Source organism: Juglans regia, chromosome 12 (assembly GCF_001411555.2).
Source record: "Juglans regia cultivar Chandler chromosome 12, Walnut 2.0, whole genome shotgun sequence".
Lineage (NCBI taxonomy): Eukaryota > Viridiplantae > Streptophyta > Magnoliopsida > Fagales > Juglandaceae > Juglans > Juglans regia.
The window spans coordinates 10654963-10721805 of record NC_049912.1 but is presented as its reverse complement, the minus strand read 5'-3'; the positions used below and the strand labels follow the sequence as shown (position 1 = coordinate 10721805).

Below are 66843 nucleotides of genomic sequence, written 5' to 3'. Positions count from 1 at the left end.
CTCATCTAACATGTCATCAATGGTCGAAATTGTAAATCTATCCTTGATAGTAGCCTCATTCTAGGCTCGGTAGTCGGTGCAAAATCTCCATGTGCCATCCTTTTCTTCACCAAGAGAACCGGACTTGAGAATGGACTAGTGCTTGGCTAGATGAGCCCTTTAGCCAACATCTCATGACTTGCTTTTCAATCTCAGTCTTTTGGTAATAAGCATACCGGTAGGGGGCCACATTAACCGGCTTGGCTTCCTCCTTCAAAGGAATGCGATGATCAAATTCCCTTGAGGGTGGAAGTGTCTTCATATCCTCCATCACTCTAGAAAACCTCCCCAACAACTCCCTCAAGTCACTAGGCATCTCGGCCCCTAACTCTCTCTCCAAGCCCCCATCTTCCCTATCATGCCCCTCACTCAAGCCCCTCGGTTGGGAGGCCAATGTGATAGCAAAACATTGCCCCCCTTGCCTCAAAATCTTCTCCATCTCATTAGGCCCCACGGCCTTGCATCCCCTCTTCTACTCATCCTCATGGTCACCCATTTGCCCCCCATCATAAACTCCATAGTCATTTTTTTTATAATCCGACACTATCTTCCCTAGCTCCTCTAACCATTGCACACTCAACACAGCATCCAACCCAACAATAGGCAAAGAATACAAATCCACCACAATCTCAAGGCCTTGTGTTTTCAAACATACATTTTTATATACTTCTCTACACATCAACTTCTCCCCACTAGCTACCTTGACCTCAACTAGACTGATAGAAGTCATAGGCAACCCCAAGCTCTTGGCCACTTTAGAATTGATGAAGTTTAGAGATGAACTATTATCAACAAGAACCGTTACCTCCATCTTGCCAATGTGTGCTTGTGTTCTCATTGTTCTAGGCCCGACAACACCCACCAAAGCATGAATAGAAATATGAGGGACTCCCTCCTGGGCCTCCCCCCTGGGCCTCTTGTTGATCTTACTCCTCTTGCTCTCGCCTTTCCTCCCCTACATTTTCCTTTTCCTCCGACTCTATCTCTATGAGAAAGATTTGCTTGGCTTTGCATTTGTGGCCCATAGTGAACATCTCATTGCAATTGAAGCAAAGGCCCTTCTTTCTTCGTCGTTGCATCTTTTCCCAAGATAGCCTTTTCACACCCACGGGAAAGGGTTTGATTCTAGCCTTTTCACACCCACGGGAAAGGGTTTGATTCTACTTGATGCACCTCCACTAGGACCTCCTGATGAGAAGTCATTGCCAAAAGTCTTGTTTGCACCAAACTTGGAAACCATTAGGGGTGGTTTCCTCACCTCAAACAAGCTACTCTTCTTCAAATCTTGAAGTTGATTTTCTTTGATCCGTGCAACCTCCAAAGCTTGCATCAAGGTCTTTGGTTTCTTAAGCTTCACTTCTGTCGCCAACTCACTCTTCAAGCCGCCCACAAAGGTCTAAATGAGGGCCTTCACCACCCATGTGCTCTAGTGGACAAGTATTCGAACTCATTTTGATAAAATCTTAAAGATCCGGTTTGAGAGAGTCTCATGGTAGTCCATATACTCGGTTGGCCTGAACTCCTCAAAAGCTCATTGACAAACTTCCTCCATTTTAAATCCCTCCTTTGAGACCCATAGGTCTTCCTCATCCATTGCCACCATTGGCTGGCCTCCCCCTCAAGGAAGTATGCGGCATAGGACACTTTAGCATAGCCCTCCATGTGATTGTGCTCAAAGTATTACTTGGCTCTACTAACCCAAGTGCTCAGGTCATCACCATTGAACTTGAAAAAGTCCATTTTTGGTTTAAGAACTTCCCCTATGTGAACCTCTCCTCTCACCTTGGTTCCCTTCTTCCCTTTTACTTTCCTCAGTTGATTCCTCATTAGTGTTTGATGAATCTGAGCCCCCACCCTATCTCGGTGTTGGCCTCTGCTAGACCCCACGAAACCCTCAAGACTATGATGTCTCTCGGCTCTTCTCCTATGGCACCTCCCATCTCCATTCCTCCTTTGATCCACCAATTGGTGGAGCACCTCCTCTATCCTTCCAAGTCTTTCATTGGTGGCGGTTTGTTGTTCCTCCAAAGTGGCTTCAAGGTTCTAAATCCACTCCTATGAGTTGGTTGTCGATCGGCCATGGCTTCCTCTCCTTGGGTTAGACACTCTCAATGAAAGCACCAATGATAGAAGCCTCATTCTCACTCAAGTGTTTGTGGCGTGTTCGGTGAATGAATCTAGGGTTACCTCAAGGCAACACCAAGATCCGATTGATATGATTGTGAAAATTAAGACTAACTCGGGTTAGCACTCAATTCTCGAAAGATTAGAAGAGAAAATTCTCATTCAATCAAAATAGCATAATAATGAATTATAAGCCAAAAAATGAAATTAATAGTAGGGTTTCGCTAGGCTTTCGGCCATCCTTGCCCCAATTACTCCCTCTAACAACCTTAATCTCAAACATAAATCAAACTCCTAAGTTTAAGGAAACAATCTTATCAAATGCCTAAAATAAAAAAAACAAACTCAAACAAATTAACAAATAGATAATCTCCCTAATTTGAAAGAGATATTCAGCCAATCCTCTAGCAACTGCCCAATCCCCTAAAATCAAGGGGTTTGCCTCCTCGCCTAAATTCAAGGGATTTGCCAACCAACCCCTAAAATCAAGGAATTGGCTAACAACTTGATCCTCCTCTAGTTGACCTTGTCTTGGGCGCCTAACGACCCATCACCCTTGCCATGCATTCACCCCAATGCCACCCTCCTAGCTGTGGCACGCCTAGCCCTCCTAGTGGCATTACAAATGACCCTTCTTGCATCTCCATCACCAAGCCATAGTCTACGACTGTACAACCACAACTTGGCTCTAGGTCTCTACGATCCAAAACCATGGTCGCCATCGTGGATCCATGGCTGCAACCGTGGGTCTAAGATATTTATGACCTATGGCCACGACCATGGGTCTACGAGTTTTATGACCTACAACTATGGCCGTGGGTCTGTGGGGTATATGAGCCGTGATCATGGTTGTGGATGTAACGCCCCAAAAGAAGGCCTAAGCAATATGACCTATACTCCAAAAGGACTAGGCAATGATATAATTGAAGCCTCATTGGAACATTATAAAGAGCAAAAACATATCCTTTCCAAGTAATGTGAGATTCTATACACACACCTACCCTTATAACTTATCAGGATGAGGTGTCACAATCCCCCTTTATATTCTTGACTTCCTCATCGGGCTAGTCCGTCGTAGGTGGCACGACTCAAATCTCTTATTTCTGGTTAAGATAGGCTCTAATAACATTTGTAACACCCCAATAGAAGGCCCAAGCTACATGTCATATCCTCCAAAAGGACTAGTCAATAATACAATTAAAGCCCATTGGAACAAAGAGCAATAACTTCTCATTCCTAAGCAATGTGGAATTCTATATACTATCTACTCTTATCACTTATCAGAATAGGGCATTACAATCTCCCTTTATATTCCCGACTTCCTCATTGGGCTAGTCCATTGTAGGTGGCATGACTCAAGTCTCACATTTCTAGTTGTGATAGACTCTGATACCATTTGTAATGCTCCAATGGAAGGCCCAAGCTACATGATTTGTACTCCGAAAGGACTAGTCAATGATACAATTAGAGCCTCATTGGAACACTATAAAGAGCAAAAACTTCTACTTCCCAAGCAATGTGGGATCCCATACACTATCTATCCTTATCACTTATTAGAATGAGGTATCATAGTGCGTCATGGTCACAACTACGGATCTATGTTTCTGTGCATAGATCTCTATGCAACTGGATGTTGGTTTTGTACAATTTTTTCGATGTATATGTGATTTTGTGTGATTATTTTGTGAGAAATGTGTTGTCAGACAAAGTGTGGGAAAGGGATCCCCTTTCTCCCCTCCTCTTTGTGCTTAGTGAGGAGCCCTCAACCATGGTTTAATGAGTTGGAAATGAGTTGGAAAGATGACGAATTTTGAGAAATAAATTGCTGGCTAAGACTCATGCCAGAATGGTATTCATTAATAAACTTAAAATAGAGTTTATAAGAAGATAGGTATGAATGCTACATCTGTTACAAGGGATAACTATACGTTTAAATTCATCAATCTTGTCATGAGTTGTTCTTATATCCAAGTATATATTAGAGTAATAATCCTTAACAATAATTGAAACTTCAAGGGGGTGATAATCCTTATCAGATGCTACATTATCTCTAGATTCTATAAGATTCGTATTTGCTGCTGAGGTATCCGGTTGTGTTGAATCCTTGTGTCTAACATAATGAATTTTATTTCTAATAATTCAATTACATTGTATGTTGTTACTAAGGGCTACTCTACCATATCTCATATCTTATTTGCAAATAATTTATTAATCCTAACAAATAGATCAAAATGTAACTAGGAAACATTGGTGCCTTTTATCTCAGCCTATAAATATATTTCTGGTAAGAAGATGTTACAACTTTGCACTTGACCAATGTAGATAAAAAGGAAGGCTTTGGTAAAGTTAGGCAATGCAGAGGAGACTTAATCAACTAGTTATAAGGTAGGTTGTGGGAGTGACATGTGTTTATTAGGTGGCCAATATAAGACCATTGGATTTATCAAGAGAGTTCAACTCTCTTCTCTCACGTGATCGGCACATGCCTGTTTGTTGGCTTGATTCCATTAGATCGTGACTAGGGAGCATGACTGATAAATCATCTATATTTTTTTGCATTATGTTATTTAGGATCTTCTAGTATTGGCTTAGGAGAGTGATAATCCTTATTAGATACTGGAACTTCAATAGAGTGATAATCATTATCATTTAGTATTGGCTAGTTTTTTCCCTACATTTATGCATTTTCAGTTGTATGGAATCTACAGGTAGATGTTTTAGATATATGATGTATTAGCTATTGTAGAGAGTTTTCATTAGAAAATCAATACAAACATTTCCTTTTCTTCTTCTGTTATTCTCTAGAGGTACTCACCCTCAAAGTGAGAAAGTATTTTCTATACATTTATGGTCATCTTCTCATTTCTATAGAATATGAGTGTTATAAAGTGGTATCCAGAGCATGGAAAATGGTAAAAGGGACACGTTTTTTTTACCCAGTTACAAGATGGTCTAAATACTCTAAAGAAATCAATTGATTCATGGATGGAAACCCTAGAGCTAGAAATGTTGGCACTCAAGAGGTAATTTGATTCGGTTGTTCAGCAACTATTTGCACTAATCTAGGAGATTCAAAAGAATACTAAAAACCAGTCAACATGAGCTTATTCTTTAGGAGTCAATACTAACCACAAGGAGAATACATCAATATGGGGGAGGTGCAGACCCATTCATCATGACTTGACTTTCCACCCTTGCACTGGCAGAATCCAGTGGGATGGTTATACAAGGTAAACCAGTCTTTTGTGTTTCATCAAGCTTTACCTCGAAATAAGTTAAGATTAGCATCTTTTCATAAGAGTTAGGCCCTACTGCGATCAAGAACACTTGATTCTCAGTATACTCAAAGGTTGAGTACAAATGGAAAATGGGGAGCATGTTTGGAATGAGGGGAAATGTTTTGGCTTCAAATTATTCACTTAGGGCATCACTTTTGTCATTGATGTGTTTCTTCTAGTGTTTGCAGGCTGTGTGTGAGAACCATGCCCTTCAAAGGTAGTAACTCCCCACGAATGGACAAACATGACTGAGTAAAAGATTCGTAGTCTTGAGCACAAGAGAAAGTTCAGTCAAGCGGTCATGGTGGCCAAAAGCCTCACGTAAATGAGACTTAGACAAATGTGGCCCTCGGCAGGCAAAGGATGAGGTAAAAGAAAATGTGAGCAAATGAAATAAACGTAAATTTTGGGCGAGCAAAGGCAAAGGTAACCAAAAGCCATGGGAAACTAACACTAGGTGAGCAAAGGGTAGACATATGATGTACAAGGCAAGCAAGTTCGGAAGCAAGCAAAGGCAATTGGTAAGTGAGCTGAAATTTGAAAAACATGTACCATGAGCAAGACAAAACAAAACTTGAGATACAAGGATATGTTTCTTGCCCCAAAATCTAGGCTAAGTTGCGAAGTTCAGAAGTGTGCAGGGCATGACTAAAAGGAACTCAAGAGTACTCAAGAAATAAGCGGGGTTCTCTCGAAATAATGACGTTTCTAGAAGAAGCACGTGTAGGACAGAAGATCACTGACTCGAATGTGCCCAACCATTCGCAGAAGCTTTCCACAACATGGGTGACATTCATAAGCAGAAAACTGGGCTTCCCATATCCTTGGCCGAACTTCGAAGACAAGCAGAGAATGATCTTTCCATACCTTCCATTCGACAAACACCTAGACATTAGACGTTCACTGATTCATCAGCCAACCAACGTCGAGAACTGTTAGGTTCATGAGAAGTAGTTTCCTCCATATAAAAGCATCGTATTGTTTAGATTCACCCTCATGCTCTGAATTCTCCAAAGACCTAGAAATACCCTCTATTTCTCTCTCTCTCTCTCTGTTGTCTATTCTAATCTATAAAGAAGAGATGAAACCCTAACTCTACATGCTGAGCTCGTACTCTCACGCATTCAAACACTGAAGTCATCTTCAAACCAAGGGGAAGCCAAACCATCAACGATTGACTCAGTGAGAACCCACAACTAAGGTAAGTTCTTCTCCACGAAAACACTAACTATGAGCATCGCGTGTTATGCTTTATTATGTTATTGTCCCGATCTTGACACTTTTCTACACGAATAATACCACTATGATTTACTGGTAGTTTAGCTAAATAGGTTGACAACATTCTTTAAAAATACTTACTTTTTGGTTATAAGTGGAGTGTGTGGGTGTGTGAGTGAATCATGACCTAGAAGAGATGAGACATTATCTTGGTAGAGCTTCTCTGGTTACTTGAAAGTGTCTAAGAATTGATTGACATCATCTGGACTAATGTTGTGATGCCCCTAGATTCCACTTGGGATTTTGGCGGACTCTAAAGCGTCGAGAGATGCAACACAAGGTTACATGCTCACGTTCATGACAGATAAAGATGCAATGAACCTAGCATGCATCTAGCAATATGCAATATTTGCAGCGAATAATTTTTTTCTTGAGCAATAATATGCACCAGATATAACATATCCCAAATTAACAACAACATACTTCATAAACATATAATAATTTATGTCCAAAAGTTACAGTACTTATCCAAAATGTCTGTAATATCACTAGTACTAGAGACGGAGCTCCTCGTGTACATAATAAAACCAACGTAATAACTGCTAGGCTGGCCTAATGAAGCTCGGCCAGGATAGCCATAATCCTATCCAAAAATTGGAGCATTGACATGATGAGCTCCTCGTTATCGCATCTCGGTCTAATCGACCTCGTCTAGATGATCTTCCATGAGTTTTTCTGATTCTGACACATGGTCTACCATTATGGATTAATAGTAGTTGGGACTACCAAATGAGATTTAATTAAAAATCTCAACAAGTTAACAACCAATTTAAAATAATAGTTTACATATACATGCATGAGTGTAAAAAGGCATGAATGTTGATGTGAACATGAGTCAACGTGACACGACTTGGCAAATAACATGACATGTGTTGACATAACCTATAAATTGACATGAACTGAACTTGAAACTGAACATGAACTAAACGTGAAACTAAACATGAACTCAACTGACTTGAAATAAATATGATATGAACTGAAACTAAATTGAATTTGAAATTGAACGTGAACTGAACATGAACTAAAAATACTTGACATGAACGTGAAATGTCCTGACAATCAAAATGATTTTGCCAGCTGTTTTGTTAAAAATAGGTGAACAATCAGAATGATTCTGCCCAACGTATTTTGTCAGAGATACTCAGACAATCAAAATGTTACACCAAGATTATTTTAATGGAGATACCTTAACAATCAAAATGTAAACCAAGAGTACCTAGTAATAGCTTAAATGAAAATACTCTTGCAATCAGAATGATTACGCAATGATCATTTCAGTAGAGATACCCTAATAATCAAAATGATTACACCAGGAGTACCTAGTAATAACTTGAATAAAAATACTCTGACAATCAGAATGATTACGCCCTGAGCATTTTAGTAAAGATACATTAACAATCAGAATGATTACACCAGGAGTACCTAGTAATAACTTAAATGAAAATATTCTCACAATCAGAATAAATACGCCTTGAGCATTTTAGTAAAGGTACTCTAACAATCAGAATGATTACACTAGACGTACCTCACATGAATTATCAATAGAGATACTAGGACAATCATAATAATTACGCCACGAGTATCAATGGAGATACTCTAACAATCATGCTGGGAAAATTGATATGGTGAAACGTGGCATGTAATAGATAAACATGTATTGGAAAATAAATCATGGCATGGCATAACATGGTGTGTAACTAGGGGTGTACAAAAATCGATCAAATCGGCCGGGAATGACGCGGACCGGCCACCAGAGTATGGCCAGTGGTAGAAATAAGTTGAAACCAACGTTGGCCGGTTCAATTCCGGTTTGAACTTGGTTCAAACCGCCGAACTGGCCTATTATACACACACACACACACACACACACACACACATCTTAGGTAAAACAATGTCGTTTCACTTACACGTATCGTTTAGTAAAAAAAAATTAGAATGAAACGACGTCGTTTGGTTTAGGGTTTAATACCCCCTTCCCTTCTTCTTCTTCTCCTGATTCTCACTCTCTCTCCTCTCTCACGTAGCGGCGCATCTCTCTCTCTCTCATTGCAACGCCAAACCATCTTTGAGTTTTGAACTATTCGCGACATCGAAACAATCAACTTTCTATCTCAACACGATGTCGATGACTGACCAGGATCACGTGGAAACCGACATCGCCGATTTTCTCCCCCTTTACTAGACGATTTCGACCAATTTTATCCATGTTTTAAGTTTTTGGTTCAACTAAAACCAAACTGAAACAGTCAGTTTTCACCTCTACGTGTAACAGATAAACATGTACTTCAAATAAATCATGGCATGTAACAAATAAGTATGTACTTAAAATGAAAACATGACATGACATAACATAACATAACATGTATATAAGCATAACAAACATTAATGATTGTTTCTTACCACCATACATACACACGTATCTTGAAAGTAAGTTAGATGTCAATTTACAATGATTGAAGCGTAATGTAAACTAGCGCGAATTAACCTGAACTGAAAGAAGATATTTCTAAGCGTTAGAACCTCCTCATTAACAAACTTAGAAACATAAAATTACTAACTCAAAGTAAAACTACTATTTTACCTTTCTACTTGTGGAAAAATGATCATTTTAACCTTAACTTAAGGATTTTGCATCTTAACTCTAAAACTCACCAAAATTTACATTTTTCATGTAAAGTTTGCGCTAAATCCAAATGTCTAATAAGAAAAATTTAAAACACACCACAACTATAAGAACTAGGTTTAGGCCAAAATATGCTAGGGCTAAAGCCTTCATTAGGGCTGAGTATAATCCGACTCCGACAAAATGGAGTTGGATTTTTTCTAATTTCTCAGTCAGAGTTAGAGGTGTCGCTGGACCAACTCCGACTCCAACTTTGCCCTCTAAATCCAACTATGAATCTAACTCCAATATTGTACATATGTTATAAAAATATGTATTTATTTGTATATTTATCATATATACTAGTATATTTATATAGTTATATAACTAGAATTTATATAGGTAAATTCAATAATATACTAGTTTGAGTTAATTATTATAAAATAATATAGTTATACTATAATGTAAATAAACTAATAATAGTTTAGTATATGTAAACATTATAGTATTACTACCATACATAATCAAGTATAGAAACAAGTTAGACATTAATATTGAAATAAGCCTAGTATAATAGGTTAATAGCACAAAATACTAATTTAAAGTATAATAACATGTAATTAGACACTAGAAATTCTAGTATATGATTAAGTTAGAAATAAATTAGACATTAGTATAATAACATGTAATACTAATCTATGGTAACATATAATTAGACATTATGTATAAGTCTTGTATAGAAATAAATTAGACACTAGTATATAAATAACTTATAAGTCTAGTATAATAAGTTAATAACACATAATACTAATTTACTAAAGTATAATAACATGTGATTAGATACTAGAAATAATTCTTGTGTAGAAATAAGTTATAAATAAGTTAGACACTAGTATAATATAATAACATATAATACTTTAATATAATAACATGTAATTAGACACTATAATATAAGTTTAGAATAGAAATAAGTCTAATATAATAAGTTAGTAACACATAATACTATAGTATAATAACATGTAATTAGACACTAAAATAGTATGTAAAATACTTTAGTATGATAAAATGTAATTAGACACTAAAGTATAAGTTTAGTATAACAATAAGTTAGATAATTAGTATAGAAGTAAATTAGTAGTGAATGATTTAATTTTAGTTTTTACTTTTTAGAAAAACAAAAATTTGAAAGCCAAAAAAAAAAAATCTTTTTTAAAATTGACTAAATATAAAACTAAAAAAAAAGGCTAAAAAAAAGTTCAAATCCAACTCCACTCCAATCGGATCGGAGCCTACACAAGTCGGAGTTGGAGTGGAGTTCATATTTAAACTTCGACATATAGAGAAAAGACCTAAGATCAATATATGTGAATATCAAGATCACAGGATCATGCTTCCTTAACAAAAGATCAACATATACTCAAAACATAAAATATTTTTACACCTCCAGTTTCCAATTTTCTCATATCATGCAAATCTCTTAGTAAAAACTCTTAATATGCAACAAATTTAAATCCAACTTGCATGCTAATATGTTAAATCTAAACCATAAAAAAATCGGACTAAGATCTTTCCAAAAATTTCATAAAAAAAATCAAAGATTCACACAATATCTAGACTGTCACCTAGTATGACCTTTACATCCTTAAACAATTTTCACTAACCAAATATCCATTAAGAATTAAAAAAAATGCACCAATGAAAATTAGACTCAAAGAGGAACAACATACATGAGGTCGTTTTGTGAGAATATACTTACAGAGACTTTGAAAAAATCGAGCAAGAACAACCATGAAAGCTGCTTGAAGACTCTCTCTTGGGTTCTCTCTAGAAAAAGGATTGTGAATGCAAATTCTAAAGTGTGAGAGGCAAGGAATGACCTATAAAAGATGTAGAGCTGACATGGGTGGCTGAATGACTTCTAGATGGGAGGTTGGAAGCCAAATATGGGGGGGACAAAAGGCTGCACAACTACTATTGGCAATTTTTGGCTGAGTGGATGGCTATGATCTTGTAGCATTTATGTCTTCCGTCAAAGGACTGTTGAGGGTTGAAATGAGTGATAGTGTCAGCCTTGTCTAAGCATTGGGAGGGGAAAGAAACTTCCTCAAGAAACCTCCCTTGGTGGTGGCTTTCAATGGACCTTATCGATGTGCTCAATTTTGAGGTTTCATGGGCTTCACTTTGGAGTTTCATTGCAGTTCAAGCCCAAATCCAAAATTTCTTGGCCCAAACTAATTACCAAGTTATAAAATAATAAATAAAGGTAAAATGACATGAATTTTAATGGTTAATAGCATGTGAAAATAATTTAATCAAATGATTAAATACTAAACTAAAATCAGCCAACACTTAGGGTTTGGGGTAGCCATTTGGGGTTTGGGGAAACCTTTTAGGGTTTTGATTTTCACCAAGGTTTTGGGATTTCAATTGGATCCCAAATACTTGGAGTTTCACTAGGGTTGAAACCCTCTTTGGTTTGGCACAAAATAAATAGTTGGATGGAATAATGTTTGGCTTAGGTGACATGATCACAATGCTTGATTTCTCTTTCCTTTCTTTCACATTTATATCGCATGGTTTATCTTGATGCCAAATGTCCTATTTTATTCACCAAGTGCAGTTAAGATCTTGTGAAGTGTCCAAATAAAACTTCTCTCGACTAATTTGGACAATCCACACTGTGATTTGAAAACAACTGACTGAGTGCTAACATTGGTGTTACTATTCACTTCAAAAATGGTGAAAATAAATTTACACCATAAAATCCTAAATAATCCTATGAAACTAGAAGTGCAATTCATTTCACGAATTTCGACTCCTAAGCGCCTAGAATAAATCAAAATGCATTTTTGAACACCTATTATCTATAAAACGAAAATCGTTTTATTGAGCCGTAAAATTCTAAATATTCATAAGAGAATAATGGCACAAACCGTTTCTCAATCCCATACTCCTAATCACCTCAAATAAATAAACTCAAACAAGCATAAGCCGAAACATGCAAAGTGATAAACTCTTGATTTTTGTGCAATTCTTTCAAATCCTATCTTTCATGCTAAAACCGAAATATGAAACATAAAAAATCACATCCTTTACTTAAATAACATATTCAACAAAACTTACATCATAAAAAAACAAACTTCCTCCATATTCAAAACTTTGTATTTTGTCCTCAAAAACAACCCTTGATGTTTATAGTCTATCTCTTTTCAAAATAATTTCAAGAACTCTAAAAGTTCAATAACGTACTCTCAATATTTTCATAAAGGATTCCTAAGAACTATCATGCTTTTAATAATTAAGCTAAACCATAAAAAGTCAGAAAATCACACTCAACACAATCGGTTTGCACCCATTCACCAAAACCGAGTGCTATGAGATTTGGTTGTGATCAAACCTTTAGATCCAAAACTTCCATGAAGGAAATCATCAATAAATAACATTATATACTTAAATTCAAGTACTAAAATAGATCTAAGCATCAAACCTAAGATCATATGGCAAAAATTGCATAAAAACATAGATCCATCTGAGAACCTCAAATACAAGACCTATCCAGACCTTTGCATTCATAAAAATTCATATCTTCATGATCAACACTATAAATATTCAAAATAACATTATAATACGTAAATACAAGTCCTAAGAGCATCATATGTGAATATCAAAGTCATTGAAGCATGCTTTCATAACAAAAGACTTAAGCTTTTCCAAAATAGAATCTGTTTTCATACTCACAGTTTTCAACTTTTTAGATCTATGAAAAGCTCTTATAAAAAACATATAACATGCAACGAATCTTAATCAAACTTTTATACTAGCATTTTAACTATAAAACATAAAAATATCAGACCAAGATCTTTCCAATAACTTAGTCAAAAACATCAAAATATCACACACTATCCAAATTATCGCCCAAAACAACCTCTTCATGCTTAAACAAACGTTTCACCCATCCAAAATCCATGAAAAGCTACAAAAAAGATATATATATATATATATATTCAAAAAAAAATAGACTCAAATAGGAACAATTTATATGAAAAGAACTTAATGAGAATCTACTTAAAACAACTTTGAAAAATTCAAACAAGAAAGACCAGAAAAGTAGTCCAAGAGTTCCTCTAAATTCCTCTCCAAGAAAATGTTTCAAAAGTGACCAAGGGCTAGTGAAATGGACAATGATGAGACATATACTTAGAAAGGGTAAAAGGAGATGTGTAAGTTACATTTTGGGTGATGTGGTGTCAAAAAAACCAGATGTAAAATCATGTGCCATAGCCCATGGTTTTCAGCCTACTATTGCTGAGTGAAAGGGAGGTGGCAAGATGGCTTTTGGCCTTGCCATAAAATACTATTTGGGGCTGAATTGGGCAATGAAAGTACACCCATGGCAGGAGGAAAACTCCTCCACAAGAATTTCCTTGGTGGTGTAATTATGTGGGCCTTAATGAGCCTTAATTGAATGGGCCATCATTTGGGGTTTCAATGGGGTTTGGTTGGGGTTTGTGTTTCTAACAAGCTTAAATCTAATTTCTCTTGGCCCAATAAAATTACCAAGGTATAAAAGAATAAATAAGCATGTAATGACATAAATTTGAGTGGTTAATAGCATGTGAAAGTGATTTAATCAATTGATTAAACACTAAGCTACAACCAGTTACAATTAGGGTTTTGAATGAAACATTTGAGGTTTGATGAAAACATTTGGCGTTTTAGTTTTCACCAAAGTTTTAGGGTTTCAATTGAATTCTAAGTATTTGGAGTTTCACTAGGTTTGAAACCCTCTTTGGTTTGACACAAAATGGATAGTTGGATGGAATAGTGTTTGACTTAGGTGGCATGATAAAAAAAGCTTGATTTCCATCACATTTCCATCTTATGGTTCCTCTTGGTGCCAAGTGTCCAATACAATTCATCAAGTGTAGCTAAGATCTTGTCAAGTGTCCAAATAAAATTTTTCTAACCTAATTTGGACATTCCACACTGTAATCTTGAAAACACTGTACTAAGTGTTATGTGGCGCTTACACTGGAGTCACTATTCACTCCAAAAATAGCGAAAATAACTTTTCACCTTAACATCCTTTCATATGAAACTAGGAGGGTACTTCATTTTGTGAAATTCAACTCCTAAGTGCCTTGAACAATTTCAAAACAGATTTTCAAGTAGTTGTCCGAAAAATAAAAATCGTTTTATTGCGTCATAAAATTCTAAATATTCATTTGAGGCTAATGGTGCAAATTGTTTCTAATTCTCACACTCCTAAGTACCTTAAATAAATAAAATTGCATTTATAACATCTAACTATGCTGACAGATTAAACCTGCCTGATTGCTCGATTCGTGAAACCGTTTGAGATTTTCACTAGATTTCTAAAACCTAATAAATCCATCCGTTGAATTTCTGGCAGACTTTTACATCATACATCTTCTTCAAGTTCATTAATGTCACCAAATAACGACATTATACAAGTTTCGACAATTGAAAACTTGACAAGGTTTGCAAAGTACTTGTAAATTGTATATTGATTATATAGCTGATTATATTTATTTAATAATCAACTATTCTATCTTTGTTGCATTAAATTATATAAAATTATAGCAAACAACCTTTTGGGTTAAATCATTGATTTCGATGTGGAATTTGGAGTTTTAGTATGTAGCTTGTAACAAGTGCTTTAAAGGCATTACAGTTGAGCCCTATCAGTTTATGCAAACTATTACAGAAAGTCTTTTTTTATTATTATTGTAAAACTCTTAATCCATTCCATTAAAGAAAAGTTGCAATACAAGTAGGAGGATCCTCCAAAGTTACAATGAAATCAGATATTGTAAGAGCATCTTTTGCAAGTAAATGGGCTATATGATTGCCATTTCTCCTCACATGAGAAACTTCCCATTTATCAAACAAATTGAGATAACATCTAGCCTCACTCCAGAACATACTTGGGCTACTCAGTACTTCTCTATCTTCAACCAAGGCCTTTGTGACTTGCAATGAGTCACCCTCGAGTATGATCTGTTTCAAACCAATCTCCCATGCCACTTTGACAACTTGTAGAGCCCCATATGATTCAACCAGTAGAGGGTCAGGGTAGAGCTTTTTCCTCTGCCTCATTGTTGCAATTACCTGGCCAAAGCTGTCCCTTATCACTACTCCTATTCCAATCAATCCCTTGCCTTTGTCAACTGTCACATCCCAATTAATCTTGAACCAATGCATTGGAGGAGCTTGCCATAAAACCGTTGGGGGGGAGACTTGGTTGGTGCACTGGTCTAGGTTCTTCTCTGACAACATCTCTAACACTGCTCTTGCCTCTCTTACAATGAGGTTCGGGTGAACAAACCCTTTCTTGAAAATAAAAGAGTTTCTTCTCCACCAAATTTTTCTTGCTATCACCACAAATTCTTGAAGTTCCTCTGGATTCAGTACCTTGGTTAGTGAGCTGAAAAGTTGGATCATCGAGGAGATTGGAAAGGAACATTTCTGTATCCTTTTTGAGCATTGACTCCATACATCCTTAGCTGCTTCACAACTCCACAGAACATGTTGCACACTTTCTTCTTCTCCGTTACAGATAGGGCATATAGGATCACTCACGACTCTCTTCTTATACATGTTGTACTGAGTGGGAAGGGCCTCCTGACAGGCTCTCCACAAAAAGGTTTTGTCTCCTGGTGTAGCTTGTATCTGCCAAATCTTGTTCCAGACTTCCTTGAGACTATTACTGGTTGAAGCTTGACCTTGAGCAGCCACCTCTCTATCCTTTTCTATGTGATAAGCACTCCTCACTGAAAAGGAACCATTCTTTGTCCCATGCCAAATGATTCTGTCCCCAGTAGCCATAGCACTGATAGGAGTTTCCATTATCAGCTGTGCTTCCCTCACCTCAAAAGTATCTTGAATTAGATCTTGTTTCCACCTCTTTGTATCAGGGTCAATTAAGGCATCAACCTTTGCATTCTCATCTAGGTTCTTAACTGGACTTGTGACTTTCCTCGGGTTAGATTGATCCAGCCATTTGTCTCCCCAGATCTTTATTTTTGAACCTGTCCCCACCCTCCAGAAGGATCCAGCCTCGAGAACATGCCTGGCAGCCATCAAACTTCTCCATACAAAGGAGGGTTTAGAGCCAATCTTTGCTGTCTGTAGAGTCAGGGATGGAAAATATTTTGCCTTCAGCACTCTGGCAACTAGGGAATTAGGTTCTTGGATAAGTCTCCAACATTGCTTAGATAACATGGCTACATTGAAACATTCCAGGTCCCTAAAACCCAAGCCCCCTTCTGATTTTGCTTGTCCCATTCTCTTCCATGAAATCCAGTGAATTTTATGTTCCTCATCTTGTTGTCCCCACCAGAAATTTTGTATAACACTGTTGATGGCTTGAAGAAGAGTTTTTGGCAATTTGAAAACACTCATGGTGTAGGTGGGGAGGGATTGGATGATTGCTTTTATGAAGATTTCTTTCCCAGCCTGAGATAAGGTTCGAACTTTGTAGTAACTTAGTCTCATTCTGATGTTATCCAAAATAACTTTAAAAGATTTTATCCTATGTTTCCCCATTACAGAAGGCAAGCCTAAGTACTTTTCATAAGGCATAGCTGACCTCATTCCTGCTATTGAAAGGATATAATCTTGAGTGGACCTTGCTGTGTTTTGACTGAACATGATAGAGGTCTTCTCTAGATTTAGTCTTTGCCCAAATGCCATCTCATAGGATCTAAGTAAGTTAACAAAATTTCCCCATTCAACCGCATTGGCTTTGCAAAACAAAAGACTATCGTCTGCAAAGAAAAGGTGAGATATTCTAATCTGCCCTCTTGCAACTGGAACCCCATGTATCAACTTGTTTCCTTCAGCTTTATGAATTAAATTACTCAATGCTTCAGCACAAAGGATAAAGAGATATGGTGATAATGGATCACCTTGTCTGAGTCCTCTTGTGGGATAGAATTCAGGTTGAGGGACACCATTCACCATGAGAGCATATGAAATAGTTTCAATGCACTTCATCACTAGTTCCACCCATTGGCTGCTAAAACCCAGCTTGTAGAGGACTGCTCTTAGGAAGCTCCATTCCACTCTATCGTATGCCTTGCTCATATCAAGCTTTAGGGCCATGTAGCCTTCTTTCCCTGTCATTTTACATTTCATGGTATGCAAAGCTTCAAAAACTACAATAACATTATCAGTAATTAATCTGTTTGGAACAAAGGCAGATTGTGAAGGAGAAATGATGCCATGTAACACATTTTTTAATCTATTTGCTATAGCTTTGGAAATAAGTTTATAAATGACATTACACAGAGATATTGGTATGATCTCTGTGACTTTCAATGGATTTTTCTTCTTTGGGATGAGTGCTATGAAGGTGTTGTTGATACTGCCCATGCTGCCATTTGAGTTAAGTATGTTCAACACTGCATCACACACTTGCGGTCCAACTACTGGCCAATGCTTTTGATAGAAAAGGGCAGGAAAGCCATCTGGTCCTGGGGAGCTTAAGCCATTCATATTGAATAATGCATCTTCTACCTCCTGAGTAGAGTAAGGTCTGGTCAGAAACTCATTTTGTTCTTCACTCACTTTGGTTCCCAAAGTTGCTATACATGATGTTGCACTGCTGGGACTGGAGGAGGTGAAGAGATCTATGAAATGATCCTGGAAAAGCATGTTGATACCCTCCCTTGTGGTAATTTCTTGATTATTGTTATCCATGAGCTTTTTAATCACATTTGTTTTCCTCCTTTGTGATGCACACTGGTGGAAAAATTTTGTATTTCTGTCACCTTCCTTCAGCCACTTTTGTTTTGCTCTTTGTTTCCATTTGAGATTTTCAGCTTCCAGCAAGGAATCCACCCTTTTTTGAGCTTGTTTGATCTCTTCATTTAAATGACTTGTATTTCTGTCTTGTAGAGTTGATAAAAGTTTCAATTGCTCTTTGACTTCTCTCTTATGGTCAACTCTCTGCTGATTACTCCACTGAGACAATTTCTGCTTGCAGTACTTAAGCCCCTCCACAATTTGTAAGATTTTGCTCGGTGCCACTCTAGGTATGTCCCATGCTTCCTCCACTACTTTAAAACAACTTGCCTTCAAAGTCCACCAAGCTTCAAATCTAAAGGGCCTCTGGGATCTAAGAAAGCTTGGGTGCATCAGGTCCATCACAATCCATAATGGACTGTGGTCAGAATTGAGGGCTAGCAGGGTATAGACTTCGAATTAACAAATAGATTTGCCCAGACATTATTGCAGAAGGCTCTATCCAGTCTTTCTTTGGTGAATGCCTTCCCATATCTCCCATTTGACCAAGTGAATTTCCTTCCAGTAAAACCCATATCATTGAGTCCACACCTACACACTGCCTCTCTAAAAGCCTCCATTTGATTATATGGTCTTAAAGGGCCTCCCCACTTTTCATCATACCTCAAAATTTCATTAAAGTCACCAATACATACCCAGCCAGTTGATCTTGTAGATGTAAGGGCTTGTAAAAATTTTCAACTTTCATGTCTCTTTAAAGGTAATTGGGTTCCCATAAAAGCATGTAAGAATCCAGTAACCACCAGCTCTCGTTTCCTTTACTATCAAAGAGATATGGTGTTGTGTATAGGACACTACTTCAGCTTCAGCTTCTTCTTCTTCTTTCCAAAGGAAGGCCAGTCCTCCCCTTGCACCTATTGAGTCCACCACAAAACTGTTTTCAAACTTCAGCTGTCTTTTGACTGTTTCCAACTTAAATCTGTTACACTTTGTTTCTATTAAGAAAACAAAATTTGGGGACTTCTTTTGCACCATGAGCTGCAAATTATTCACTGTCCGAGGGTTCCCAAGCCCTCGGCAATTCCAACTTAGACAATTCATAGCTCATGGTGGGGCTGGACCACAGCCTCCACCACTTTAGTTTTGTCAGGAATTTCAACATAAGATGTCCCATGTTTTGCCTTCTTCAGAACTTGGACTACCCCTTCTGCCATTGATCTAGTGACTACTCTCTTCGTACCACTTGAGTAGTTTGCTTTCTCCTCCTCAATCCCTGCTACAAGGCTTCCAAGGCTTTTGTCTCTAGCTTTCCTCTTCCAACCTATTCTTTTCTTGAATTTCTCCAATTCTTGGACCTGGCCCGAGACAAAGTGGGCCAAAGATGATGCTTGGGCTCTCAGGTCCAAACTACCTTCAAGGCCCAAGCCTGCCTTAAGGGTGTTTTTTTTTCCTTTAGTTTCTATTGTACTCCTAGTGCACATCTCGATACCTTGCATGGAGTAGGTGTCCTCTACATGAGATATCAGCCCTGGACTTTCCGAATTAGGTACAGCGGGGCTTACCTTAATAAGCTTCTGGAGTGTTTCTGTAGACAGCCTAGGAGAGATCAGCTTTTCAGTAGCCTTTCCATTGCCTGTGTTGTCAGCATCAGTCAAGCATGTTTCCTGGGTTTCAATAGTTGATTTGGCCTTGCTTCCTTAACCACCGTCCCTGACCTCCTTTTCCTTCCTCAATGAGTGACCTTCTTCTTTCTGCTGTGTGTCTTCATTGCCATAAGTTTTGTGGGTGCTCTCTCTTTCCTTTGTTGCTGGTGCTCGTAGCCAGGCCCCATACTGCAACTTACTGTCTCTTGTTGAACTTATCGAGCAGCCAGAATTAGCATGCATGATTACCCCACACTTGAAGCAAAAATTAGGAAGGCGTTCATACTTGAGAGGGACCCAAGATTTCTTGCCAGCAGATGATAAGAACACCCCTCTAGGCAAAGCTTATGAGATATTGACTTCCACCCTTATTCTCAAATATTTCCCCCAACCAATCCCTCTTTCATCCACTTGGACATTAATAACTCTACCTATGCAGCCTCCAATCTGAGTTCCAACCTCGTAAGTCATGCTAGAAAGTGGCATATTATATGCATATATCCAGAACTCCTCTTTGTTGAAAAGGACTTCATTTATAGACCTATTCCCTTCAAATACCTGCAAGCATAATAACCATCTGTCGAATGACCATGGTCTACCCTTGAGGACTCTCTGCAGGTCTTCCTCTTTATTAAACTCAATAAGAAACTTGTTCACCCCAACCTCTGAAAACTTGAGCCAGCTCTCACACCTCCATATCTTAGCCATTGTGGACTTGAAAGCTTCTCGGTTTTCTATTTTCTTTGCAATGATCATAACCAGCAGGCAAAACTTGCCATATTGTTCTGTTGCTTCAGACAAGTTAGAGTTCAGGATTACTTCCTCTTTTTCCTTTTCCGTAAGGCTGAGACCTTCCCACTGCTTAGTTAGGTCCTCCTCCTTTGCCTTCTCTTCAGATCAGCCAGGGCCGTCAGAGACTAAACTCTATCTAGAGAGAAACCTCAGTTGGAGGACCTTTGTGAATACTATTGCAGAGAGTCTAAAGTAATAGCTACACTTCGGTAAGTATATATATACATATGTAATTTTAAAACCCAAAATATATACAAAAACAATATATATATATATATATTATAATTTATTATGCAAAAAATGTATTTATTCTTGATATCAAAAGTAAGTGTATATTAAAACTTAATGTTAATTTTTATGTTTAAGGTTAAAATTTTATGTTATATTAATTTTTTATTATAAGATTAAAATTTTTATGTTATTTCAAATGTTATATTAAAAATTATAAGATTAAAATTTTTATGTTATATTAATTTTATATTATAAGATTAATAGACTAGAATAATTAGATTATAATTTCATGTTATATTAATTAACAATTTAGCATATAATATATATAATATAATATAAAAAATTATAAATATATATACTGGTCCGGTTACCGATTTTCACAATATGAAAACTGGTACCGCACCGATTTAGATTCTTAAGAATCGGTGTTCAACCAGTTTTCCGATTTTTTTTTACACCCCTTATTCTATCCAATGTACTGTTGCAGAACTTATTTCAAAAGATGATGAGGTATGTGTTATGAAATGAGAGGCTTTTTTAGACAATAAGAAATTAATTAATAAGCTTGTATTTTTTGCCATTTAGACCACTTGTAATTTGACATTATAAGACCGCTTGCAAAATTTAAACAAGAGTGCAAGTAAATTTAAAAGCATCAGTCTTCTTTTTTAATTAGTTTCTAAGAACATATATAGGGGGAACGGAGCAGGTGCAAGGCTAGTAGTAAAACAACCAAATCTTCTTAATTTAGGATATTAACAAAGGCGGAAGGCACAAGTATAAACAAAGGAGAAATAAAATGATCGCCATTGGACTCCAGATTGTTTAGAAATGTTGCAAAGCTTAGCAAGGATACTGTCCAATTCTCCACAGCAATGCCAAGAGTCAGAAATGCATGTTTCTATGTTCTTCTGTGTACAGGCTTGAAAAGTTTAGAAGTTGTAGCAGCATATATTCCAGAAAACCGAGCTTGTTTCATCGTGGGAGAGGAACTGAAAGGACAATAAGCAGTAGGATTTCAGAAGCATCTATGCACAGCTTCTTAAGCAAATTACTAAGATAAAGACAACTCGGACTCCTTACCCATCATTTTTCTGGTACTCCTTTTTCTTCATAGCCGCAAGATTCTTCACCTCATGACTATTCAAAAGGAAATTGTCTCCTCAGAAAAACTCTTTTCAAGAAAGAGAAATAAAGCGAGCAAATCACACAGGGCCCTAATGTAATGTAAGCAGCATTATTGTTATTACTGTTTTTTTTTTTAACTTGACGCCTCAAAGAAACTGAAAATTTTGTTTCCACCAGGTAGCGCATACCAATTCCTAATTCTTTTTATGTTCCTACTTCACAAATAAATTGCTTTGATATGTAAGATAATGCCTTTAAACTAACATTCAAATATTTTTGGCTGCTGCCATTTCCCCCACTAAAATGTGCCAGATGTTCAGTTAAGATACCTGAGTGCCTGCTTTTGTGGTCCACAGCAAGGATGCAATAAATCTCTCTTGAGTCACTAAACAATAAGTTAAAAAAATATGGCCCTGTACTATTTTTTCTTAGGTTTTGGACTGAAATCTTTGAAAGTTAACTTGAACACGTTAGGTAATAAGTTAGTTAATTTATCTTCCCCAAACATAACATTTCAAAAGAAACTCTGCCAAGAAGATTACCAGTTTAGAAATTCTAGTTTTGACTTCTTCATCAAGTTGCCCTTATGGTTTGAAGTATTGTGGCCAGGTCCACCACCTACAAAGAATCGTCAAAAGCAAAGTCCTGAAAACAGAACTTTAAGGTGCATCCTCTTCAGTGTTCAAGTCTGAGTATGGGCACCAGCTGACCAAAATTGAAATAAACAGATTGCTAGGACTAACATGGATAGAACAAACAACAACATAATAGAAAACTTACCACCGTAAAAACTTCTTTTATTTTTTGAAGGTGGAACCTTGGTGCAAAGCTGAACTTGCCGGCTTTGTTTTCCTACAAAAGTTGGACACCTTCTAAGTAGTCATGTGAGAAAAAATTTTAGACTGCCTCTAACTCAAAATGATGCCTCAAAATTCATAGTATAAATTGTCCATAGATTAAATATTACACAGAACTTAAATATTTCACTTTATAAAATAACATGGATGGAAAACAGATAAAACCAAGGAATAAACTTCTATTTCAAAATTAGCAGTGTATAATTAGAAAAAACTTATTTCACATTTTCTCAATAAATATTTAACTAACCTTCAAATACCTCTAGCATTTTTCCACTGAAAATTCATCTTGCAAAACTTCTGTGTTCTAGCCATTTATTTGTTGCCCCAAAGGCCCTAGGTCCAAGAGGTGACGTAAGAAAGACATTTGTTTGTGGTTTTTACTAAGGGTTAGTGGGTCTAGCATCTAGACCCCAAAGGGGGCCTTATTAATAAACTTGGTCGTAAGTCCTCTAAGCATGCATACTGGTTCACAAACAGAGAAACATCTACTTAGGGGATGCTTGGGAAATGAGATGAGATAAGAATTTTGTGAATAACAGTAAGATGGTTTGTGATTAATAGTGAGATAGTTTGAGTTCAGTATTTTTTGGGTTTTAGGAAATGAGAGAAAAAAAATTGAATAAAAAATATTATAAAGTTAAAATATTGTTGGAATATAATTTTTTAATGTTATTTTTATTTTGAGATTTGAAAAAGTTGAATTGTTTTTTGTTTGAAAGTTTGGGAAACTTGTAATAATTAGTTTGAAAAAGTTGTAATGATTAGTTTGAAAGTGTTTGTGTTTGAGTGATGTTTGGGAAGGAAATAAGATGAGATGAGATGAGATGAGATGAGATGGGATGGAAAGAGAATTATTTCCAAACATCCCCTTAATTTCCTAAACTTTGGTTATCAAGTTCATAGAGAACCCTGAAATGGAGTTAATTACAATCATTCCATCTGTGAAATAAATTAAATAACCATAAGTTGAAGGTGCATAAAACTGTCACAAATATGAAAACCTGAGAAAAGGATAAGTAAACCTCTCCCCAATTGCAAACTGAAAATCTTCGAAGAACGCTAGTGATTGTCAAAATAATGGAGTGAGAGAACTCAACTTCTATAATGAGAAGGAAATTTGAGGATGCAACATAGGCCATGCAATCCACAAGGACAAAAGAATAATACATTGATTATTTAAATTGCAACTGCAATACAAAATTTAAGTAAGATCACATACACTGAAGCATGCAATATAAAACATAAGACGTGATCTCAGGGAAGAATACATATAAATGTTATAATCCACATTAATCTTCTAAAACTTATTTCATATAAAAAAGAAAGAGGACATACGTGCATTTTCTTTCTTGTATAGGTTCTTAATTCGGGCAGCTGCTTTCTTCTCATGCTCAGCAATGTCTTCTGATTTTGCCTGCAGGTAAATAACCCAAATTTAATTCTAACTTTTGTAACAGGAAAAAAAAAAGTATTCCTTCACAAATTTGCATTTATAATTGCCTTATCAAGTGTGAAAGATAACCCACTTACAAAAGAAAATCGTACCTAACAATGGAAACTATAAAATGACTAAAAAAGAAGGAACTTATTAAATCACCTCATACAAACGGATCCATTTATATGACTTCAAACTTTTGGCCATCCTCTCTATAACTTTCTCCGTGTTTCTTGTGCCAAACTGCTTTTCATAAAATTTCTTCCACAACTTGTCAGTAACTGGACTTAAATCTCTTCCCTACAATAATTAATTAATGAAAACAAAAATCAACATTCCTGCATAAGCAGAGCAAAAGTATTTAATTCCGATAAAAAAAAAGTATTTAATTACAATAAAAAAGTATTTAATTACATAGATAATCCAGGTCCTCTTACTTCTGAACACTTCTCCACATGCATCAATTGGTCCACTGTACAATGTGGTAAAATTTGACCAAGAAGATCTAGATCCGTTTCACCAACATCCCCAAGGTACCTTACATTATCTATTGCTGTCTTAACACAGAGATCAACTAATGAGGGAGTCACTTTCCTTCCAATCACTACCATTTCTTTCTCGGGCATATTTTTTACCTCTTCTAGTCCAGATATGCTCCACTAAAGCTACAACAAAAGAAAATACCACCAATTATCTTATTTATTCATTGTATTAAACGAAAATTAGAATCTACTTTCTGAATTCAACTAAAAGAAAGCTCTCTTCAAATAAAATTCAAACTTGGATTCTTATATATACCTTACCCTTATTTCATTCTTTTTTTTTATAAGTAAAAAAAAAAATACTTATCAAAAAAAAAAGTTGAGGCCTTTTTTGATAAGTAAAAGATAGTTACCCGTACCCTTATTTCATTCTAGTAGATGAAGTAATCAATCTAAATCAGTAAGTGTTACAACAACACAAAGTTGAGGCCTTTTTTCTTTAATCACACTTTTTCCTGGCACCCAATGTGAAGTAAATACAATGGTTTCAATATATGCCTAGTTCCTGAGAAAGCAGAAGAAAAGAAAATCAAAACATAAATTACAAATAAAAAAACTTAATATTTTGACCATGCTTGTGCAGCTGTGAGCTGAATGGTGATTGAATGTTTGCTGCACGTGGCTGTTTCTAAAGGGTAAACGAAAAGAGTAGTGCTTCTGTGCCGCCCAGTTCTTACCGCTGGGTTTGACTGCTAATTCATAATATTTTTTTAAAACATAAATTTGGTAACTTTTTTAAACATTTTTAAAAAATAATAATTAAAATAAAATAAAATTGACTAGCCGTCAAACTCAGGGGCACACTAGCATTTTCCAAAGGAAAATCTTCTTGGGCAAGAGAAATTGAAAGTGCTTGATTTTATTTCTTACAAGCCCAATGCTTATAGAAACGAAGCAACCAAATCCTAATAGAAATAAAACTAACCAACAAACGAGTCCTAATCGAAATAATTTTCATAAACAACCTGCTGCAACCTGATAAACACTTCTATTTCCAAACGACCAACTAATAGGAAATACTGCTAATTATATACAAGTTGTAAGACAGAGTCCTTTTTTCGAAGCTCTGCAGCTTAAACCACAATCTCTGCCACCCAAGTCGAACTGGGTTTCCATCGAAATGGCGGACACAGAAAGAGAATCGGATCGGGGATAACGAAATTAGAAGTTCTCTGAAATGCAATTTGATTAAAATAACGAATAAAAATAAAAATCAATCTACATACTGAATAGATCGATAGAACAAAACAAACTGAGAACTGACCGAGAAATCGGAGTCGTAGAATTGTAGATGGGAATCGCCGGAGAGAGAAGGGCCCTTCAGACTACTATCGGCTTCGGTGTTTTCATTTTACTTACATTAACCGAAACCCATGCACTTGGAACAGAGAGGCAGAGATTCTAACAGGTATCAGCTAACGTGCGCCGGCTCGACGACGATGGTGAGGTTGGATTTAGGTGTTCACAAAGGCAGCTGACGTGGAGCGTTGAGCTGAGACGCACCGAGGGAACGCCTTTCAGCTGGCGGGGTTTCTAACTACAAGTTATCAACTAAAATTGCCCCCCACGATTTAAAAATTAAAAAAATGATATTTTAAAAAGAAAATATTTTTATAAAATGATATTATTTTAATAAATTATTTAATAAAAATTCACTCGTGTAAAATATAATTTTATAAATAATTATGGAAATGATACTCTTCCTATATATTCTTTATAAAATGTCCTAAAATATTTTTAACATGTACCGTAAATGCTTGTATTTATATCAGAACACGAGAAATTCATACACAGGCATATTTTTTTATATTATCAATTGTTATCTATTTTAATATAATATAATTAGGATTTATAAGAATTGTAATGTTATTTTAATAATAAAGAGAAGTGAATGCAAGCCCGAAACCCAAATTTAGTATCTCTCATCTACAGCTGTCAGCAATGCATCATCCTCTCTGTTGCAATATTCCATTAAGTTGTCAAATCAAAGCAGTCCAGGGCATTATGAATATGAATTCTCAAACTTGTGGTTTATCTCAACTCAGCAATTATTTGCATTTAAATTTCATTTTATCAAATTTAATTATTATAATTTTTTTAATTATAAAATAAAAATTATATTAAAAATTTATATTTTAACAATATTTTTTTCAATTTTTAAATCTTAACTCAACTCAACTCAACTCATTATCTAAATCTCTAAAATAATTTATTTAGTTCCAGTTTTGTGTTTTTTATTTTGCTTGTAATAGAGAGCTCCCACCAATTCTGCCACTTGGATTGAACCAGTTCGATCTGATATCGGTTCTTATTTAGCAAAACTGGTTTGATGGGCAAGATGATGATTAGCCAAACTAGTATGGAAGGGAGAATTTGATACAGCAAGGGGTTGTTGATATTTCTAGTGAGTCATATACAGGAGATGTAGCCATGTGTGCCACTTATGGGAGCCATATCCCCTATCAGCTAACCACATGAATCTCCTTCTAGCCAGCTAAAGAATACTTTTTAATTTTTTTCAAATTTTAATAAAATTGTATATTTTTCCTGAAGTAAGACAATCATAATGGTTAGCTGTAAAATGGGTTGTAAAATAATTACATCAAGTCTTTTATTTTGATCAGCTTTCAGTGGTTCCAAAATGACAAACAAGGCAGCTCATCAAGCTGATTGTCAGTTAAAAATAATCTCAGATAATTCCACAACAATTCATCAACACTTCTGTGTTCAAACATATCATCTAGGGCTAGTAGATTTAGCTCTGCATATTCCCTTTTTAAAAAATAAAATAAAATCATCTCTTCAACTGCATCTTAATAGTACATCAAGGAATCATGGCTTTTCATGGAGGGGGAAAAAAACTCAAACCCTATTTGAGAAAGTCAATAAATACCAAACTAACGGTGATGCCAACAAATTATACATCCAGCTGATTCTAGATCAGTGGTATGGCAGGTGCACTGGCTCTGCATGCTTTCCTGTGCAAATTGATGAACTCAAAAATGGATGAAATGGCATTACAAATTGGCTTTAGGTTTCTACATCCTCATCAAAGATCATTGGTAGCTATCATGGAGTGTCATCATGTTCTATCAGTGGAGGGACAAATCTGCAATTTTCAAGAGTCTGCTCAAATATATGACCCACTTTGAGCAGATTTTCCTGCAAACATTACAAGAATAATAAAAAAAATATATCAGCCATTTGATGCTGTACTGAGTTTTTCCTTGTTCATCTCTGAGATATAAGCTATGAATTATTAATTCTCTGAGATTATAAGATATAAGCTACCAGACCAACTTGGTTCCTTCGAAATTATTAACTAACTGGTTTTCAATGACTCAATCACTTTTACGTAGGGTCGGTAAAGCAAAATAAGGAAAAAGAGACCCTGGGTGATTCTGCATCCAAACGTTTGAAAAAACTTCAGGTGACACACAAGCTTCCCAGCTGTACGACAGATAGATACAACAGGTACCCATAATCCAGCCATCAATAAATACTAAAGGAGAAAAAGGTCACACCTGACAAAGAACAGAAATCTAACATCTTGACTTAGAAGAAGGTCAAATTACTGAGGGACTGGACATTTTGGCTGGTGGGTGCATGACAAAACAAAGCAGAACCAAAGTTTTAGCAGTGTTTCTTTATGTTTCTCCATAATCACATTCCCCTTCTCGGTTTATAGTTCTCTAAAAACACTATTATTTTTGTTAATATCTTATCTATATGTAATTTTTAAAATTTTCAGTTACTAAATTAATTGCCAAAAAACTCTAGTAGGTTTGTCTGTCGTCCGTCTCTCCTATGAAATGGACACGAAGGAGGTGGTCTCGATATGCAGTAACTCTAATGTATATTGCAACATGAGTTTTCATACCTCATCAAAACCCGCACCAATCATCTGAAGACCAACAGGAAGGCCAGCAGCACCCCCTTCAACAAATCCACAGGGCAAAACCAAAGCAGGTAGCCCTGCCAAGTTAACATTGACCTGCATAGACAATAAACGTCACCTGAGCAAATCTAAAACACGGAAAAGAGCTTACAGTTGGGAGTTTGTTCAGGGTCCTTGTAGATGCCATACAAGCGGTAGTATAAGTTCACCTAAATGAGGTAAAATACATAGGGCCGACAATAACACCACAATTACCACAAAATTGATGTGTACAATATATTGATGGGAAAGAAATTATTATGCCAAACAGTTCAAGCTCAACTTTCAACTACAAACTTTCAGACCCTCTAGCCCACACATGCAACCTATTTACTTATGATCTGGAAGCACAAATCAAAACACATAAAGTTGCATATTATTACAAAAATTTGAAAATCAGATTTTCTTAGAGTTCGGTCCCAGGACCTAAAAGAGGAAGGTTAATGCAATATTCAAGATCAAACATTAGGTATTTCATCCAATTCCAACTGCACCAGGGCAAGGTGTCCATTCATCAAAAGGTACAGGTTTAAGATGATTGGTGAAAACCTGGACCCCCGATGCCAATAAAAAAAAATAGATGACTGGTGAAATGTCCAACGTACAGCCACTGGCTCCTACTGGTCTGAATGTCCACCACATGTACTTATAGAGAATCTATATCTGAGGAGGAAAGGAGGTTGGGCAAACATCTCAACCATTTTCATCCTATCCTGATCTCAAATATTAATGTCAGCTACATGTATCTTACAGATCCATCTGGGCCCACCCACAGTCAGAGCATTGATTTGACAGTGCTTTCTCCTTTACTATATAATCACTGGACAAACAACTTAAAAACAAATTACTTTATCCACAACCTCATCCCCATTATTAGGTCACTGTTGGCAATTAAATCCTCTGAAAATCTCTCTCTCACTGACATTACCCAAGAAATTGAATGAAAAGTTTGATCACTCCCTAATTGTCACAATACATGGGGAAATGACAGGTGAAAACAAAAGACAAATAAATAACACTAAATACTGCAGAAAATAAATCATTGTTAAAATGCTCACAGTCATGATGTCGCCTGCATACATTGCCAATGGGTCATCCTTTTTCTCTCCTGTAAACATAAGAAGCAATTGGATTTCCCACTGTAAACAGAACACTACTACAAAACAAAAAAACAAAAACAAAAGATGGAAGCGGCATACCAATCTTATAAGCAGCAGATGGAGCAGCAGGTGAAATTAAGATGTCATTTTCATCCAGTGCAGCCTTGAAGCTTTTCCGTATCATGGTCCTCACCTAAAACACTACAATTATAAATTTCTCCTTGAACACCATGAAGCTTTCCAAGGGGTCATGAACAAAGCATAACAATCTTCAAGAGAAACCGCCAAAGAACAAATATAACAATTATGCATGTTTCATGTTAAGGATACCAGAATTTAGACATAGAATTACATTCATTACAAATAAAAAGTGGCAAGACCAACGTTAGTTAAGCATATGATTTCCCCAGTACCACATCCATGGGTTCACATTTGCAATTTTTCTACGATATAATGGAATTGGAGCACATGAGACATTCTGAATATAGGGTGACTCCTGCCTACCAAATTAACTTAACCAGGTTGAGAAACAAATCACACCCTAGAGATGAAAGCACTTGGAGCAATTATAGTAGTACCTGCTGGGCACGCTTGTAATACGCATCATAATAACCAGCCGAAAGGGCATATGTACCAGTCAAAATTCTCCTTTTGACCTGCAAATATAACATCGAGTTATACAAAGCCACTGGCTTGTAAAACTCTAGTTTAGAACTTCCGTTAAGGCTAAATAATAACTAGTTTCAACTAGTTTTATGCGCCTGTTTAGGATACCTTAAAAATCAACCAAAATTATGGCAACAGAGTTTTTGGCTAGCCACCTAAAGCTCATGTACCTCAGGACCAAATCCTTTAGCTCGAGAATCCCCATAAAGAGAGTTTAACTCATCAGCAGCAACTTGGTTCCCATACCTGGATATAAATATAAAAACATAGATGAGAACTCCCTTGTTTATCTTAAAGTAAAAATCCCATGCCTAGGGAATTGGTAGTTGATATTTCACAATTCCTTTTAGTGATACCCCCCATATTGAGTGAGTATAGGAGGTAAATGGGATCACACATTGCTTGTGAGGAAGAAGTTCTTACTCTTTATAATGGTTCCAATGGGCTCCAATTGTACCATTAACTAGTTCTTTTGAAATATGAGCCCAAATGTGGTTTGAATCTCCCTAGGGACCTTACAGTTTTCCTCCGTTCTCAATGGAGAAGGTATAATGCACACGGGCCTATAGTTTATCTGAGATTTTGTATGCTTTATCTTGAAACTATATAAAGTTTTCCTTACCTATTAAAAAAAAAAAATATATATATATATATATATATAGAGCTTTGCTACACAACCTCCACCACACTCCACACTCCATACTTTTTTAAATTTTTAAAATTTTTAATATTTTTAAAATTTTTAAAATTTTTAATATTTTTTAAAATTTTTTTTTTTGAATTTATTCTTTTTAAATTATTTCAAATTTTTTATTTATTATTCATATAATAAATATTTAATAAAAGAAAAAAATAATAAAAAATTAAAAATAATATAGAGTGTGGAGTGTTAGGAGGTTGTGAAGATTTTTTGATATATATATATAAGGTTTTCCCCTTTTGCCAAGATCCTTTAAACTAAACCACAGTTTGTCATTTTCTTTTTTTATTAATCCCATCCCAAATTCCTCTGGTTCTGAAAGCCTCCTTGAAAGGAAGGCCCACGTACTTCATAGGTAGATATGAAAATCATAAAGACATAATACCAGCCAAACTATCCACATTTGTTACTTGACCAACTACAACCACCTGAAATTTATCCAAATTAATCTCCAACTCAGAAAATGCTTCAAACCATAGAAATAAAACACAGGTACAAGCGCACTTATGCGAAAAGCCACAAGGCCAAAGCGCTTCACTTACCAAAAGCATGCTTTTTGGCAGTTTTTGTGTGAGCTTAAAAGCACACTTGCATAATTTTTTAAGAAATATATAAAATATCATTTCAAGACCTAGAAAATGATGTATACAAATATTTTTAAGTATTACCTATAAAAAAACCAAATATTCTTAAGTATTTAGCTGATATTGAAGACCATTAAATTACCATGGTGCCACAGGTTATCATATGGGATGTATATCCTTTTTTATTGTTGTGTGATGTATATCCTTTGAACCCAATATAATAATCCAAGTTGGCTTTCTATATGGTTCAATATTTGACTGCTTATGTTAGCATAGATGTCAATACCTACAATTCTTGAGTTGTTTTTGTCATGACTTTTTTGGTATATTTTGATTCAATTATATGCTTTAATTTTTATAATGGCTATCAAATATCATAGATGTGTATTCTTACCAAACCACAGGAGAATGTATTATTTTATCTAGAAGTATAAGAGAATTAAATAAAGTGTTAGTTTAAATTTCATATACTAACTAACTGCTTGATTTTCATGTTGAATTATTCTCAAATATATATAAATATATTTTTTATGACGGGGGAACCACTCCACTGCAGAGCCCTTAGGACTCACCCATGGAACTTAAACCTCCAGGGAGACTAGCATATTAACCCACTACCATGGCCTCCCACTTAAATCGTAGTTTGATCCTAGGTCCCAACCAGGATCAAGCTATGATTTATTTATTCTCAAATAAATTGACTGTGGCTCCTAAGTTGTAGGCTGGTTGGGACCAAGGTCACCTGGTTTGCCACCCAGGTGGTTATTGGGTCCCACTCCAGCGTTGCCTGGGTGGCTCCAGATTGATCCTAAGTCAAACCAGCCCAAGGCTTCTTAATATATTTTTTTAAAAATTTTAATTTAAAATGATTTCTTTAATGGTTAATTTTTACAAACGTCATTCCATCAATGGAGCTAATGTGACTTATTTGACAGATTTCTAACAGTATATTAACAAAAGGATCAGAATGACCAAAGTTGAAAGCACAAGGGGTAAACAATTCAAAATGAGACTACAAGGACCGATCTTTCCAAATGGCAAGCCAAATGGACTATTTTAGAATCTAATCCTTTAAATTCACATGCCAAAATGAAACGTAAACCTTGTCAACAAAGCCCAGCTCTTAACCATGTATTCTTAAGCTTGAAGCAGCTCCTACCACTGTGAATGCCTCCACAATCCAAAAGATACAGGAAATGATCCAAATATAGACATGGCAATTTCTTTTGACTAATATATGGAAAATGGGCTTCCCACTCCGGTGAGACAAGAAATCTATCAATTATAGACCACGTGGGAGATTATTGATTATTAGAAGGTGTATAAGTTCTTCCAATTCTGGTGAAAGGCTTTGATAAAAAATAAATTCATAGATATCCTCCATAGAGAAGAAAATGCTATACTTGAAAATAATTATCAAAGTAAACTACATTTTATATTCATGAGCAGTTCGTTTTTTGTTTTTTCCATTACTAAAATCGCATAATTCTAATTTAGTTGCTTAATTATGGTAAGATTATAACATTAAGTACCAATCAAAGAAAGGTTCTAACATTTAAGTTAGCAAAGTATACTATATATTTATAGTTAAGTAAAATTGACAAATCTTGTATTTTTAATAAGCTATGACTTTTTTCACAAAATAAATTATTGATATTATATCTCATCACTTTATCTACATACATATTCACTTATATGAGCTTAAACGAGTTAAGAAAAGTTTATATGAGTATGGCCCTTCTAATAAATGAGCCTAATTTTTTTGTTTTAGCGTGGATTGTTTAATTTGAAAGAATGAAACTGAAGTCGATTTTATACATGTTGAGCTTGAAATGTTCACAGACAACTGAATGCATTTATAATCCTACTTGTAGTGTAGTTTAAAGTGCAAGTGGGTAATAAATGTTCTTTGATTTTACATTGAAACCAATGATACTTAAAAGGGAAACCTTTCTGAAATGCTGCAATGAGTGAAACCCGAAACTTCTCAAAAGAAAAAAAAAAGTAAAAGGCCATAAGTAAAAATATTATATATATCAATAGGAGTAACCAAGTATACTGGACGTATAGAAGAAAACACCTAGCCCATACTAGGGAGCTCCTAATGACCCAAAAAGCCCGTGAAAATTAGAAATCTATCCGAAATACACCAAGCCCAAATTGGAATAGAACTCCATCCCCAACCTTTGTTTCCCTTAAGACTAATACTCCTCCCGAAACTCCCTCTATGAGGACGTCTTCATAAAACCCTCCCTTTAGTCTTCCCTCGACTTGAGCTACCTCCTTTAGCATCGTAGTTGATTGCCCAAGAAAGACGCTTTAATTCCTTACTTTTTTTAAAACGTGGTTTGGTTTCAAGCGAGTGGCCCGCCCCAATCGCAGTGAGTAGTGTTTTACATTGGTTTTCACATCTTCCATGTGAAAGCCCCACAATATGCTGAATATTGTTAACCTTATGCAGAACCCAATCCGATGGTGAACCAGCTATATATTGTTTATCGAAGGGAGAGAAACTAGGGGAACAACATTATCCCAAGACACAATTCCCAGCTGCCCTAGACATTCCTCCTCACAAGGTACCAACGACAAACCTAAAATTTCCTCCCCGCCATATCTTGCATTCAAATCCCAAACCTCCTTAACAGCTATATTGTTCCTGTCCAATGTTGCTGTCACCATTAAAGGTTCCTTCACCTCCGGCATTGGTGTCGTCGTTCCATCGATGAGGCCATTTTCATTGAGTAAAAAGAATAGCTATCTTACAATGCCAAAACAATTTTCTATTTATAGGAAAAAAACCTAAAACCCTAGAAATAATAAATTATGACCCTAAATAGACCCTAAATCAAACATTAAAAAAATGAGGGAAACAATGATAACAACCCAATTCAATTATTTGACATTATAAGATCCAAGGTCCAACTATCGAAATTTAAGATCTGTGTTTCACAACATTAGAAATTCAAGATCTCCATCTAAAATCGTTAACACGGCCATAGAATGAAAGACATCTGTAATACCCATGAGCAGTACTTTCCATATCTTGTCCTCTCTCTCCCTCCCTCTCTAAATATATATTCTAGTATTTATGTATTTAATATGTGAGTCATTTTTGCAATTGTGTGCATCTACATGTTAGTATGTTTGCAAGTTTGAGAAAGAGAGGAAGATTCTACTTTCATACCATAAGAAGCACCATCAAATTACCTGACGCCATCATAACGTGATAAGTTGGAAGATGATTCAGATGATGCAAGAATATAATAGGCAGGTAACCCAAGGGAGAATGATGGTAATGAGATCTGCAGGTTAAGATTTAAAGTTTGTCTAAAACACATTAAATAATAAAGCTGGAATGAAGTAGAGAAGTTAAAGTAGACAGGTTGAAAGGAATATAAATAATAAAAAGTAGACCTCCGTCACAGAGCATCCTAATTCCTCGAGATGTGAAGCAGCACCACGTATGACAGAAATCACCCCATTATCAACACCATCATCAAGAGTTTCCCGGATCAGACCAACCCTCAATCCCTTCAATGGTTTAGATTCCAATAAATCTACGGAATCAAATCGGGATGCGAAGTCAGGAACCTCCTGAAATGTTAAACAGACATATTAAAACAGAACACAATGCAATAATATTACATGATATACAAAACACTTGCACCAAAATGAATCACCGAATAGTCATATCGGATTCATGTACATCAATTAATTTAGATCAACAAGTACATACTAATAATGACACCTATGCATAAACTAAAACCCCAACTAACTACCTCATAAAACTCTTCATAAATGACTGGTTTGGTGCAATATCAACTGTTAACAAGTTTAGATCCTAATTTGAACACTAACACTTGAAAGTATACAAGAATACCAGTATACATACAAAACAAGGTAGTAAAAGTCCCTTACCCTGTTACTACTGGTGGCATCAAGTCTATCGTGGCCAGAAATCGCATGAAGAAGAATTCCAGTATCAGCAACTGATGATCCAAAGCAGCCAATCACATCAAGGGATGATGCATATGCCATAAGTCCATATCTCGAGACGCGTCCATATGTTGGCTTCAATCCAACAACACCACAAAATGAAGCTGGCAGCCGCACACTTCCACCTGTATCACTTCCCAGTGACACTACACACTGCCTGGCAGAAACAGCCGCAGCTGAGCCTCCCGATGATCCTCCCGGAACCCGAGATATATCCCATGGATTTGCAGTCACCTAACGAATGAATACATGCACCACCTGAGTAAACCAACCATGGTTACCAGTTGGGAAAAATATCCCAAACAACTTGCAAAACTATTGTTCAATCTAGCGAACCAACGAAGAGATAAATTAAAGAATATCTATTAATTATTAAAATTCTGACAAGATTTCTGCAACCCAAAGTAATCGAAACTCTATACTCACTCTATCTCAATTTAAATTTCGTTTCTTTTCTTATTTCTTTAATTTTGCATGTTACCCTTGTGTTTCAAAATATAAATGTTTCAACTTCTTCAATTTTTTTATTTAGAAAAAATATGGGAAAAAATGTTTTTTCTTTATCTGTAAACAAAATTTTATAAGAATACGAAAAGCCCAGTACACGGGGCATATACAAGAGACATTTTTTCTAAGGGTTCAAGGACTAAAACCAAACAAAGCGAATTGCAAAAACCAGTATCCATATGCAACAGTGGAAATTTAAAAACCAGCAAAACCTGAAAAGCAGAGGCTTCAGTGGTGCTCCCCATGCCAAACTCGTCCAAATTGGTCTTTCCAACCACAATGCCCCCCAAGTCCTTGATTTTCCGGACCGCCGTCGCATCGAACGGAGGAAGATAGCCCTCGAGGACGCGGGAGCCACCAGTGGAAGGCATGTCCGCCGTACAGATGTTGTCCTTGACGGCGACGAGCACTCCGGCGAGTGGCCCGAGCTCCTCACTGCTGGCGATCATCTGGTCAAGGCGATGGGCCTGCTGCAAAACGGCGTCTTCGGAGACGTGGAGGAAGGACTTGAGATGGGGCTCGGTGAGGCGAAGGCGGGTGAGGTAGGATTCGGCGAGCTGAGCTGCACTAAGGCGGCGGGAGAGGAGGGAGTGGCGGATGGAGAGTATTTGAGAGTGTGGGGGAGGCGGTGGTGGCGAGGTGGAGGTAGGGGATTGGGCAGTGAGGGTGCATAGTGTGTAGCGAGAAGGAAAGCGGGAGAGGGAGCGAGGGGATTGGAGTGTGGATAACATTTTCTTTGAGAGAACGGTGAGGAACAGACAGCGAGAGGGTTTTGTGTTGTCTTTGCGGTGGCCGTGGTTCATCTCTTGACGTCATAATAAATTATTAGAAAACAATTTTTCTCTTATTGATAAACCATTTAACATTTTCTACTTTTTCAAAACCACGTGAAGATAATGACATTTCCATTATAATAATAAGAGTAATATTAAATATAATTAATTAATTGTTTAAATAACGTACATTCTTCTTGTTGGTAATCATAATAATTATAATAAGAAGGATCATAAGAATGAAAGAATTTTTTTGTTAAATAAGAATTTTTTTTTCATTGTTCTAAGGTGAGAACATGTTTAATGGTGACTTTATGAAAAGTAATAATTGAAGATACAGGTGGAAAATGTTGAATTTGAAGAAAATAAGAAATTTCAGAGAGAATAATTGAATTGGTATCTACTAATATAAATTCATAAAAATGCTAGGTTTTCTTAATATTTTGCGGAACATAATGCCAGTCTGGTAAGAGAAATGCATCAAGTAATTTATGGGGGTCAGACAGGTGTTGAATTTCAGATTCAATAGGAAAGACTGGGTGCCAATGAAATTTGATGATAATAGGAGATGAAAAAAACTGAGATAATAATGGAGAAATAATAATTTGAGAATGAGAAGAGGAAGAATGAGAAACAGTTTTGGAATAGGTGGGCAATTTTGGAGAAACTAATGATGAAAATGAATTGTAAGAAGGTCTAATGTTTTGCGGTAGTGACCCCAATATTGTATATGGCCTTGGAATTACAGAAGAATAAGGTGAATGATAAGGAGGAGATGGCCGCATATTACTTTTGACTTTGAAGATGATATTATTTTCCCTGTAAGAATTCTCGGGATAGAAAATCAGGAAGATAATTAGATTCTCTTTTAATATGTTCAATATCAAAATAAAAAATACTTAATATAACTTGCCATCTGGCAAATATTTGGTTAGCAGCCAAGTTTTTTACATCTTTAATCAAAACTTCCTTGACTGATTTACAATCCATTCTAAGTAAAAACTTTTGATTCAATAAATCATCTTGAAATTTGAAAATACATAATACGATAGCTAAAATTTCTTTCTTAATAGTACTATAATTCTTTTGGGTTGGATTCTAACATCCTGAATGGAATCGAATAATCTGTTCCAAATCATTTGATAATTTCTATTTCATAATTCCTCTATATCTAAGATCAGAGGCATTCGTTTTAACGATTTTAGAAGTATGAGGAGATGGAAGTCCACAGCATGGTAATTTCTTAACATGAGTTTTAATTTGTTTTGTCCAGTTCAATCAGAGAAATACTCAAGTTTTGGCTTCATCAATAAAAAAACATAATATTACAAGCACTGATAAAAATCTTCATAATATAATTTAACAAAATAATTATACTAATTTATATCTAAGAACCATGGGTAAACAATTAGAAAGAATTGAAGCCCAAATATCTCCTATAAAACCCACTATTAAAGAAATAGAAGAAACCCATTTATTTGTTCCTCATGAAATCCCATCTCATTTAAAAACTATTTTTTTCCAAAAATAAAAATGATTTATTGGAACAAATCTCTAGTAAATTAGAAAAACTAACTATTAGTAATACTGCAACCACCTCAAAACAATCCCATATTAATGTATTAAGTAAGACAGATTCCCCTGTAATATCTGACTCTGAAATTAATAATATTAAAAACCAATTTAAAAATCTAGACCTACAAATAAACAAGATTAGAGGAGATCATGTTAATAGCTTTTCAGCCAGAGATTCAAAACATCATGTTTCTATTACTCGTAATTAGTACCTTAAACCCACTCCACCAGATATGCAATTCGAGAAAATGGAACATATAGTAAGATCTATTTGTGCACCAGATGTATTATATGAATGGAATATAGACGAATTATTTGAGTATGAAATATTAAATCATTTCTAAGAAATAATTATGGTTGCTAACGTCTATAAGAGTAATAGAAAAAATGATCATCAAGTAGCACACATTATTGTCATAGGGTTTAATGGCTAATTAAAAAGTTGGTGGGATCACTACCTTTCATATGAAGAAAGGTCACGAGTATTATCTGCATATAAATATGATGAAAACATGCAAGTGATTAAGACAGAAAATTATTTATCTTTAGAAGATGCTGTAAACACATTAATATATGCATTAACTAAACATTTTGTTGGTGATCCGGTTCAATTCAAAGAAAGAACTAGTGATTTATTGATTAATTTAAAATGCCCTCAATTATCTGATTTTTATTGGTATAAAGATGTATTTCTAACTAAAATTATGATCAGAAATGATTGCCAACAACCATACTAGAAGGAAAAGTTCATAGCCGGACTTCCATATTACTTTGCCTAAAAGGTATGAGAATCATTATTAAAATCAGATGGTACTATTGATTTTCATAATCTCACATATGATGATATAATAAGTAAAATTAATAGGATTGGATTAATTATGTGCAAAGATTTAAAATTAAAAAAGTAAATGGAGAAAGAAAAGAAATTTACTAGAAAAGAATTAAGTACTTTTTGTGAACAATTTGGTTATACTCTATTGTTAGTATCGTCAAGAAGACACAAAAAAGGAAAAAGAGTTTATAAGAATTATTCTAATAAAAAAATAAAATACAAAAAATCCTATAAAAAGATAAAAGATAAATAAACATATAATAAGCCACTAAAAAGACTAATAAAAAGAAAAAACAGATTGTTTGTTATAAATGCGGAAAAGTTGGACATTATAAATCAAATTGTAAAGTCAAACAACGAAACATTAAAAGACAAATTATTATATATTTTTATAATATATTCAAGTGAAGAAGAAGAAATCTATCAATTAAAAAAATCAAGTTTTTTAGAACAATCTTCTAATAGTGAAACAGAAGAAGATGAAGTACAGATTTGTAATTGTCTAAATAAAGATAATTGTATCTGTAACAAAATCATTAATGTATTTTCAAAACAAGAAGACATTATATTAGAATTAATAGATAAAATCAGTAACCCTCAAGAAAGAAATGATTACTTAGAAAAGCTAAAAGATACTTTTAATAATCAAAACACTTCAGTAACGTCATCCTCAACACCTTACAATTTTTCAGAAATAATAGGAAGATTTAAAACTGACAAACAGAAAATTACAATTCAAGATATACAACAAGAAATCAATGAGATAAAACAAGAAATTAGAAATTTAAAAACATCTAATCTTAAACTAGAAGTTTCAAATAAACAGTTATTATAAAAAATTATATTATTAAAAATAGAGAAAAACGGAAAAAATCTTCATGATGAAGAACATAATATAAAATAAGGAGAATGTTCAACATTAGTTATAAAAGATGAAACAAACAATTTCATTAATATTTTTGATAAGATAATTTTCAAAAATGGTATGCTGAAGTAACAGTTTCAATTAATCAAGAATTCTCTTTTATTACAATTGCCCTATTAAATACAGGAGCAGATTTAAATTGTATACAAGAGGGATTAATACTTTTTAAATATTTTGAAAAAACAAAAGAAATATTATCCCAAGCCAATGGAGCAAAATTAAATATAAATTATAAATTATCCAATGCACATATCTGTAATAATGGAATTTATTTTAAAACAACATTCATTTTAGTACAAAATATTAATACTAAAGTAATATTAGGAAATCCCTTTCCTGCCCTACTTTACTATTTCTCTGTAACAGAAGAAGGAATTTTTACTAAAATACTTAGACAAGAAATTCAATTTAAATTTCTATTTCAACCAATATCAAAAGAAATTAACTCTTTAAAGGAAGTCTCATTAACCAGATAAATTAATTTTCTAACAAAAAATAGAATTAAAAGAAAAGCAAACCAGATAAATTTCTTAAAACAAGAATTAAAATATAAAATAATTCAATAACAATTAAAAGACCCGTTATTAACCCAAAAAATTGATAATTTTAAGACTATAATTGAAAAAGAAGTATGCTCTAACCTACCTAATGCTTTCTGGAACAGAAAACAACATATAGTTGAATTACCCTATGAAAAAGAATTTTTTGAGAAAAATATCCTAACCAAGACTAGACCTATCCAAATAAATAATGAATTATTAGAATACTGCAAAAAAGAAATTAATGATTTAAGAACAAAATGATTAATAAGAAAAAGTAAATCACCATAGAGTTGTGCTGTCTTTTATGTTAAAAAACAAGCAGAATTAGAGAGGGGAGTTACTCTTCTGGTAATAAATTATAAACCTTTAAAAAATGTATTACAATGGATTAGATATCCAATTCTTAATAAAAAAGATTTATTATCCCGATTATATGATGCTACAATATTTTCAAAATTTGACATGAAAAGTTGTTTTTGGCAAATCTAAATTGCTGAAAAAGACTGATATATAGCCTTTACAGTTCCTTTCGGACATTTTGAATGGAATGTTATGCCTTTAGGATTAAAAAATACTCCTAGCGAATTTTAAAATATTATGAACGAAATCTTTACCCCTTTCACTCATTTTTCGATAGTTTATATAGATGATGTATTAATATTCTCTTCATCTATTGAACAACATTGAAAACATTTAAATACTTTTGTTCAAGTTATTAAATAAAATGGATTAGTTGTTTCATCATCAAAAATAAAATTATTTTAAGAAAAAATTAGATTTCTCGGACATGAAATCTACCATGGAACTATTACACCAATTAGTAGAGTAATAGAATTTGCTGATAAATTTTCAGATGAAATAAAAGACAAAAATCAATTACAAAGAATTCTAGGGAGTCTCAACTATGTTGCAGACTTTTACCAATCTCTTAGACCATTATGTAAACCATTATTTAAGAGATTAAAAAAGAATCCACCTCATTGGACAGAAAAACATACTAATATCATAAAACAAATTAAAGTTCATGTTAAGAAATTACCATGCTTAGGACTTTCATCTCCTCATACTTCTAAAATCGTTAAAACAGATACCTCTGATCTTGGATATGAAGGAATTATGAAACAGAAATTATCAAATGATTTGGAACAGATTATTCGATTTCATTCAGGATGATAGAATCCAACCCAAAAGAATTAGAGTACTATTAAGAAAGAAATTTTAGCTATCGTATTATGTATTTCCAAATTTCAAGATAATTTATTGAATTAAAAGTTTTTACTTAGAATAGATTGTAAATCAGCCAAGGAAGTTTTGATTAAAGATGTAAAAAACCTGACTGCTAAGCAAATATTTGCCAGATGGCAAGCTATATTAAGTATTTTTTATTTTGATATTGAACATATTAAAGGAGAATCTAATTCTCTTCCTAATTTTCTATGCCGAGAATTATTATAGAGAAAATCATGTCATATTCAAAGTCAAAAGTAAAGTCCAAATCCTCACCTTGTCCTTCTGCAACTCCAATGCCATATATGGTATTGGGATGACTACCGCAAAACATTAGACATTCTTACAATTCCTTTTCATCATTAGCTTCTCCAAAATTGCCAACTTATTCCAAATCTGTTTCTCGTTCTTTCTCTTCTCCTTCCCAAATTATTAATCCTTCATTATTATCTCAGTCTTCTTCATCTCCTATTTTCATCAAATCTCATTGGCACCCAGTCTTTCCTATTGAATCTGAAATTCAACACCTGTCTGATCCCCAGAAATTACTTGATGCCTTTCTCTTACCAGATTGACATTATGTTCCGCAAAATATTTAGAAAATCCAGCATTTTTATGAATTTATATTAGTAGACACCGACTCAATTATTCTCTCTGAAATTTCTTGTTCTCTTCAAACTCAAACTTCTCCATCTACATTCTAATTATTGCTTTTCATAAAGTCACCATTAAACAGGTTCTCACTTTGAAACAATGGGAAAAAAACCCCTATTTAACAAAGAAATTCTCTCATCCTTATGATCCTCCTTATTATGATTATTATAATTACCAACAAGTATGGACAAAAATGTTTCTAAAACAAAATAAAAATATGCGTCATTCATGGTTCCTTCATTTTGACAATTTACAAGAAATCAACACTCCCGAAATGGTTCTCACTATGGTGGGAATATTATGGACCCGAACCTCTTCTCCTCCCTCTTCCCCTTCAAGAGAGTCTCCGAAATTTTACTTTACAAAATGACAGTCCACCAACATTAAATCATTGTTCACCACTTCTGCTCTTCTTTCTCAAAACAAAATTAAATTGGATTATAAAATGGGAATACGTTATCAAACCTCATACATCTCACAAAACCATTATGTTTCTAGCCCGCCAAGTTTCTGTCAAATGGTGGGAAAAATATAATTATGATCATGTATTAAAGATGTTTTCAAAAGTTACCAAAACTCCAAAAGTTCTAGTCCAACGAAGTAGATTTCAAGCACAATTAGCATTCATTACTAACAAGAAAGATTTGAAAAAATTAGCCGAGGCAATGTCACAAGTATTAGACAGTGACGATGAAGAAGAAGCACAACAACTAGCCAGATTATCTCCATTACAGCAACCCACATTATCACCAGCCCATCAGGCCTCTCCTTCTCAACAGGCCTCCCAACTTCAGGGTAACCAAGCCGCCTTACCTTCTCAAGATTACTCACCTTACCATCCAGTACATTTGACGGATTCTCAAGACCCGTTTGAATTGAAATTAACAAATTATAATCTTCAGAATATGTGATTCTAAAAGATTATTAATTTCTCGATTAATCAGCATGATAGACGGAAGTTGTTAGGAATATTATCTCCCTAGAAGATTATTGTCTGCAAATAATTTTGTACATAGAAGTTTACGTGTCCTGTACTGTATTTGTTTTTAGCACCGGTTGATACTATTCTTGTTTTTAGTGTCGGCTGGTATTGTTCATGTATTATTAGAATTACTATTTTGTATTGTTCTAGTGTCTATATAAAGGGGCTCACGAGGAAAGAAGGACATTCAGAATTCTAATTTGAAATCCCTTCTTCTCTCGCCCAAACCTCTCCATTCCAATCCTCCTCACTTTATAAATCTTCCAATCTTCCATCCCTCATGTCTTCAGCTTCCAACTCCTTTGAGAATTAGTCTCCTTGTAAGTATTATGTTTTTAATGAAGAAGTTTATTTCATTTCTCTTTTCTATATTGTTTACTTCCTCATGCATATGGTCGGTTATACCGCCTGCTCTATTTGTTATCATGCATATGGCCGGTTTTACCGCTTATTATTCTTATTAACATTTTATTATCTATTTATTACCTGGGATATACGCCTTTTAAATATAATTAATTGATTGTTTAAATAACGTACATTCTTTTAAAAAAAATGAGATTCATTATTTTAAAATTTATATGAATATTATATATTTTTTTTAAAAAAGAATGCACGACATTTATATATTCTATTACAATAAATATCATTTCTCTTGAAAAAAAATATAGTAACAAAAAAGCTTATTATTACCATGCCCAAGCATTATCTGTGCACAACAAGCGTCTCTACTGTTATCCAGCCTTTAACCAAAGTTAAGATGGCAGATTAGGACTTAGAGCACTAGTAGTAGAATCAGCCTAGTTAAATTTTGGCCAAAATTTAGCTAGGTTGCATAAAAACTAACTACAACAAACTCAATATGTATACAGTGTTTTTAACCAAACTTATTTTCAGTAGCCAAATCTAGCCAGCCTAAGAGTACTAGTAGTAGCCTAGCTAAAGTTTGGCCAAATTTTGATTAGGAAATTCACTTTTATAAATTTATTTAGTTACTTTTTAACAACATCAAATAACAAACTTTCTAAATCTATTACTATTCTATTAAAATATTAATTTTAACATTTTATTTATTTTAATTCTATTAAAATATTAAACTTACTCTAGGACAACCGAATGGTATAAGATCTGAATCCTCATTAATAAATGAAGGAGGACAACTAAAAAAAACCCTCAAATCAGATAAAACTTCGTTCTTTCTTTTCATTTTACAGATAAAGACTTCTATGATCTATATCACCAGCAACTAGAAACCAAAAAAACCTCAACTCAACAATTGGAAACCAAAATATAGTACTATCTTGCTGAACCAAAATGACCAAAATCTAGAACTTGAAGTACTCGACCCAAAATTGACAAAGAAATGGAAGGTGTTTGGCGGAACTTGAAGTGGACCCAAAATCGACAAAGAAATGGAAAAGAACTTGAAGCACTGCAACCAAACAACGAAATGGAAAAGAAAAAAAAGAGTAATATACAAAAATCTAGGACCTGAGGCAAACGAATGGACAAAGGAAAAAAAAAACAGCGTTCGGCGATGGAGGGTCTTACTAGAAGGCGTTCGGTGGTGACGGTGATAGAAGAAAGGATCCCTCTTGACTTTGTGCAAAGTTGGTTTTGTGTTCAATTCGTGACCTTGGGCAATGATGGTGTTGTGTTTTCATATTACAAGGAACCTGTTTTGTGGAGAAAGAGGCTTCGCGCAGGAGTGAGTGAATTCCAGTGAGAAGAATATTTTATGGCCAAAAAATAATTTGGATAGGGATTTGGGCTGGCTAGATTTGGCCAGCTAAACTCATGATGGTTAAGATTACTGTACACTTGCCTAGTTTGATGTAGATATCTTTTAAGTAAACTAGCTAAAGTTTGGCCAAAATTTGACTATGCCTAGTTCACTACTAGTGCTCTAAGTTGCTAGCTAAATCTTATTTTGGGCATAAAAAATTTCTCTTCCCGCCTGTATTCATCACGCACGAGCCTCTCTTTTGTTTTTTCTCTTTCTCGGTTCCTTTTTCACCAAAGCGTAGCAATGGCCATAAGTCGAATAGACGAGGAAGAAATTGATGGGCCTTTTGTAATTCTCTCTGTTAATGTCGTGTTTCGTACACCTTTGGGCCAGATTCCAGCAACTCAGGTCTTCAAAGCTGAGCCTGCAAAAACGAAGAAGAAAGAAATTGGGAGAGGGCAGCCTTGGGGTCGGGGAGTCTCAGATGCCAAAATTAGTAGAGTATTTTAGAAGTTTGTCAATAATGAGAGTCTAGAGACCAGAGAGCTTTCTCATACCTAAAAATTGCTATTTATACTAGGAGTCTGGGAGGGGGGACATATCATGCCTGCTCCCGTGGAGTCCATGTCTTCTTTACTGTTCATTTTGTCAGAGTCCTTTAATGTGGCGTGCATCTGTGACAACGTCATTAATGTGACGTATAGCTCGGGTAGTGCTGCCATTAATGTGGTGTGGTTCCTCGATTTGTCTTACCCTGCTAGTGTCCTCAGTGGTTTCTTGATGTTACCTTGTCAGAGGATCGAGGGTCCCTCATACTTCTTGCTCGTTGACGTGGATAAGTACTCAAGGGCTAGACGTTGTTCAAGGGATCTCCAGGATGACGAGTCCCATCCCCTTACAATATGCTCCCACATGGGGGTTGCGTCCAAGGGAGTTTACCTATTGGTCAGGCTAAAGGGCCTATTTATTTTGGACTGGGCCTTCTTTATTTATTCTCTTAGTTGTTCCTCTCAAGCCCACTAAAAAGGAGGGAAAAACCCTTACAATTATGTCGTCAATTCTCATCAAACTCGTACGGTGGAAATTCTTTTTAATCTTAAACTTGCCTTGATTTCGAGGCCAAGGTCACCCTGATGATCTGTGTTTGGCTACAAAGTCTGAGGTGGTTCCTTGTTGCTTGGCAACCCTAGTAACATTTCCCTTTCTGCCTTTCTTGGCACGTCTTATGATAACTATGCTTGTATTTGATTGCGTCATTTCAATTGTGTCAGTATTAGGGGCGTCAAGTGGCTCTTCACCTTCATGTTGTTTCGTGGTGCATATTTTCCGAGATTCGAAGTGTCTCATACCCATTCCTTCTGCCACGAGGCGTGGGAGATTAATCGCTTCATTCTTCCTTTATAAGAATGATTGGGCCATTATCTTGTCTTTTTTCTCCGCACCATAATATTCTCGCATTTCTTTTCTACTAACTTCTAATCCTTCTCCCTTAGACTCATTTCTTCTTTCTCTGTTACTTTCTTCCTTTTCATCAATGGCCCCTGATAAGATAGCCCAATCCACAGTTTCAATGGGGTAGACACACCAGAAGTTAGTGATGCCGAACTGCCATTTGATAAGTGTTATTTTTATGTGATTTTTACCACTTTTTTATTTATAAAAAGTATCATTTTCCCTTCAATACTATTGGTTTTATCTACATATTCTTATTTATTTTCTTGGATTTGAAGGAATGAGAAGATTTAGTGCAAAAGGAGAGCATTTTGGTACAAAAGAAGAGACTACGGATCTTGACCGATAAGAGGTAAAGAGATCTGAAGAGCGTCGATGAGATTTGCGCGAAGAGCCTTGCCCATGGGCAGCAAAGAGATTTCTTTCACCCAAAGACAAGAAGACTTACCTCTCGGTAGGTGAGGAGACTCGCGACCAAAAGGCGTGAAAAACTTGGCACAAGGCTCTAGGCGGTTAGATTGGACTGCTAGTCTAAACGACCAACTTAAATGACATCGTGGGCAACAACTATAAAAGGCGAGAAGAGTCTTTCATCCAAGTCGAGAGTCTTCCAACTTGGTAGGCGAGGAGAGGGTCGTGTGATCCTTGTGACTTCCACACCCGTAAGTTATATTCAGCGCACACAACATTTACTCGGTGTGATAATTTCTCTCGACCAGGATCAATCTGCTACTGACCACCAAATCCTAGTTCTGCAATCAATATGTTGGCGACCAAATCCTCCTGAACTCTACAATTCAAACCGCATATCACTGAATCTTCCATTTTAGATAATCTCGTTATTCTTGGGATAATTCCTTTAATGTTAATATTTATCTTTAGAAACTATTTTCCAGATTTTTAGGTTAGATTGTAGCCACTTTTATTTTGTTTTAGAATTTAAGTTTTGACATCTATTTAATCCTATCTTGTGGGATGAATAGGTAGTCATGGTTCTTAATCTTAGTTTTAGTTTTAGTCTTGGTCTGAGTTGGAGAGTTCTAAATCAGAGTCGAGAGTTTTTATGTTTTAGAGTTTGAGTTTAGAGTTTCAGAATTTATTCTTGAAGTGTTCTTTTGAGAAGGCTGAACTGGAGGGCAGAGGTGAGAGCCGCATGCTTCATCAATCGACTTTAATGAAGAACACCAGTTTTATTCTATATCTTTTTGATTCCATTATGAACTAATTCTATTTTCTAGAGCTTTGATGTAGCCTAGCATTGAACACAGTTTATATTCCAAGTTATTTTATTTTCAATATTTCCATGATTGAGTGTTTATTCCTTGTTCTTAATGCTTATAATTTTCTAACTAACTGCTGTTCGATCTTTTGGATTGCAATGAGATCGAGAGATAATTTGTGATTAAAGCTCTAGAATTAAACACCATTAGTTGAGCAAAAACAGAGATGCTTTACCGCGACTAGAATGATTTTCAAGAAAAATCTAAATAATTTAATGAGTTTCCAATTAGTTAAATTCACATAGAGATATAGAGTTATTAGTTGGAAATATTTTTGGTATTATTCGAGAGAAAATATTGAATAGTTAAGGGATTTTTATCATCAACTTGAAATAATTGAGAGTCTATAATAAGGAAGAATAAACTGTGAGATTTGCTAGTGAAATCAAACGCTCTAGATCTAGTCTTATTATTTTTAAAATTTTAATTTTAATATTCTTTTCTTCTGTTTAATTTAGATAAGCAATTCTTTAAATTTTAATTTTCCAAGTAGTAATTAATTTAGTCAATTTCAATACTCAATAATATAATTATTCCATATGGGTTCGATAACCTTTTTCTTTAAAACATTTTACTACTTGTTACGATTCTGTGCACTTGCAGATATATTTTTATGCGAACAAGTTTTTGGCGCCATTGCCAGATAATAGTTATTTGTTATTGATATTGATACCAAGTAGATTTTTATTACTTTGGATTTTATTTTATTTTATTTATATAAAAAAATTGGTTTAAATTAGATCCCAGTTTGATTTTTCTTTTCAGGAATCACAAGTGCATGTCCCGATCTAAATCATTAGAGCATACACATTTTGATCCCAAGATTGAAATAACCTTACGTTGGATCAATAAGAAAAGAAGAAAGAGGTCGCCGCCTCCAATTTTAATATGGCCGACTAGGAGTACACACGTTCAGAGATTATGTTATGCTCGCAATTGTGGCTCAGTTAGCAAATCTATCCAAACAAATAGGTAAAATGAACATTCATGCTATTTAAATTAATGTTGTTTGTGATCATTGCGTAGAAAATCATTCAGATGTAGATTACCAAGTGGAGAATCCTTTTGCCCAACCGAGTTATGAACAAACCCATTACGTGTCCAATTTCTAACGTCAAAATAATTTTTTTTCAAACACGTTCAATCCCGAATGGAGAAATCACCCTAATTTTTTATGGAACAATAACCAAGTACCGGCTAGACCACCTCAACAGTTTTCCCAGCAAGAGAAGAAGCCGACACTTGAAGATATGATTATACAGTACATGCAAAAGATTGATATGGTGATCCAAAACAACTCGGCTTCAATCTAAAATCTTGAGGCACAAATTGCTCAGCTCTCAAATATGCTTACTGAGAGGACAACAGGGACTTTACCGAGGTGACCAATCCGAAGGAACATGTCAAAGCCATAACATTGAGAAGTGGGTGGACATATGACTAGCCATAGTCTGTAAATACTGAGTGAGATGAAGAAGCTACCGAAAATGTGTTGTCTGAGAATAAGGAAACCGAGTACGAGGTGAAAGAAACCGATCGGGGGGCGATCGACCAGCAATTTGAGAAGACTAGAGAGAATTAAGGGGCTACAAAACCCAAGAAATTCAAAGAGTTTATTTCTGAAACTTATTCTCCTTCAATTTATGATCCACCAATTCTTTTTCCGCAGAGATTAAGAAAAAATAAAATTGATAATCAGTTCTCTCTATAGTTGGCGACCGAGGAGAGCAGTGCAATTGTACAAAAGAAGCTGCCGCGTAAGGAACTAGCTCTTGGAGAAGCAAAGTGACCACTATCTCTCTACAGTTGGCGACTGAGGAGAGTAGTGCAATTGTACAAAAAAGGATGCCGCGTAAGGAACTAGGTCTTGGAGAAGCAAAGCTAACCACCATCTCTCTACAGTTAACGGACATATCCATTAAATATCTGAGAGGACTCATTGATGACGTATTGGTGAAAGCTGATAAGTTCATCTTTTCGACCGACTTCATTATACTCGATATGGAAGAGGACAAGGAGAGCCCTTTGATACTAGACCAACATTTTCTTGCGACGAGTAGAACTTTAATTAATGTCCAGAAAAGGAAACTCATTTTGAGGGCTGGCAAGGAGCAGGTCACTTATGACGTATTTAAATCTATAGAATTCCCTTTCAAGGTATATTCTTTTTTTCAAATAAGCGATCGAGACATGGTCATGGCCTACGAGACTTATGGACTTGAATTCCCAAAGCTACCATGTAAGGAACCACCCAAACTTAAACTCAAACCGCTTCCATCAAATTTAAGGAACAAAGAGGCCGGGGAGATTCCAAGGAGTACACAGTTGCACCTTCAAGGAAAATATTCAATTGGAAGACAAAAAAAAAAAACAAAAAAAATTAGCGGAGCTTCTCTTACCTTATCTCATTCTTACCTTAACTTTTCCTTCCTTTTTCCCATTGAGGACAATGTCATATTTAAGTTTGGGGAAAAATGATATTATTTTATTCAAATAATAATAATAATAAAATAATAATAATAATAATGATGATGATGATGGTGATAAAAACAGTATGGTATGATGAAAAAAAAAACTCTATGATAAGAATATGATTGAAATTGATTATAATTTTTAGGAAAACTTCTCATTGCTTAAGTCTAGTTATTAATTCTTTACTTGATTTTACTTAATTTAATATTTCCTATGTTCAATGAATGCCTCTTATGATCATTAACTGTTTTAAGTACCTACAGAAATTTATGTGAATTTTGTGAATTTGTATGGTCTCAACTTATTCTAGAACTTGTTTGATTACACTGAGGCGAAATGCTAGACATAATATTATTGGAGAAATGATTAAGGCATTCTTTGGACTGATTGGGCATTTCAAGCTTACCTGTTTATTCTCTTTATCTATAGTCGCCCCTTTGAGTTTTATTGAAATATATTTTACCCTTATATTTTTCTCTGTTGTAAACCTCATATTCCCTACCCTATTTGAGCTTAAACACTGATATCCTTACCTTTCAAGATAACTAAGTTTACACAAAGTTACAGATTCACAAAAGTATGAAAGGCAAGAGAGGTAGAAGGTCTACAAGTAAAGTAATTATAGCAATATTATCAAAATCATAAGTTTGGGGGTGTGAAAAGTCAACTCGTCTACTGTGTGACCAACAAGAAAGGCCTACGAGAGTTATACACAAAGGCGGTCGAAAAAGTATGGAATATTTCAAAAAAAAAAAAAAACATGTTTGACTTACCGAATAAAGGGGTAAAGAGAGATATACTTGAAAGTGTAATAAAGAGATGTATGTTGAAAGATTTACAAAGATTGAGAAGATATGCTTATGTTAGAAGTAAGAATGCTCTATTTATTTTGTTAGTGTTCAAACTTAAGTTCTCTTATTTTGTTTGAATCGTACATTTTCTTTGTAGCCCTCACCCTAGCCTTACATTACAAGCTTAATAAAGACCTATTGATCCATGGTGATAGTTTCTGTTCTACGTTAGTGGAGGGTGATTTGAAAAGCAAGCCTATGGAGTTTTTAGAAATTCATTATTTATTTACTTGTTTGCATAAAACAATCTAGGGGGCTCATGATGAAGTGAGAACGATGGGTATGCATGAATGTGGGGATGAATAATACGGTGGAATTGAGTTTTGAATTAACTTTTAGACTTAATTGAACTTGAATGATTCCTTTGAATTATAGACTTTTGACAATCTTTGAGGCAATAAATTTTATGAATCAAACCAATACTTGTTTTAATTGTCTTTTATTTTCTTATTTACTTGAGGGCGAGCAAAACTTAAGTTTGAGGGTATTTGATAAGTATTATTTTTATGTAATTTTTATCACTTTTTTTATTTATGAAAAGTGTCATTTTCCCTTCAATACTATTGATTTTATTTTATTTCTACGTATTTTTATTTATTTTCTTGGATTTGAAAGAATGAGAAGATTTAGTGCAAAAAGAGAGCATTTTGGTATAAAAGAAGAAACTACGGATCCAGATCGGTGAGAGGCAGCGAGATCTGAAGAGAGCCGATGAGATTTGGGCGAGGAGCCTTGTCCCGTAGGTAGTAAAGAGATTTCTCTCACCTAAAGGTGAGAAGACTTACCTCTGAGTAGGCGAGGAGACTCGCGATCAGAAGGTGCGAATACTTGGCGACAAGGCTCTAGGTGGTAAGATTGGGTGACTAGTTTAAACGACCAACTTAAAAGACCAACCTGAACTACATCGTGGGTAACAACTAGAAAAGACGAAAGGAATCTTTCATCCACTCGGTAGGCGAGGGGAGGGTTGTGTGGTCCTTGTGACCTCCACGCCTGCGAGTTATATTCAGCGCACACGACATCTACTCGGTGGGATAATTCCTTTCGACCAGGATCAACTTGCTGCTGACCACCAAATCCAAGTTCCACAATCAATATGTTGGTGACCAAATCCTCCTGAACTCCGCAATTCAAGCCGCATATTACTGAATCTTTCATTTTAGATAATCTCATTATTCTTGGGATAATTCCTTTTATGTTAACATTTATATTTAGAAACTATTTTTTTTCAGATTTTTAGGCTAGATTGTCGCCGAATTTATTTTTTTTCCGGATTTGAGTTTTGACATCTATTTAATCTCGTATTGTGGGATGAATAGGTAGTATTGGTTCTTAATCTTAATTTTAGTTTTAGTCTTGGTCTGAGTTGGAGAGTTCTGAATCGAAGTCGAGAGTTTTTATGTTTTAGAGTTTGAGTTTGAGTTTAGAGTTCCATAATTTATTCTTGAAGTATTCTTTCGAGAAGGCAGAACTAGAGGGCAGAGGCAAGAGCTGCATGCTTCATCAACCGACCTCACCGAAGAACACCAGTTTTATTTTTTTCTTTTCAATTCCATTATGAACTAATTCTATTTTCTAGAGCTTTGATGTAGCCTAGTATTGAACACACAATTTATATTCCAAGTTATTTTATTTTCAATATTTCTATGATTGAGTGTTTATTCCTTATTCTTAATGCTTATAATTTTTTAGCTATCTATTGTTCGATCTTTTGGATTGCAATGAGACCAAGAGGTGATTTGTGATTAAAGTTCTAGTATTAAACACCATTAGTTGAGCAAAAACAAAGATGCTTTACTATGGCTAGTGTGATTTCCAAGAAAAATTCAAAAAACTTAATGAGTCTCTAATTAGTTAAATTCACATAGAGATATGGAATTATTAGTTGGAGATATTTTTAGTATTGTTCGAGAGAAAATATTGAATAGTTAAGGGATTTTTATCATCAACTTGGGATAATTGTGATTCTATAATAAGGAAGAATAAACTGTGTAAGATTTGCTAGGTGAAGTTAGACGCTCTAGATCTATTCTTTTTATTTTTAAAATCTTAATTTAAAGGTTCTTTTCTTCAGTTTAATTTATATAAACCATTCTTCAAATTTTGATTTTCCAAATAATAATTAATTTAGTTAATTTCAATATTCAATAGCATAATTATTCCATTTGGGTTTGATAACCATTTTCTTTAAAACACTTGACTATTTGTTACGATTCTATGCACTTGCAGATATATTTTTATGCAAACACCTTTCTTGGGTAGCACCTAGCTTTCAAGCATCTCTGGCCCTTACCTACCAGGTCCTGAAAACAGTGGTATTCAAGGTCCCTAGTCCACACGAGGGTGCCATCAAAATCGAGGGTCACTCTTCCAGAGTTGTTCTTTTTCCCACCATGTTTATGTGTGGCTTGAGGCTGTCTTTCTCTCACCCCATTCATGATTTGCTAGATCATCTAGGTGCCCTAACCCAGCTACACCCGAACACTTGGAGGCTTTTGAATTGTTGTAGTATCATCTGGTGGCGATCTTTGCTGGAGTCGGACCTGGAGCAGACCTCACCGGCCGTGAGTTCGTCCTTACCCACAATGTTTTACGGTATAAGGGAAACATTTGCAGTTTCAGGGCGATGCATGCCCTCGTTAATTTGGAATTGCCATACCGCAAGGTGAAGGATTGGTGTCGTGGGACGGGACAACCTAGCTCTTGTCGTGGGTGGAGAGGAGCCCGAGTCGCTCAAAGGCTTAGACTCTATTATTAAGAGGGTGGTTACTGCTGCTTCTAGTAATCACATCGCGGAGGTGGACCACCAAGCAGACGGTGGGCTCCTTCTGGATGTTGTAGTCGACGAAGGTCGGTGGATCTGTATGAAGATCTGCTTGTCCAGGCGGGAACAATTGCTAATGAGGCGGTGGTCCCTACTCACGCAGAAAGCGTCGAGGGTCAGCCTCCGATCCTCACAACTGGGGAGGTTGCTGACGAAGCCCCGTCAAACCGGAGGTGACCACACAAGCGCCCGATGAAGAGGGTTCAGTGGAGGTCATGCCCTTTTTGGCCTGGTGGTTATCCAATTTTATTACCTCCCAAGTGCAAGGGGTGTTGTGTTGATGTGTAGTGAAAGTCTCAAGGTCGATTTCACAAGGATTAAGACAACTTATACTTCATAACTAAAAAGAAAAGAAATGGAGGTTGTATCTATCTAAGAACACCCTCTTGGCCACTGTGTTGACCAAGGGGTAGTTCTTTAATTTAGTTGCTCGCTTCCCAATTGCCCAAAGATTCAATAGGTGTGAAGTAAGATTGGCCTACTCCTCTATCAAATCAAATCACTAAAGAAATTGAAATAAACTTGTGTCGAACAGACTCAAACAGACTAAATGAACAAACAATAAATTTGATTATCTGGAAAAAAATAAATCTAAGTCTCGAGCAAGCTTCTCATAGTGAATAATCTAAAGAATTTCATTATCCCAAAAACTTTTTCAAATATTGTTCTAGTTAAGGGTAAAACATTTGGATATTGGATATAATGTACGTACAACAAGGGAAATAATAAAAGATATTCTCAATAAGTCTCCATCATCCCAGTTTCGGTTAACACATTTAGAGAAATGAGGATTTCACCTTTCAGGTATCCAACGTGCTCTCAATCAATGAAAGATAAAAAAAGGGTGAAAAGAACCCCAAACCTTGACTTGATTTGGGAATGATAAACAAACTTAAGGAAAAATAAATCACAACAATCTGGGAATCGAAACCCTTAAAAAAATAAACACTGCTTGATGGTTTCCCTCGACTTAGGGTTCAGAATTTTCTCCCCCTTCATCTTAGGATTCCCAAGTTCAACCAAAATAAAAATGAACAACACTCCTAAAGAAAACTCAAGAAAGAAAATAAAACCTCAACTTTTTCCTCTTTTTCTCCCGTACCAAAAACCACGATCGCCTTCTGATTCCCCTTCATTTGCCTTTTATCCTCACTCTTCCCATCCTTTGTCGCGCCCTCAACGGAATCATCTCCAATTCCATTCGGTTCCTTCTAGAGTGTAGAATCTGTTAGCACAATGCAGAGAGTTAGGCTTTGAGTAATAGAGCAGCTGAAAATATCCTAAGTGTAGTGCGAAGGTGAAATAGGTATCTTGAGTGTAAAATGACCATATTACCCCTTTATCATTTCTTATTGACTTCGGACTGTCCCTTTAGTAAAAAGTGATGTGTAAGTGAGTATTTGTAGTGATTTTTAGGTCAAAAGTCTCAACTTAAATACTCACTTACTACAAATTTTTCTCTTAATCACCTGGTTGGAAACGGGGGGAGGGGGTGTTGCGCAGAAGACATCAGCCAGGTCGGCAAGTGCCTATCTAACTTCTTCCATGAGGTTTCGCAACTTCTTTTCCTGTATTTTTCCTTCTTCTTTTTTTTTTTTGTTGTTTTCTAGATTATTTTTATTGAATGTCCCATGTCGGGTTCTCTTATTGTCAAAGTTCCTCTCATTTGGCAGCCTTCATCGTGGACGACCAAGAGGCTGTTGAGCAGGAAAACTAGGCCCTTCGCGTGATGACCTGAACTTCTGTACGTTATGCTTGCGACGAAGGCGATGAGAGGGAACGACTAGAGTAAGAGCTGAGGAGGGTCCATCTTGCACTGGAGAAGGGTAGCAAGAAAACTGAGAAGTTTAGTCGTCGTCGAAAGGAACTAAAGAAGAAAGCGAAGGAAGATGCCCAATGGATGGGGGCTTGGAGCAACTTGTCGCAGATCTTCGGAGTGACTTGTCCCAAGTGCAGGACCTCGCCTCCTGCCTGGACAGCCAGCTGAAGTTGGCCATGGGTGTTCGTAATACCGCTTGAGCGCATGGGTGTGCTGAGGGCCTTAGGTCATTGTGGGACCACATTCTGGAGAGTTCACAACCATTTTTTCTGGCCTTTGAGAAGTATTTGCGGGACCTTGACCTTTCCCAGGTTGTCGTTGATAAAGAAGCGTTCGAATTTGGCTGCACGCAAGGGATGGAAGTCCAAGCTTGCTGTTTTTGAACATAGTGACCCTGAGCCTGACGTCCCTGAGGTCGATGCTCCTGATGCTGAGGTCTCCGAGCATGATGTTGATGCTCCTACACCCTAGCTCCTTTGCGCCGTTGCCGTTGTTTAATTTTTCTTTTCATTTTCTTTCTTTTTGTAAATGTATGTACTTGTGCGCCATTGTCGTGCGGCTTGTGTGTAATTCTTGATCATTAATAAAACTACCTTATACTTTGCTGTGTCAGGATCCTTGTTTTGGTGTATTCTTCTCCAATGTTTCCTTCTTCTTCTTCCTTTTTTATTTTTTTATTTTTTTTATGACCAGCCTGGGGTTTTGATGTAGGAAATTATGGGCTTTGTGTTAGGTGGAGGGATTACCGTCATTTAGAGCTTTACGGTCCACCCTGCCAGCACCTAACTTATACCTGACGACCCCGTTGGCCGACAATTCTTTGCTTGTACTATCCTTGTTCTTCCTTGTTAGGTAGTTGACCTATTGGGGCCTTAAGTGATATTGTTTGACGAGGCTAATGTCTCTCCACCTTTTCTTTAAGTCAATTTCCTCCTTTTTGTTGCCTGTCTCTCGGATGTGCTTTATCTCTCCTAGTCCTTCAGTTCTTCCATTTTGCATTATTGTGCTTTATTTTGATATGTAACTCTATGTCCCCCTGAGTAGCACCGTGGCTGTGGAGTCGAATTAAATAATCTGGGCTGCTCTTTGCTGCAATGGGGCCAAAGTAGGTTATTCGGATAGCTGTGAGGCTAGTTCCACTCTCCGCTGCAAGGGGACAAGGCAGCCTTTGGCTCGACCCGTCTCCTTGGTCCGTGGGGAGGTAGGTTGTTCGGACAGTTTGTGACTGGATCTGCTCCTGCTCATTGACATTGCGCATTTATTTCTTGGCTGAAAAATAAGAAGGCTATCATAACTTTATCCTTAACTCAACAGAAGTTAAACTTCGCAAACCTGGGCCTTTTGGTCTATGATGCGATCTGCTTGCCGCTTTTTACTATGTTGTTGATGTCCGCATTCCTTGGTGTAGTATCCAGGCAGTTGAAGGACCCAGCCCGCACTCCATCGGGGAGAGGTCAGGATGCCTCAGGCCAACCTACCCTTTTAACCCCTGAGGAGGTAATTTCTTTGGGCTAGTTGTGGAGCCGGTTCATTCTTTATTGCAATGGGGTCGAGGTAAGTAGTCAGTCGGCCAAAAGGTAGGGCTCGCTCGCCTCTGTGGCAGGGTTCGAGTGGCCTCTAGCGCAACTCGCCCTTGCTACCCTAAAGGGAGGTAATTTGTTTGAGCAGATTGGGACTGAACCTACTCGTTGACATCACGTAGTTGACCTTCAAGGCGGCGTACTCATTGCTTCAACATTTCATCATTGGAGACTTTGTTCACGCCGGATAGTTGAAAGACTAGGCCCACACTCCATTAGGGAGAGGTCAGGATGCCTCAAGTCAAACTCGCCCCTTCGATTCCTTGAGGAGGTAACTTCTTTGGACGATCGTGTGGCCAGTTTGCTCTTTCCCTGCGATGGGTGTTAGGGTAACTATTTGGATAGTCGAAAGACTGGACCCGCTCTCCTCCGCGAGAGGGTTTGAGTGGCCTTGAGCTCAACTCGTTCTGTTACCCTGCAAGGAGGTAATTTGTTCGGACAGTTTGAGACTAAACCCACTTGCGCTCGTTAACATCACAGGGAAAGATAAGATTTGGGTCAGGCTAGCACTGAACCCACTCTTTGTTCACAAAAAAGGTAGGGGTAAGTCTTCGGGCCACTACGAAAGGGCTGGACCCGCACTCCTCCGTGGGAGGGGTAGAGCAACCTCTGGCGTGACTCACCCCTTTAAATCCTGCAGGGGAGGTAAGTTTTCGGGCAGTTTGTAACTAGACCCGCTCCCGTCTATTGATGCTTACGAGGAATGTAAGTCTTCATTTTCAGGCAGCCAGGGGGGTAGGACTCTGCCGCAGGAGGGATAAAGCAGCATTAGGCATTACACGCATTCATGGTACCCCGTGGCGGAGGTAAATTCGGACAGTGATATAGCTGGTCCGTTCTTCGTCGCGATATAGGTCAGGATAAGTTGTTCGGGCCACCAGGAGGGGGGCAGGACCCACTTTCCATCATGGGAGGGGTAGAACGGTCTTTGACCTAGTTCTCCCCTTTGGTCCCATAGGAGGTACGTTATTCGGGCATTTTGAAACTAGACCTGCTCCCGCCTGTTGATATCGCAGGGAAGGTAAGTGTTGAGTTAGGCTGATGCTTAGCACACTTTTCGTTGTGGCGAAGGTCGGGGTAAGTTGTTCGGGCCGTAGAGGCAGGACCCGCTCTCCATTGTGGGAGGGGTAGAGCAGCCTTTAGTCTAGCTCTCCCATTGATCCCGCGGGAGGTATGTTGTTCGGGCAGTTTGAGACTGGACCCGCTCCCATCTGTTGAAGCTCGCAAGGGTGGTAAGTCTTTGTCTTCAAGCAACTGAGGGCTGGCCCGCACTCTGCCGAGGGAAGGATGAAGTAGCCTCCAGCGTGCTCGTCTTTTTTGTACCTTGCGAGGGAGGTAACATTTTCAGAGAACGATGTGGCTGGTCTGCTCTTCAATGCTATGGGGGTCGGAGTAAGTTGCAGGAAGGTAGGCGTTGATTTGACGATAATTTTGTTGTTGTAGACTACGTTAATTGGAGATATTCTTGTCAGTGTTTTGTCGATGATGCAAAAGTTCGAAGTAGGTGTGGTGCACTGTCCTGAAAAATCATGTCTTTCATTAAACAACAATAATTTACAATATTTAAATAGAGAATTACAAAATAAGGGAAGATGGAGCCTTCAGCTGGGGAGCTTTCGCCTATTTTGCCTTTGCCTCTGGGCCCATGCACCCTCTCGCTCCCCCTCGAGCCTAGCAAGGCGTGTCATAGTCTAAGGCCTGCTAGGGCTCCTTAAGCGGTGCATGCCCTACTTTCTCCTGGAAGCGTCGTTCGAGATGGCCTCACCATCTTTCTACTTCAGTTCCTGGACATAGTATTTTCTCGCTAGGACCTGTTCGCCTCAGATTTCTCCCGCTCCATTGGAAGTCAGAAATTTCATCTTGATGTGTTAGGTTGATGTAACTTCCTTCAAGTTGTTGAGGGTGTGCCTTCCGATGATGCGTTGTAGGATGACATGGTCCTCACCACCAGGAAGTCGACCATGATTGAGGCAGTGCAAGGGGCATTGCCTGTGAGGACCGACAGCACGATGATTCCCATAGGATGAACCATATCCCTAGAAAAACCCTTCAGTGGCATGGGGGTAGGATGCAGCTAGGCGGCGTCTATTCCCATCTTGGTGAAGGCTTCCCAAAATAAGATGTCAGCAGAGTTCCCATGGTCAATTATGATTCTCTGGGTGATGATGTTGGCAACTAACATGGTCACACCAGTGCATCATCATGGGGGTACGAAACCCCTTCTTCGTCAACCTCCCCAAAGGAGATGATAGGGGTTGGCTCGCCCCTTTGGTACTTAGCGAGGTGGTACTCTGCCGAGTACACCACGTGGTATCGAGCCCACCTAACGTGTGCCTTTCTGCTCGAGGAGGTAGTGCCCCTGCCTATGAATCCTCCCGCTATGGTTTGGATTTCCCCAAGTGGGGGCCCTTCCTGCTATGGCGAGCGAGGGCGTTATTGCTGCAGCCCTCATGTTAGTGGTCGTTGTTGGGGGATTTCTTCCTTTCTGCATTAGTCGGCTCGGTCCGTGCTCCTTTCCCTCGACCTTCCCCTCATTTCCTACTCTAGCCTTCGGGCGGGCGGGTAACATTGCCTCCTCCCTTGTTAGGAGAAGCAATCTTCAGTATTGTGTGAGGTGGACCTGTGGTACGTGCAATAGCGACAAACAATGCCTCAATCAACGTCTTCACGGGTGACGAAGGTGTCGGCCTCGTGGATGGTAAACGTTGATCAGTCGAAGTGAGGTCCTGGTTCCCTCGTTAGGGCTTCCTCTCTTCTCTTGTCGTGGGAGCTCTAATCCGGCTTCTCGTAGGAAGCCTTGGCTAGGGCCTTTGCCTTCCTCTCTGCTCGCTCCAGCTCCTTCTTCCTTGGCTCTGTTAAGGACCAAAAAGTGTCTTCAACATTAATGAAATTGTCGGCATTATAGGAGTCCTTCTCGCCAACTTGGCCATGAATTGGGATCATGCCAGACCCCTCCCAGAAGTGTCGCCAAGGTTATCTTTTCATCCTGGTCATCGGTGGTCATGCACTCCCTATTGAACTGGGATAGGTTCACCTTCGGACTTTCCTCCTCTCTTTGCTTAATGGTGAGGAGGTACGCTGCTGGGCATTGCCTTTTTCAACTTGACATGAACTGGGTAAAAAATAGTTAGATAGCTCGCCAAAACTATCTACGGAATCGAGCGCCATGGACCCGAACCATACTCGTGCTGGCCCATTTAGGATCGGTGGGAACGCCATACATGCCACCTTTCCCTGGAAGCCATGCAACGTCATATGAGCCTTGAAGGTTTCCATGTGCTCAAGGGAGTCCCTCTCTCCATTGTACATCTCCATGGTGGGAACCTAAACTTTGGTGGCAAGGTCACATCCATCACTTCTCCCGTGTAGGGTAGACCAGTGCTTGTGAGCAGTTGGCCCACCGTCGATGATGTGCCCACTTTCATTGCAATCTCTTCGTATTTCCCTTTGAGATTGCAGAGCTCGTCTTGCATGTTCTTCCTCTCCTCCTCCACGTTCGCTCCCAATCCTATGTTTCGGGACTCCATGTGCTCGCTATTACTGGGCTTTGTCTCTTCATTTTTCCCTTGTTGAGATTTTCTGACCTCCTCATTTTCCTTGCAAAATTTTTGCACATCGTTGTTCAACTTTGTTATTGAGTCCTCCATAGCTTTTAGTCCTGCCTCCATGGAAACTTCCCCCGTGTCCCTTCTGAGTTGTTAGGAACGGGTTGTCACATGCATATGAAGTACATGCAAAATCTACATGGATCCCACAGATGACGCCACTATTAACGTCGTGTTTCGTATGTCTTTAGGCCATGTTCCAGTAACTCAAGTCTTCAAAGTTAGGCATGCAAAAACAAAGAAGAAAGAAATTGGGAGAGGGCGGCCTTGGGGCCAATGAGTCTCCGATGCCAAAGTTAGCAGAGTATTTTAGAAGTTTGTAAATAATGAGAGTCTAGAGACTAGAAAGCTTTCTTGTACCTAATAATTGCTATTTATACCGGGAGTATGGAGTGATAGATCATGCTTGCCCCCGTGGAGTCCATGTCATTTTTTCTGTTCCTTTTGTCAAAGTCCTTTAATGCGGCGTGTCTCTGCAACGGCGTCATTAATTTGGCTTGTAGCTCAAGTAGTGGTGCCATTAATGCTGCGTGATTCCCTGATTTGCCTTACCCTGCTAGTGTCTTCGATGGTCCATCGATGTCACATTGCAGAGGATTGAGAGTCCCCCTTACTTCCCGCTTGTTCACGTGGACAGGTAATCAAGGGCTGGATGCTGTTCGCATCCCCCCTACAGTATGCTCCCACATGAGGGTTGCATCCAGGGGAGTCTAACTGTGGGCCCGGTCAGGCCGAGGGGCCTATTTGTTCTAGGCTGGGCCTTCTTTTTTTATTCTCTTAGTTGCTCCTCTCAGTCCCACTTGGGGGTTGGGGGTGAACCCCTTACACTCTCCTTCCTCTCATTCTATTGTAGTTTGGACTCACCCAAGGTCGTGGGTCCTCTTTGCTCTCCCATTATGCAGCCATTTTTCAACACTTCCATTTTTTTTCTTTTAATTTTTAGTCAATTAATTTGGCACGCATCTTCTCTCTCTCTCTCTCTGTGGACTTTTTTCCCGATGTCACGCTTTGTCATGGTCGCCTGAACTTCTTCTAGTCCATCTTTATTCACTATCTCTAAAAATTTTCAAAGATTAGCAAAGGCGAGCTTTGTTTTTTATTATGTTTTGGTTTCTCTTCAGTGGATATCTCTTGTTCTTATGCGTTTCGCTCAATCCGTTTCTTGTTTATTTTTTTTGCTTTCATGCACGATATTGAAGTTCCTTTATTCTCTTGGTTTGTTGTGACGTTATTTTCATGGCTTTTTATTAATTCGTTCGGTTGTGAGATTAAAATAAATGTAAATACAAAAACCAATATTTTCATAAAATAGTGATAGATTTGGAGAATTTGTTATTTGGTATTGTTCAAAAGTAGCTAGCTAAATTTATAAAAGTGATTTTCCCAATCAAAGTTTGGCCAAATTTTGACTAGACCAGCTCTTAACCAACTATTTTATTGTCTTATCAACTCCAACACACCTAATTTAAAGTCTGGTTTCAATTTTTTACCCTCCTCCTTAACGGCCTTCAATTTCATTTTTTTTTAATTATTTTTTAATGTTTTTATGAAGAACAACATCTCATTGTTTTAACTTGTTAAATCAATCAATTCTGAGGATTGGGAAGATTAATATGGTAAAGACATTGGGGGTTGTAGGTCATTCAGGGGGAGGTCGATTTGAGTTGGGGTCCTAATATAATTAAGAGACATGTTAGATACAGTCTCAATATATGTAAATTGTGCGCATTCCTTTTTAACAAAAAGTAGAGTCCATTATTAAAAAAATATTTTTTTCATCTAGATCTAAGATCTACCAACTTTTTCAAAAAAAGCAAGGAGTCTTGCACAACTTAGAACTGCAAATATCTTTTCTCATACGATAATAATCTTTTAATAACTTGCTCGATGGGGGGCAAAACATTACTATAATTGCAATGATGAAGACATTGTGGGTTATGGGAAAATATTTGAGATTGAGGGTAAAGGAAGTGGAGGGTTTGATGCGGCAAGTGATAGATGTGGCGCCCCGTCACTTGGTAAAGAGTTTGGCGAGGATGATAGGGATGTCAGCCGGTCAGCAACACCCTAGTGTTCTTTTAGAATCTAGGTGCGTAATCATTAATTGAGTACACAACAAGTGAAATAAGTCGCAACGGAATGAGTAAAAGGTTAGTTATAGACCAATACTAATTATACCAGAGGTTTATACCAATAATAAATTCACATATTAGTAATAGTAATAATGTCATTGTCACTTATTCCCAAATAATGTTATACACCGTCATCAATTCATAACTTTCGTCTAAATACAACGAACTAAATTCATAGATTCCTACCTACTAACCATGAAAAGAACCATTGACTGCAAGGGTTGCTAATCCTAATACAAGGGGTAATATTGTGTAACGGCTATTAAGAATGAGGTTAAAGAAATGAATGATTATGCTTTGAAGTTATGAAAAATAATATTTCTTTAATGCTTTTAGGTAAAGGTTTATGTATTTTATAAGGTGATGTTTTCTCAAGAATATTTTATTAATTGAAAACCCTAGATTTCTATTGAGTACTCAACTCCTTTTAATTTTGTTTTTATATTTTTCCATCCCAAGTGAGGAAGTTTACCAGGATGCTGTGGGCGAGGATACCATCTAGGGGGATGGTAACCATGTCAAGGCTTGAGGCACCAATAAAGAAACTTTGGTTTTTATGTTATAGTTTTCAATGAGTTTGTAGCACGACATTTTTTATTTTCATTTGATAAGTGTTTCCCAATAATAAATTTTAAGAGATTTCATTTTATAAAATACTTTAATTTCTTTTATAATTGATATAGAATCTTTTATACTTGAAGTTAAAGAGTAATGTTTTAAGTTTAGTGAAATCTGGCTCCACTAGCTTTAAAAACTCTAGAGTGATAGTGTGTTACAAGTGGGTTACATTCGGAAATGAGCCTTTGAGCTACATAACCACCACATGTGGGTTGCCATGGGGAATGAGACGATGGGATTGAAAACTACCTAGGATGGACCCAGCAGGTTAACGAGCTCCCTAACCTTTTAAGCACGAACAAACAAATTCTGACTTTAACCCAAGAAAAAAAACAACACCACCTTGAAACCACCTCAAAGGGCAAGAAATCCACTTATCGATGAAAATAAAAACGATTATCAAATACAAAAAATGCACTTTCCACACTTTTTATTAAAGATAAACAATCATATGCAATTATCAGTCACACTCTCGATTATTAGACGTAGGCTTGGGAGACCTACGATCGTGCCAACAAACTTTCTAAAGGTCAATTCTCAAAAGCCCTTGCAAGGAATTTGCAAGTCTCCTCTAGGTTTGCCCTCGGAGATATTCATTGCATACAACGAAAAAGCAAAGACAAGTTCCCAAAATTGTTTTTTCTACAATTCTCGTAGACTTTCTCTACCATGGTTACTTGTATTGAAGATTCTTAAGACATCCTTGTTGGATAAGTCAATCTTAAGAATCGTGGGCATCTTTTAATATAAAATAAACTAGGTTCAGGCCAGAGGAAACTCATCACCTAGAAGAAAAGGAAAAGAAAAGGCAAGGCATCGATAAAAGCCAAAGAGGTTGATTGACATACAAAACGGTAGAAGTGACATAAGGCAAGTAAGCCTTAGCTACTCCAAGGAAGGAAAGAGACCCCTATAAAAGGAGAGGACCACTACAAACGTGGGATGATCAAATAACTCTAGAGGGAAAGACTAAAGACTTCTCTGCAACTCGTATGACTTTTTCCTCAACATAGTGCATTTTGCTCCCAAAGACATGCTTTTCATGCTGGACTATGTAAATCTCATTATCTAGCTCTTTATTTATATTATTATGCTTTATTTATTATTTATTTGATGAATGAGCATTCGAGCATTGTATCAACGTCCAAGCCACCATCGTGAGCCATTCAACCGTATTGTTCGACTCCAGCCACCACAACATATCAGGCCTTTTGCGGCCAAATATTTTGCCGCCACATTGTTATTGGTTGCTAAAGGCAACGTTTTTGCCTTTCAGTTTGAATATTTCCAGCAAATGTATATTCGTCACAAAATGTACTTTTTTGCAGTGACTTGATTTCGTCACAAAACAAATTGACCAACTAAACTCTAATGCGGCGTTTAGTGAGGTTGCCGCAAAAAATACCCCAACAAATTAGGTTTTAGCATGATATATTTTGCGTCCATGTTGTTAATAGTTGCAAAAGATTAATAGCGTCCAACAATTTCCAGCGAATACACATTTGTCACGAAAATAGTAGTTTTTGCATTGATTGAATTTCACCGTAAAAACAAGTGACCAACATAAGTCAAAAGCATCGCTTAGTAAATTTTTTGCATCGACTTTACGTTGCTGCTAAAGATCACCCAACACATTAAGTTTTAGCGGCCATATATTTTGCGACCATATTGTCGTTGGTCGCAAAAGATAAATTGTGTCCCACTTTTCCAGCAAATATGGTTTCGTCACATCAACAATATTTTTTGCGTTGACTAAATTTTGCCATAAAAAACCTATTGACCAACGTAACTCCAATTGAGCTTGGTAGTGTTTTGCATCGACTTTACGTTGCTGCTAATGATCACCAAACATGTATAGTTTTTACGACAAATATTTTTGTGGCAACATTGTTAGTGGTCGCAACAACAAAATTGTTGCATTTTCGTTCCTTTATTTCCAGAGAATAGTCATTCGTGATAAAAAAAAAATCATCTTTTTGCGTTGATTAAAGTTCACCGCAAAAATAAGTTCGCTGAACTCTAAGTGTCACTTTGTGGTTTTTGTAGTGACTTTATATTGTTGCTAAATATCTCAGTTTATATATGATTGGACAAAAGTGGCCGCAATTTTTTAACAGTGTAAAAATCGATCAGGCCTAATTATTTCTCCCAGTGATCTTACTTTGGGTTTTTTTGTCGCCCCTCCACACACCAACTGCGCTTCCGCGTCATCACAATTTCACCCAATAAATCTCTCTCTCCTCCGTCTCTCTTTGTCTCGTTCTCTCTCTATGATCTCTCTCCACGTTTATTTGTATTTAATTTTTCTGGATCTATTAAATTGCTATTGTGATATTATTCATTTGCTCTGGTGGTGAACATTTTCATTTAACATCATTTTTTATTGGCTTTGCATTCATTGATTTGCTTTTAATTTCTAGAAGATTAACTTATCAACGGAAGGTTAAATTGATCCCAAATCTGGCCCCCTTTTTGTTAATTATTTTCTTATATATCAATCATCTACGCAACATTTAGTTGGTCATAGTTTATTACATGGTCAAATTGTGACATTCTTATTTTCTACTAGTCAATTGTGGTGTTTGAATATATTTTTGTGTAGTGGTAATATCTTAGGATTGGGGAGTTGGTTTTGTAGTTGCTTCATATTAAATTGTAAACTCTCTCTTTATTGATAATGGGAGTTGTTCAAGTACCTCTGTCTCCTAGTACATCTCATATTATTTCCTGCATTGTTGTGATGATTTTTCAAGGACAGTAGGCCGA

The 66843-nt window shown here is 36.6% G+C and overlaps 2 protein-coding genes across 5 annotated transcripts; both read right to left on the bottom strand.

The window, feature by feature from the left end:
* Positions 1 to 21397: 21397 nt before the first annotated feature.
* Positions 21398 to 26273, bottom strand: LOC108986169. Of its 3 annotated transcripts, XM_018958691.2 has the most exons (9): positions 25986 to 26273; positions 25081 to 25226; positions 24617 to 24844; positions 24342 to 24479; positions 24080 to 24158; positions 22665 to 22736; positions 22427 to 22502; positions 21840 to 21896; positions 21398 to 21748 (listed from the first exon to the last, which is right to left on the bottom strand). In XM_018958691.2, the coding sequence occupies exons 3-9, from the start codon at positions 24803 to 24805 to the stop codon at positions 21658 to 21660; spliced, it is 702 nt and encodes a 233-aa protein (XP_018814236.2). In that variant the 5' UTR covers positions 24806 to 24844; positions 25081 to 25226; positions 25986 to 26273; the 3' UTR covers positions 21398 to 21657. The 3 variants fall into 3 exon arrangements, with proteins under 3 accessions (XP_018814236.2, XP_035539101.1, XP_018814235.2); XM_035683208.1 differs by having other exon boundaries at positions 24617 to 25893; XM_018958690.2 differs by lacking the exon at positions 25081 to 25226.
* Positions 26274 to 27391: 1118 nt separating this feature from the next.
* LOC108986175 (glutamyl-tRNA(Gln) amidotransferase subunit A, chloroplastic/mitochondrial) lies at positions 27392 to 37004 on the bottom strand. 2 transcript variants are annotated; one of them, XM_018958696.2, is made up of 10 exons: positions 36424 to 37004; positions 35627 to 35938; positions 35123 to 35302; positions 34916 to 35010; positions 30595 to 30670; positions 30337 to 30414; positions 29858 to 29951; positions 29717 to 29766; positions 28602 to 28715; positions 27392 to 27883 (listed from the first exon to the last, which is right to left on the bottom strand). In XM_018958696.2, the coding sequence occupies exons 1-10, from the start codon at positions 36940 to 36942 to the stop codon at positions 27791 to 27793; spliced, it is 1611 nt and encodes a 536-aa protein (XP_018814241.2). In that variant the 5' UTR covers positions 36943 to 37004; the 3' UTR covers positions 27392 to 27790. The 2 variants fall into 2 exon arrangements, with proteins under 2 accessions (XP_018814241.2, XP_035539465.1); XM_035683572.1 differs by lacking the exons at positions 27392 to 27883; positions 28602 to 28715 and adding an exon at positions 28716 to 28828.
* Between the last annotated feature and the right edge of the window lie 29839 nt (positions 37005 to 66843).

Excerpts from the sequence above, each read along its gene's own strand:
- LOC108986175 (XM_018958696.2), bottom strand. The coding sequence starts at position 36,942 with ATGTTATCCACACTCCAATCCCCTCGCTCCCTCTCCCGCTTTCCTTCT. Across the intron at positions 35,939-36,423 it reads CTGAAGCCTCTGCTTTTCAG|GTGACTGCAAATCCATGGGA; the intron begins GTTTTGCTGGTT and ends TTCATTCGTTAG. Across the intron at positions 27,884-28,601 it reads TTGGTGCGGGTTTTGATGAG|GAAAATCTGCTCAAAGTGGG; the intron begins GTATGAAAACTC and ends TAATGTTTGCAG.
- LOC108986169 (XM_035683208.1), bottom strand. The coding sequence starts at position 24,805 with ATGCCCGAGAAAGAAATGGTAGTGATTGGAAGGAAAGTGACTCCCTCA. Across the intron at positions 24,480-24,616 it reads ATGTGGAGAAGTGTTCAGAA|GGAAGAGATTTAAGTCCAGT; the intron begins GTAAGAGGACCT and ends TAATTATTGTAG. Across the intron at positions 22,503-22,664 it reads TAAAAGAAGTTTTTACGGTG|GTGGTGGACCTGGCCACAAT; the intron begins GTAAGTTTTCTA and ends GATTCTTTGTAG.